General features: G+C 36.4%; 1 protein-coding gene, 1 long non-coding RNA gene and 1 pseudogene across 2 annotated transcripts; 1 reads left to right on the top strand and 2 right to left on the bottom strand.

The window, feature by feature from the left end:
• Positions 1–20,903: 20,903 nt before the first annotated feature.
• On the bottom strand, positions 20,904–21,841 carry LOC100062205 (olfactory receptor 4C15). The gene is given in 3 exon segments (XM_014728332.3): positions 20,904–21,707; positions 21,709–21,777; positions 21,779–21,841. Coding segments are annotated over 3 exon segments (936 nt in total).
• Positions 21,842–22,733: 892 nt separating this feature from the next.
• Positions 22,734–60,454, top strand: LOC138918428 (uncharacterized). The gene is made up of 3 exons (XR_011427852.1): positions 22,734–22,960; positions 59,029–59,123; positions 59,216–60,454. It is a non-coding gene; the product is annotated as an uncharacterized lncRNA (long non-coding RNA).
• LOC138918478 (olfactory receptor 4C3D-like) lies at positions 54,064–55,000 on the bottom strand (annotated as a pseudogene).
• Positions 60,455–72,089: the final 11,635 nt, after the last annotated feature.

Here is a 72,089-nt window from a genome sequence, read left to right as displayed (position 1 = left end):
GATCAAAGGAATAGAATTGAAAGCCCAGAAGTAAAACCACACATCAATGGACAGCTAAATACACAACAGGACAGCCACATACAAAAGAATGAAAATAGACCATATCTTAAACCACACACAAAAACTATCTCAAAATTGATTAGAGACTTAAATATAAGACCTGAAGCCATAAAACTCTTAGAATAAAATATAGGCATTATGCTCTTTGACGTTGATCTTAGCAGCATCTTTTCAAATACCATGTCTACTCAGGCAAGGGAAACAAATGCAGACATAATGGCCTACATGACACTAAAAAGCTTCTGCAAGGCAAATGAAACCATGAAGAAAGCGAAAAGACAACCCACCAAATGGGAGAAAATATTTGCAAATCATATATCAGACAAGTATAAATAATTCATGCAACTCAGCAGCAGAAAAACAGACAATCCAAATAAAACCTGGGCAGAGGATATCAATAGACACTTTTCCAGATATTTAGATATACAGATATACAGATGGCCAACAGGCACATGACAAGATGTTCAACATCATCAATTACTAGGGAAATGCAAATAAAAACTACAATGAGATAACACCTTAAACGCATCAAAATGTCTATAATTAACAAGACAAAAATAACAAATGTTGGAAAGGATGTAGATAAAAGGGAACCCTCATACACTGCTGGTGGGAATGCACACTGGTACAGCCACTATGGAAAACAATTTGGAGATTCCTCATAAAATTAGAAATATCATGTGATGTAGCTATATCACTGCTGGATATTTGTCCAAAGAACATGAAATGAACAATTCAAAGAGGTTATGCACCCCTTTGTTCATTGCAGCATTATTCACAATAACCAAGATGTGGAAGCAAAGCAAATATCCACCAACTCATGAATGGATAAGGAAGACATGTATATCTATACCATGAAATACTACTCAGCCATAAAAAAGAAAAAAAATGTGTTGTTTGCAACAACATGGATGGAACTTGAGGGTAATATGCTAAGTAAAATAAGCCAGACAGAAAAAGACAAATCCCATATGATTTCACTCATATGTGGAAGATAAACACATGGATAAGGAGAACAAATTAGTGGTTACCAGAGGCAAAGAGGATTGAGAAGTGGGCATAAGGGGTAAATGGGCACATATGTATGGTGACAGATAAAATCTAGACTATTGGTGTGAAAACAAAGCAAGCTGAACAGAAACTGATAAGTAATAATATGCACCTGAAATTTACACAATATTTTAAGCCAATATGACCTCAATAAAGTAATTTTTAAATTAATAACACTTTGAATGAGATACAAATGTGAGTTTTCATTGTAAGAATTATTATTTCATACATATCGCAACATCAGGCTGATACTTCATAAACATCAGTATTACAAATGCTCAATCCTAGAATTCTTAATGTGGATTCCCACAGGCCTATTCTATGTTTCTAAAGAGAAAGGAAAGACAAAATTTCAGATATTCCCTCTTCTCACTCTTTCTGTGTTTTCTCTCTCGTGTTACCTCCTTGCTAGCACTTGAAAAGGAAAAGTAGCCATTTTAAAAATATGATGAATCGTAAATATAATAAAATGCTTATGACGGTTTTCAAACGTAACTTTTGAAATACTCACCTTGGCTTCCAAAGTCTTCTAATTCTGTGTGATCATTTTGTTTTTCACGTTTTCTTCCCAGTGCTTCTGCTTATGCATGTTCCAACCAAGCCTTACACTATTGTCCCTCATAAATGCACCCAGCCCATCTCATTCTGTGAATTTCCCATATTTTTTAGCGGCTAAATGACCTTCCTCTGGTATCCATTTCTACCTGTGTATAGAGAATCCAGTTCAAATGCTGTCTGCTCAGCAAAGCTTTTCATGTTTTCCCAGCCGAATAACTTTCTTGCTAATGGGCTTTCATAGTTAAAGAGTGCATGTGTGTGCACACACGTGTGTATATTGAACCACGCAATCCCTAATTATAGACTTCTCTCATTTTGCTTTACTAGATTTTGTCCATTTGATTTTGTTCATTTGATATCTCATAAGGCAAGTTCTTGTTGTTCTATTTTGTGCACTTCAGTTGAAGCTGGGAGGCAAAGTTTAACAGAAAGTAGTCATAGAGGAACCAGAAGCAGAACCCAAGCCTTCATGCTCCATGGTGATCTCTCTCTAACGCTCGAGCCGACAGTGTCATGCAAAGCATCAGTCTCCAACCATCTGGGCAGAGCCAGCATAATGCCGAGAAACCATAAATAGATAAAATAGGAGACACTGACATGTTCAGTATAGGTTCTGACTATCAAATGTATGCAAACTTCAGGATGGGTCAAATGAAGAGATCAGGATTTTACATGTATTTTTGAAAAATAATAATGAAGAGGAGAAGATAGAGAAGTAAGGGAATCATGGCAGGTTTCATAGCCAAGGGGAAAAATTTGATTTTGAGGAAAAGCCAGATAGGAAGAAGAATCAAGGGATGAGAGAGGGAAAAACCACAGTGTAAGGGTGAGCAAAGGGCCATGTAAGAGATAAAGAATAGTTTGTCTGAGGATTTCACAAGGGAGTTTTGCTTCTCTCTCCTCTGCTCCTCATATTATCCCTTACTCCAACCCCAGAAACAGAATTTAATGTTTGTTGTTAGCATGGGTGACAGTAGGTCCTGGACAGCCAACATTAGCATTGTTAACTTCAGGACCATCAGTATCACAGAAGCATTATATCATCAGTATGCATCCGTATCCTTCTCCTGCCCTTAAGCTTTGCTAATGAGAAATCTGCAGGTATAGGATCCTACATCCGTGCTCCCTTCAATGTACCCTCATTTTTGATAAGAATTGTTCCTGAAAAGGGGCTGTGTCAAGCAGAGTTCAGGAAAAGCTGTGAACTCTGAAACCTCAGAATCTTTTCATCACTGTGGGAAGTATGTTCCTGGAATTTAAGGTTTCTTAGGAGACAGACTGGATGAGAGCAACTGCCCTAAAATCCAGTCCCAAGAGAGAGGCAAGAAAAAGAAAACAGTTCAGTGGGGCTTGAAAACTTACCTTTTTTCTTGTAAAAAGAGAAGATATCCAAAAGAGACCTCATGGTTTTTGCTCTTTCAATTCTGATTTACTTTGAAGATGAATCAGGTGCAGAGTGTTTGCAACATGTAAATTGTACTTCAAACAGATCCACTCTCCTTTTGAAGACTGATATGAAGCTCCCAGTTTGCAAACTGTCTTGTATGCACAGGAAATTCTTACTAAATATTACCTATTGATTTGATGGTTTTAATTTTGCTCTTTCTGAATTTTTGACAGTTCACCGCATCAGAAGTGGAATCTGAAGAAGAACCTCAAGGTCTCTGAGGCCAGTGAGGAACCAGGTCCTGGGGCCCTCAGAGCCCTTTGAGCTCACTGCTTTCTCAGTGACTTCAGAGTTTGAGAGTAAGTCTCTCTTGGATCCAAGCTCTGCTATCCTTGCATTTTGAACTCCCTGACTTTTTTGTGCACCCCTGTATTTTGTTTGATAAAGTGTCTTGTTAGGTCACCCTTCTATCTGTAAGGGGAGAGACTCATGATTCCCTGGGTATTAGGCAGGAGTAGAGTTATTGGGCTCTCCATAGATTATTTTCAGGGAATCTAAAGGCTGATATGTGTTCCACCTAGTCAAAATCTCTTTTTCCTTCTCCCCTAATTACTCCTGCCTCTTATGTGTATACCCACTGTGGACCAGGATCATTTTCCTCTCTAAAAGAATGAGGGAACTTTTGGATAATTTGGAATTGTAGGAGCCACTTAGGGAACCTTTTATTTAGATAAGGTAGTCTAACTTAAAGGGCATCCCTGAAAAGAGGATCTTAAATTCCTTGGAGACAACAGAATGCATTCTTTGGTGGGTATGCAGAAGCTTCTAAAAGACTGAATGAATCCAAAAATAGCTTCTTTAAAGGAATCCTTATAGAGCACAAATGAAAAATCTTAAAAACTTGGGCCATCTGAGGTAGTGACCTTAATTAGTCTACCTGCCAGAAACAAAATTTGGTCCCAGCTATTCTTTTGAGTTTCATATTATTATAACCTAGACATGGCTAAAATTCTAAAATAAAAGCTATAAGATGGCTATTTGTGTCTATCTATGTGTTTGTGTATATCTATGTATTTATGCATATTATGCATATGTGATATTTTAAAACAGTTCTACTTAATTGGCTTAAAGAAAAAAGTACTTATATAAATTAAGTATTCCTAAAACTCTCAGAAATATATAATCAAACCCAATGTTTCTCAAGTTCATATGATGAGGATAATCTTTGATAAATAAAAGCTAGTTTAAGTTTGTTAGTTTAATAAAAGCAAGTATATCTTCAGAATTGTTAATATTAGATGTGATGCAAACATATTACTTTATCTACCTGTGCTTACCAGACAAATAAGCTCATGCTATCTCTATGTTACAAAATGTGTCACCAAGAAAAATATCTTAAGGTGCTGGTTAGATATTTGATGCTTAATCTAGGCATACTCGATAAAAATAAACAATTTAAGTAAATATAAATAAGTTAAAACTTTATATGAAGTTTAAATAAGGGATACGCACTGAATATCTAGATAATTTTCAAATAAAATAATATACTGACATATTGATTGCTAACCATAAGTTTAAATTTATCTACTTTTGGCTTCTTAATTTTTTATAGAGAGACAAAAGATATTTGGGTTTATTAATAAATATGTATTTCACCACATTAAACTATTGAACTATGAAAAACTTGTCTCTAAAAATAATGTTTTATAATTATATACTTATAAACTTACCTTTATACTACAGAATGCTAATATGTGATACACAGTTCACAATTGCCTGCTTCTTAGTTTTCACTGGAAAGTAAAGATTACTAATAGTGAAAATTTATAATCAATATGTAAAAATAGAACTACTTGAAATAATATGAAGGGAAGGAAACAACTTCGTATAAAAAGTATGGGAAGAAAATGGTATGTATTTTTATATGAAGAGTATACAAGGAACATAGGATGTGATTTTTTTAAGAAAAGAAAGTAACGTTGTCTAAAATAAAATGAGCAGTTGCTCCAGAATAAGAAAGGAAAAAGAATAAGAGAAAACCTAAATAGATACAGAAAGTAGAGGAGGTTTGAGGAAAAGAAATTCTGTATTATGAGGTCAACACCGGCTAAAATTGAATAGATTTTTTAGGAGGGTTTTTAAATGAGCTCAATAATATACTGATAGAAAATTAGAGTTTAATTTTCTGTTAAAAGCACAAAATTTCTTAGATTATTGGTCTGGTCTTAATAAAAGACTTATTATACAAAAGGTGAAACCTGAATCTGATTATAGCCCAATTAAGTTATTTATTTGGTTAAATATCGGCTTCCAGGAGTCTCTGCTCTGGTAAATTTTTCAATCCTTGATTATTTTTCTCCTTATAGTCATCATATTAATCTCTCTAGTGCATTGTATCCTCACAAAGGTTTTAAATGCCTTTTGCAGCCACTCACACATCAAATGATGTCCATCAGGATTAGACAATTTAAAGAAGTCAATGCTCTGACCACCCATGTCCATGATGATGATACAGCTGTTGATAACAGTCACCTCCTGACCATCCCTCCTGACTAATCAACTAGCAGAAACAACAAGGATGTGATTCTGCAGCCTGGCTACATCAACAGTGGTAACCCAGGGTAACAGTATACTATTTGGTCACACTCTCAGCTTGCTGAGACAATAGCCAAAAGAAGGAAATTGTTAAAAGTAAGCGCAAAATGGATACAGCAATTGAGAATTCCCTGAGCAGACAATACCTTTTAAGCCACATAAGCAAGACTAAGTCTAGCTTATTTCATGAATGTAAGTGAAGCTTAACTTAGGTGATTTCTTGTAAGTGCTTCTGAAATTCATAAAAGAAACTTTAGTCATCTTTCTGAGAGTGATATGACATAATCACTTTTAATCAATCTCCTGCCATCTGGAAGCATGTATTGTAATAACCAATCATTGCAAAGGTTGACAACTTCCCAATTTTCACTTTATAAGCCATCCTATAACTTCATGCTTCTGAGTTTCATATCACTCTGAATTTGGAATCCCCCAGTTTGTGAACTGTCTTATATGCAAAATAAACTCTTACTACTACTATTTATTGATTTGGTGGTTTTCATTTTGCTACTTCTGATTTCGACACCACTTACTAAGTGCCAGGTGCTATTCTAGGCACTGGGGATTTAACAGTAAAATATCTTTAAAAAGACACAAATCCCTACCCTTATATAAATTGTATTCTAGTATATATACAAAACTAAATAGATAACTAAACTGTATGACATGTCAGAGAATGATAATTGCTAAGGAGCAACATTAAGCAGAGATGTAAGAATAGGAAATACAGAATGTTAGTGGGAGTTGCATTTCTATGAAGTAGTCAGAAAAGTCATTATTGAGAAGACACATTTTAATAATAAACCAAAGGAATTGAGGGGGTAAGCCATGCATATATCGGAATGAAGAATAATTAAGACACAGAAAACAACCTGTATGAAGGTCCTTAGGCAGGAGTATGCCTGATATCATGCAAAAATTTGGCAGGAACAAAGGTATATGCTTTACAGTGGGGTCAAGGGATTGTTAAAATTTGCAATTAGAAATAAGCTGGAAAGCCTGGCCCCGTGGCCTGGTGTTTAAGTTTGGGATGCTCCACTTTGGCGGCCCAGGCTCAGTTCTTACACCACTCATCAGCAGCCATGCTATGTTAATGACCCACATAAAAAATAGAGGGAGATTGGCACAGATGTTAGCTCAAGGTGAATCTTCTTCAGCAAAAAAAAAAAGAAAGAAAGAGCAGGAAATAGGAGATGGAAATAACAATAAGATGGTTTGAAAATTTGTGAGTCTAAATTGAGATTTTAGAAGGTTTTGAATTATTGGTAATTACAGAGTCTAAGGTATGACTATGGGCATGAACAACTGAGATACATTAAAGGGCAAGATTCCTGGGGAAAAAAATGATCAATTTATAGGTTTAGAAGCCAGCATATTGGGAGGATCATCTTTGTGGGTGTTGGTGCAAAGACCCTAGAAGCAGTAGATGACTTTTATAAAAAAAAAAAGTGGCTTGTAGCATCATCTGATAAAGACTGAAAGCTAAGGACAATCATGGAGTAAAGAGGGGGTAGAAACTAGAAGTAACAATGACAGGTACTCATAACAAAATCTCATCTCCAGGCCTTTGACAGGCGAGATATGGGAAAAGAAAGAATTTTTACTTAAGTGGAAATGCATATAGAGAGAAGCACTAGGAAAGCAAGAAAATACATAAGAGATTGAATGCGTAGGAGATTCTGCTTGTTGTTTACCTAACATACAGAAGATTTAATGAAAGGGGATTCAGTGTTATGTGAGTTTTGTTCTAAAAAGGGAGTCTATAGTGCTGTAAGAGATTTAAAATGTAAATTTTAAACATTATCATTAAAAAATCACCAGTCTTTAGTTTAAGAAGAATTCATGCAATCTCTTCAAATCCTGTGAACTCAAGACTCCTGGACTTGCTATTGGGCTTTTTGAAATAGCATAATCCACAAAAACATGAGCTGTGAAGACAGGGGTTTTATTTTTTTCACTGCTACCTAGAATAGTACTGGGCAATAATAGGAAGTCAAAAAATATTTGTCACATCAAATTAAATTTTCAGTAAAAAATGTTTCTGTGGATGTGCCAGGTGCCAAGTGCCCATGGTAGAGGCTGCTAGTTGTCCACCAAAACCCATTCTCCCTTCTTCTGCAGTAACAGAGGGCACCTGTGTTCATGGCGACCTGAGCACAGCTGACATTCTCCAGCCCCTTTGCATCTAGGTGCAGCTCTGTGACTACATTTTTGTCAGTTGGATGCAAGGAGAAGGAATATGTTAATTTCTAGGCAAAAATCTAAATATTGGACTGTACTCCTCAAGTAGATTTCCCCTTTTGACATGTGAAACTAAGCTGGTGGTGTCACAACTGTAGGTAACAGTGCTCTATAGCAATACTTCTCAAACTATAATCTGCATATGAAACTCCTAGAGTTAAATTGAAAGCATGGTTCCTTAGGTGTAGGATGAACTTTAGGATTCTGCATTTCTAACAAGCTCCCAGTGATGCCAGTGATACTAATATTTGCATCATATTTTGAACATGAGACCTTAAGAGATGACCAATCAGCTGCTTGGGAGAAACCTGACTTCCTGAATAAAAAGGAGGAGATGCACCCCCCTGCCAACTTGGACCATCTACCTGCAATTGTTATATCAAATAGAATAAACTTCCTATATTTTAAAGCACTGGGTCTCTCTTTTATAGAAATCTATCCTTATTCAATATATAGGAAGAAAATCTCAAAGATTACCCGCTAGGGTTGCATTTTCTTTTCTTGTTGTTGTTCCAGCATTATTGAGATATATACTTGACATATAACATTGTGTAAGTTTAAAGTGTACAATGTGATGATTGGATCCATGTATATATTATGAAATATATACCACAAAGTCAGTTAACACATCCATCACCCTACTCTGGAGCAGCTATTAGTCAGGGTCTGACTTTTAGACTTACAGGCAACACTGAACTCTGTTAATACCCAGAGATGGGCAGGTTTTCATGGACTGGCTCATTTTGACCAAACACAAGAGCACTTGTGATGTAAACCAGAATGTGAGTTTAAGAATTTCCTCAAGCTCACCTCTGCTCACTTCTTAGCCTTCAGTCACAATGTAGCAGTATTTGGAGCCACCATAACAGTAATCACACTCCGGCATGGAAATTGTGTGGTTACAACTGTATATAATTTGGTCATAAGATGACCCAGAGTATACTCATATGAGTTTCAGAATTATCATTTAAATGAAAACACGAAGTGAAGCATTCTTATAGAAACCAGCAATTCTTAGTATTAGGATCTCTGGTTTAAACTCATCATGTTCTAAGCGCTCATTTACAACAACTACCACAAATACTTAATGAATTTCTGCTATGATGAAAGCACTCTACAACTGGCTTGGTATATAATCCTGATAAAATGGACAAAAACCCATGCCTTCTTGGAGCTTACATTCTAGTGGGGACAGACAAGAGACAATAAATACAATAAGTGAATTAAGTAGTATGTTAGATGACAAATGCGATTAAGAAGGAAAAAATAGAGTAAGATAAGAGATCAGGAGCACTGACGGGAGTGCTGTATTTAATATGGCATAACGGAAGCCTTATGGAGGAGAGACTAGAATAATGCCATAAGCAAGTGAAGCTGTTCACCAAGCATCTTACTGGAAAAGAATTCTAAACAAAGAAAACAGCTGAGGCAAATGCCCCAAAGTGAAACCTGCCTGCTGTGGTCAAGGTTGCAAGGTAGCCAGGGTGGCTGGAACCAAGGGAGCAACTGTGGAAGTACCAGAAGGGGCCAAAGAGGCAAGAGAACGCTAAACAATTGCAAAGATTTTTCCCTTTTCTCTGAATGAAATGGGACCATTGCAGAGTGTTAAGCAGAGAAGTCCTGAGTTGCCTCTAGTTTCAAAAGGAGTGTCGGTCTGCTGTCCTGGACGTGGACTCAGCAGAACAACAGTAGAAGCAGTCAGCATTCTTAGAGTTTATGGCTGTGGTCTCAGTGAGAGAGAGTGGCCGCTCAGGCCAGGATGACAGGAGAATTAATGGGAAAATATATCACATACTGCAAATAGTTAAAAGGCAAACTTTTTTTTCTAATAGGTTAGGTGTGAGCTCTGATATCAACTTTTGTGACTCCATGTTCTTGGCCTGGGAAACTGGAAAGATGGAATTTCCTGGGGAAGGCTACAGGTAGAATATATTTAGGGTGAAAACAGTCATTAAATGTGGAAATATCTCTTAGATATATAGAGAAAGATGTCGAGAAAGTAGTTGAGTATACAAGTCTGGCATTCAAGTGAGAAGTGTGAGATGGAGATATAAATGTGAAAGTCATCAGCGTAAAGATGTTATTTAAAGTCACAACAACCCTTGATTTTATTTTAGAGTTTTAATATAACATTTTAATGAAACTTCTCTGAGCTTTGGTGTCCTAAACACATGCATCTTCAGAGAAATCTCAGCGAATCACAATTAATGGAAAAAGAAAAAAGCTTCCTCATAACCAATGACCTTCCACAAACACTTTTACCCAGAGTATTTGGGCAAAACTCAAGATGAAAAGCTTTCTCCCCTCCATAACCTCATCTCCATTACTGTTTCCCTTTCTCCTTTTCTCTTTTCTTCTTTTCTGTTTATATAATGTTAAACAATAGCAATTAATAGCAATGCTAAATTTGTGACAAAACTGGCAAGGCAAGGAACTGATTTATAAGTGCCTTATGTTACAATTCAGGAAAATCCTGCCTCATCATTTGCAGGACTTATACTTGAGAGAGTCTCCAGTAAAGAGTAAGAGATATAAATAAATCTTCCAAACTTGTATTATCAGAGTGTGAAGATCCATCCATGTCATTATCCCCAGGAGAGGTGCTCATACAAAATTTCTCAGACAGGCATTATATGAGTTCATTTGCCATAATTTAGGGTCCAGTCTTCAGATCTGTACAAAAATAGTCTTGATTATATTTATTCTCAGTGATAGATCCATTAGTCACTCCCTCAGGCTCCTCTTCTCCATACTCATTGGTTAACAGAACCTGAACAGGAATGTAAATTTAATGAGATACATTAAAAAGTATAAATCAAAACACCAAAGTGCTTATCCAAGTCACTGGTCAATATCTTTCTCTCCAGGAAGGAAAATCTCCATAGGAAGCCCAGTTGACATACAAAGTTTGCTTGATAAAGCTAGAACTCAAGTAGCTGTAGCCTGAGACATTTCTTCTAACCCAGAAGTGTACCTGCCTGGCAACTGGCAAGTCTTACACACAAGTCAGTGAAACACTTCTCTGCACTAGGACTATACCTGATACGTAATGATGGATTTTGCTTCCTTAATATATTGTTCTCTGTATATCCAAGCTGGAAAACTCAATTCTGTGGACTTCTTCTCCTTTTGGATGGATTATTATGTCATTAGCTCTATTTTTGATGTCAGTTGTTGCCTTTTTTATATACATGATCTCATCCATGAGATTTTGGATAGATAATTCTCAAATTGTCGCCAGTCCATCAATCAAAGATTAAGGAAGTTTCCACAGACTTAAATTACAAAAATAGGTATGTATATAAAACTAAATAGTATTCACAAAAAATAAGTAACATGATAATCAGAAAATTTGTTACAGTACATGACGAAAAATTATGAATCAATACAATGCATATATTTGTTATAACTAGAATTATCCTTATTGAATTATCTCCTCATACGTGTTCAACAGGCAAAGGAAAGGCCAGCTTTTACGGCTGTTACAGAGGGAAGACAAGCATCAATTAGGGACTTAATTAGCTGATATATATGCTCCCTTGGGATCATAAGTTTCTGGGTTATTCACTGTTGAGCTGGAAAAGATAAGATCCAGATTTAGTAGAATCTGGAACTGATTAGCCAACAAAATGAATGAGTCAAAATTGGGACCAATTTTTCAACTTAGATCAGAAACACGGAGAAAAGAAACACAAACTAGAATAATGTACAGAGGGAGGTAAAGCCATAGATACAACAGGATCTGGCTCATAAGCTGGAGAGCAGAAGTGAGGAGTGGGTTGATCTTCCCACAAATACTGCTGTTCTCAATATGCTGACACTCTGCGATATTGACTCAAAATGAAATGTGTCTGTGCTCTGTGACCATTTTTCATATTTCTCCAAACACCCCCCTGGAAGAGAATTAGATTGCCCACGTTGGAATTACAACATTTTCTCTTTTCTATTAATCCAATTTTATTTAAACTTTTACATAATAGGCAATTGGAGTCTTCTGTTTTTGCCACCTCGAGTCAGTTTTTGCACCATAACTTTCTCTTGGCATTTTTAACTTCTTCATTCCTCAGAATGTAAATGAGGGGCTTCAGCAAAGATGCCCCAATAGTGTAAAGCACAGCCACCACTTTTTCCACTGGAAATGTGGTTAGAGGGTGAGAGTATGTGAATATACATGGAGTGAAGAACAAGATGACAATAATAATGTGGTAGGTGCAAGTGGAGTGGGCTTTCCTCTTCCGTATGCACTGTGGTTACTCAGAGAATATAAGATATAAATATAAGAGATAAGCAGGATCACAAAAGTCACCATGCATATAGCAACACTATTAAACACTATGTTGATTGATGACATACAACTTTCAACATATGTTGCATATCACAGAAATACCGATTGTAACATTGGGGCCACAGATGGGTAATTTCCAAGCCAAGAGACTCTGTGCTAAGGAATGGATACAAGACCCCACCCATGCCAGGTTCACCAATGCATCACAGACACGCTGGTTCATGATTGTTGTGTATCGCAGGGCTTAGAAATGGCCACATAGTAATCAAAGGACATGAAGATGAGCACCAAGATCTCCATGCACCCAAAGAAGTGAACTGCAAAGATCTGGGTCATGGACTCATTGCAGGAGATGGCTTCCTTCTCAGACGCAGAATCTATAAGCAGCCTAGGAGCAGCAGTTGGTAGGAAACACATTCAAAGGATAAGTAGAAAAGGAAGAAGTACATGGGGCTTCCAAGCATCTGGCGATGTCTTGGTCATCACAATAAATAAATTGACTGACAGAATTGTGAGGTAGGGAAACAAGAAGACCACAAACATTATTTTCTCCTTTAGTACCTCCTGTGTTAACCCAAGCAGAATGAACTCATTCAGACTATTTCAGCTCCATGGTTACAGTGAACATAGAAAGGACGCAAATGAGAAATTGTTCATCTGCAAAGAACATGAGGAAAATGGTGACAGCAATAGCAATGGACTTGGACTCTGAATTCCAACTTTACAGTTCTAATTCCATTAACAAATATAACTCAGTGGTCCTCAAAGTTTTTCATGTATTATAATTGCTTGGGAAACTTTTCTTTTTAATGCTATTGTCCATGCTTTAACCATGGGTATTTATTCAAGGTTTTCCTATGTGGATCATGATTTTGGGGGAAAATAATAAGCCTTCAAGAGATTGTGCCCTCTGCCAAGGTCTGAGGACTAATGACTGTGCTGCATGATCTTGATCAAATCACTTTAATGTCTTAAAATTTTTCTTCATATGAAAATTAGAAATTCTAATTGACATCTTATTAAGTATATATATATGATGTATATGTTCATGTAGTATATATATATATATATATATATACACACATCTCAATTACTGAAAAATAACATCCCTATATATTTTTAAAATAATTCATTTAGAAAATGCCTCTTGAGAAAACACATTTCTTGATTTGGACACCAGTTTGCATCCACTATTCCTGACTCTTAAATACCTTGGGTGGATTATTCTTTAAGAGGAAATTATTCCTCCAATTTTAGGCTTTTAGTGGCTATAATTTTACCTTCAGTGTCAGTCATGGCACATAAGATATTTGAGTAAATCACTGAGATTGGCATTATTGAGGAAAATTACTATATATTTGATATAATGTATTACTCGTATAGGATGCATGGTATCAAGTTCCACATCCCACGGATCCAAAGTGATGTGCCACTTGTTATATTTCTATAAATTGAACAATGTCTTTACTCATATATGATTCTCCTACCACTATATTTCAGAGATTTGTATTCTTCCAATTTTTATCTCTCTGAAAACATAATTCAAAAACTGTTTCAAAATTTTAACACACAGATATTTCCCATTATTCTACGGTATTCTTTGTTTATATACATATATATCTATAGAATTTCAATCGTCCTGTAATATTATACTTTTTATTTTCATTTTTGATTGTTGAAAGTCTTTCTGCATGCAGTTAAAGAGTATCTGTAACACGTCCATTTTAGCAACTGTAAGTTAACATATCAACATTTCATAATATAAATTTTATAATTTATTTTATGTTACTTCTTTTAAAATGTTCACTCTAATAAAAAGCTTTTGAATAAGCCTCGTCTCACTTATAGCCTTTGCTTATTTTTAACATTTTTTTCAGATTAAATTTCCAGGAGGTTGCTGACATGAAATATGAAAATTTTCATAATTATTAATGGCCTTTTTATTTGATTGTTTCAACATTTATTAGAGAAATTTTACTTATAAAACAAAAATATTTTCATAACAAATTATCCAAAGTTAACAGTAGATTACAGGGTAAAAAAAGTACCCTTGAAAAATGTACAATTCCACACTTCACAATTAACTTACTTTCTTACCCATTCTTCCAGGTTGCTCAGTGTTATACTGGTCTGGTTAAATATCCCCTCTTATGTAAAGAATGGCTCATTTTCCTTTATTTCTAAGATTATAGAAATATGGAACAGATTCCTAATAAAAATTTGACTTGGGGCATTATCTTATTTATTTGGTTAATAGCATTAAAATTATGCTATATATTTCTTTGATTAATGATATGGTATAACACTTTATATATTTTTATTTCTTGTATTTCATCTTTTCTGAATTATATATATCTTTTGTAGTTTTATTTTCTTTTATTTCCAAGGAAGAGTCACCCTGAGCTAACATCTGTTGCCAATCTTCCTCTTTTTGCATGAGGAAGATTGTCCTTGGGCTAACATCTGTGCCAATCTTCTATTTTTTGTATGCAGGTTGCTGCCACAGCATGCCTGATGAGTGATGTAGGTCTGCACCAGGGATCTGAAAACACGAACCTGGGCTGGCAAAGTGGAGCACTCCAAACCCAACTGCTATGCCATGGGGCAAGCCCCTGTAGTTAAGTTTTTGATATTTTTAAATGTTGAGCTCTTTAGTTTTTGTTTCATTTTTATATAGTCAATCTATCAAGTTTTCTCTCCTTTCCAGTTTAGTCTATTACTTCAGTTGGGGAGTTATCATCTTTACTCTGTCTCATAATATATCTATGATTTTTTAAAATATTAAAGACAAATGATCTAGAATTTATTTTAGCATGCATTCTGAGAAACTCTTCCTCCTTCTCATTAATCACCAATCCATCAATGAATTAGTAACACCATCAAGTCATCATATATGTACTAAGAACCTACTCACATCTGCAGTCACTGTAGTGTGGCATTGAAAGATGTCCTCAACCTCTTTACATTCAAGTTGGAAGAGTAACATGCCTCTAGATAAGATAATTACTTATATAAGAATTACACACAACTGTATGTGATAATACCAAATCAGTTTTGATTCCAAAGGTAGAAAGATCCCTAGAGAATAACCAGATTGGTCAGTGAAGATTCAAAAATGAGAAAGAAGTGGAGCTATGGCTTCAAATGTGTTAAACTGTAGATTCCAATGAGTTTCTCTGAAACTCAAGTATTCAATATACTTAAACTAGGTTTCTTTATGTATAATTTCAATAGTATTTTTCAATATTAGATTTTCAATATTAGAAATTCAAATTGTCCATTTACTTCTAATAAACACAAGCATCTGAATAAAACTTTAAGTTTCTTCGCAGTTCAGCGAAAATAATATTACTTTGGTGTGATAAACTAGAGACATAAAACTACAAGCTCTGATGGGCAATTCCAATCATCTCTTACAACTATGAAAGGGAAAATGAATTAATGACTACTTAGTTTCAATATATTAGGTTCATACAGGGGGTAAAGACAAAAGAGAGGGAGGTTTTTGTTCTTAAGAGAGGAGAAATTGGGTAAGAAGAGTGAGTAAAAAAAATCATAAGAAGGGGAGAAGCAGTCATTGCTTCAGGTAAACATAAAGATGATCTCTGTAAAACTCCACTCCCATTAAATTAAAGTTGTAGGAGGTATATTTGTGGGCAGATAATGGACAAACATGAAAGTGATGTCACGTAATTCTATTTTGTTTTATTTTAAGTAAATAAAGAGAAAGCATTTGGGGACATGAGTACAGAGAAGCAGCACTTGACAAAGTGTATGCATTAAGTCAGATCAACCCCACCTCAGAATCTGATCATTCAATTCAGTTACTATTTCCTAACACTCCTGGACAAGCCTACCTCTCTGATTTTGGGGTCCTCACAGTAGTGAAGCATGCTGTTTTCCCTGCTTTATTCCTTATTTTTTTCTTTTACCTTCTGAAATGTTAACCAGTTCACTTATATTTTGCACCACAATTCTTCTCTTTCTTTTCTCATAAATAGATGTCTGGTTCTATCTGTTATGCTCCTATACTGTTATATGCTTTATTAAACATATACATTTAATTCAAAAAGACAACCCTAGATTATATATTGTTCTTGTTCTATAATCTAATCTTTTAAACAAATTTTCATTTTTTTATTTCATTTGATCTGTGCATTTTCTCACAAAATAAGTGTGGCCATTTGCCTTTTTTTCTGTGTACAGAGTTTGAGCTCTGATATGGAAAGTTTTACCTGGTACAGTTAGGCTACAACTAGAGTGAGATGCTACTGGATAGCATCTCTCTCTCGCATTCACCTCTATGTCATATAAAACATCAAATCCCAGTCATCATGTAGATTGCATCCCAGAAAAGACAAATTCCGAGCCATCAGAGAAAGATGCCAAATGATACCTTAATTCCCTTTTCTGACTCCAAATCAAGTTCTGTAAACTTCATGATGAGACAAATATCAAAGCAGAAAACTAGAAACCTAAGTGAATAATAGTGAAGAGGAGGAAAGAGCAGAGACTGAATGAAGTCAGAGTAGGAGAGAGGAGAGTCATAGTGAGCAGACAGCAGACAGAGAAGAGTCAGGTAAATAGATAGCCATATAGAGCAGAGAGAATTGGAATTATTATTTTTAATAAAAATATTAGAAAACTTAGTTTGACCCAAGCTTTCATCCCAGAATTCAGCTTCTTTCTCCCTTAACACTGCACTATCACTTGCCCCCAAACCAGAGAGGGGGTGCAGTTGTGGGTCACAAGAAAGCCTTGTCAAGGATCTTGAAAGCCCAGGTGTGTATGAAGTGCAGCCCTATGTTGTGCTCTGTCCCACAAATATCAGCACTGACCTAAAACTCTTCAAATCAGCAGACCCCCGAGAAAGAAACTTCTGCCACTCGGTCCTCAGGGCCATGGTGCTGTTTGGTGCAACCTTTGTGAGCAGAGATGCTTTTGAGAGGTAGTGTGGCTTTGTGCTGAGGCCAGGGAAGGATTATGAGCCCTGGACCGTGATAACACTTCATTGGCGGAAATACTCTCCAGTACCCCCACCATTTGTTGGAAGACACACTGAGAATAGATTCCATCAGGTTAGTCTAAAGGAAGCACATAAAGAAAATATTTCAGATGGATGAAAAACTCACCTCTTTTCTTATAAGCAAATAGATGACTTGCAATAAAGTATATTTTTCATATCTCCCACTTTAATTTACTTAGACGGTGAATTATATGAAGCCTGAATAAAACATGCAACCTATACTTTATTGGGATTTGCAATGCTTTCTATCCTAGAGGTTATGGGGTGTAGGGAGTTTATGGAGAAAGGGGCTGCTGCACGTGGCTGTGCTTCACATGATTCCTGAGCAGATGCACTGGATTAGACAAAACCACACTTCTACTGGACCAGGGGAGAGCATCGTGAAAAACAGGGGAAGTTGCTTAATTTGGTTCTTGGAAAGTTTTGGAGAAAACTGTTCTTGCGCTTTGAGAGAGAAATGCCTCTGAAGAGGTAGCTTCCCACAGTTTCTCTTTTGGAAAAACATCAGTTAAGTGTTTTTGTTATACTGCACTGGATATTTATAGTAATTCCCACAAAAGTTTGCAAATGTCTAAGGCAGGCTTTTAGCCTCAGGAGCTCCAAAGAAACCATTACTCCCAACTTTGTCCCAAAGGATATCCAATGAGATACTTAGCTGAGACAGTCCAAGGGCGAAAGTAGACTTTGGGAACAATTAGTTAAACTTCAACTCACTATGACTTACAGATGAGGAACCTCTGTTCCCTTCTTCATGTGATTTGCTCAGCCCATCTCTTCTAGAGGCATGGAAGTCCCTGAGGTCAGGTACGGCTAGATAAATGAAATATGTAAGGTAGACATGAGTCTGAGTCTCACTACTTATCTGCTATGTGAATTTAAGTGTTTCTCAACCTCTTTAAATTCACGTTTTTGCTTTATAAAAGGCTACAAATAATAATCTTTATTTATTTTAACATTTTTAATGTTATGTTCTCCCAATTTTAATCCTATTTATGCTTATGAATCAGTGTACAGAAGAAGAAAGGAAAGAAGGAAAAGGGAAAGTAATTCTTGAATACTTCTTATGTTTTTTCTTTTTCTTTTTAAAGATGTATGCCCTTCCACCTACAGGGAAGACATGTGTTTGCTTTTAAATTGTTGCAACCTATTAAAGATTGGATGGATTACATTACAAAATTACTTTGTTACCTGGAAAACCATGTTACTACCCAGCCCTCTGGTGTAAGAATTACCTGCAAGATATGACATTACAAGCTAGGTGCCTGAAATGAGTATGAAGTGAGAGGTCCAGAGTGGGCATGGAAGGAGAAAGATGGGCAATGGACATTGAGGTGGAAGAATGCCATGAATAGATTATACCTTGGTCTGCACTTTGCTGAAGTGTCTAGTGGCAACCAACAAGCCCATGTGTCTCAGAGAAAATCACATCCCAACATCTGGCCTTTTTAGTTACAAATGGACTAGAAGAATCCTGAAGAAGGTTTTTAGGATGTTGCTTAAAGTCTTTGAGCCTCAGATTCTCCATCAATTAATATAATTAATAAATTAAATATATATATTGCTGAGGAAGATTTGCCCTGAGCTGACATGTGTTGCAGTCTTCCTCTATTTTACAGGTGAGGCACCATCACAGCATGGCCACTGATAGATGAGTGGTGTAGGCCTACACCTCAGAACTGAACCTCGGTCAGTGAAGTGGAGTGCACTGAACTGAACCACTAGGCCATTGGGGCTCACCCTGAAGACCTACTTTAAAAAAAGACTATAAATACTAAAATATGCAACATATGAAAGGAAAGAATCCCTGGCTCAGAGAAAGTGCAGAGGAAATATTTGTGCTTTTGTTAACCTTCCTTAGACACAAGAAGCTGAAGACTAAAGAAATGAAATAACTCGCCTAAGGTCATCTTGCTGATTAGTAACAGAACTGAGCCTAGAATCCAAATCTCTTAAGTACAAGTCCAAATCACTTTTTATTTTAATAAGATATACAGTAATGCCACAAGATTTCTTGGCCTGGAAAACAAGAACAGCCAATGAATGAGTCCATGCATTAAACTTCCCAGTCAAAAAGCCCTAAATTAACTCCCTATGTTTGAGGGAATAATTAGGCTTCCCGGTTCTGGTGAAAACACTTTGCAGGAGCTAGTTTCAAACGAAACAATTAAACTGGCCAAAGGCAAGATGCTGAGTCAATGATCTCTTGATGTTCCTTCCAGCTATGAAGTGAACTGACCCTGAGTGCTCATTAAAATTCACTGTACCCTGAATGACTGGATTACCTAACTGGACTCCATGTTCTGTCAAAGCAATGCCAGGGTTTTACTGAAGGCAGTTGTCTACAGTCATTCATTCATGGAAACTGTAGAAATGGGATGAGATGATAACTGAGGTTTGTATTATTTTAAGTTGGACCCACCTCTGTCTCACCTGTAGTTTTAGGATGAATTAGGACCTTAATTTAAACTCTGCTCATTTAAAGTTGCATCTTACTAAGATAAGGGTTCCAGTGAATAACTCAGAGATTGGCAGAAAATTAATATCATATATTCTTCTTTGGGTCTGAAATGGAAGATTAAGCAAAGAAAAAAATGATTATTTAGTATTTTTGTCTATAATACTCAGTAAATAAGCATTTTATTAGTGTTAATGTGTTGAGGACTGAAATATTTTCTGTAAATAATTTATTCCAGAGGTCATTTGGGGATCTGAGACAAACAAACCTTAATTATGGGAATGACATGAAAGATGTGTCTGAATTTGAATGATTTTTTTATTGGTTGTTATTCAAATAGAATTATTTTGACCTAGGTAGAAGACAAAGGCAAGAAAATTCAAATAACCAAGTAAATCAAAGTAGTATCCTCTCTTGAAACCTATTGTTGACCCTCAAATGTCTCTGGTTTCTGATCCTCCTGTAGGGGAGGAAAGTCAGCTCACTGTATATGCAGCTTTAGTACTGGTTTCACTCATAACAGGTTCCCTCAATAGTGACCTTTGATTGTACTTGTGTAAGAGATGCTCATTGCTGACTCCCTTATGGAATCTGGCTCCTCTTCCTCTCCCATAGCTGATAGGTATGGGGTGGTCACCTGACCCAAGAGAAACTCATCCATAAGCAAGCCTGGGCCAATCAGGTTTTGTCTCTCAATAAATTCACCAAATGATGCAAATTCTGTAGCAGATGGTCATGGACCATGTCAAATGACGGGGTCATGTGATACAGGTACACCTACAGTTAGGTTCTGAGAATGCTCCAGTCTCTGCCCTTCCTGAGTCCCGATTGTTTTTCATCAGTCACAGACATCAGTGTCATAAATATAAACTTCTTTTCACTTGAAATAGTTTGAGTGTCTGTTCCTAATCTCTAAGATATTTTTGTCTTCCTTCCATAAGGTTTTTTTAAAGCATGAAGTGAATGGCAAGCAGTCTGATTTCTCTTTTCATTCTTTTTTGGTTATTGGATTCTAAGTAAGCATAAAATTCAACTCTTTTTAGTTTACATATGAGGATAGTGAGTAACCAAATTAGAGTTGATAAGTGATCTACGGATGAAAACCTTATTTCCTGACTCTCATGTTAGTGCTTTTTTTATTTCATTACATTACCTCCTATCAAAAAGACCTATTCACAGAAAGTTTTTGTATAAGAAAATTTGACTTTTTTACTCTTAACTAAAAACTTTTTCAAAGTTAAGTGTTTTATTTTTCATTGGAAAACATCGTTATTCTGTACCACACTTTCCTCATGGCATTTTTCACTTCCTTATTCCTGAAAGTGTAAATCAAAGGATTGAGCAAGGGAGTTAGGATGGTGTAAAATATTGCCACCATTTTGTCAAAGGAGAAAGCAGTTGGAGGTCGTGCATACACAAATATGCATGGGACAAAGAACAAAACCATAACAGCTGTATGAGATCCACAGGTGGAAAGAGCCTTCCTCTGCCCTTCAGTACTATGGGTTCTCAGAGAGAGCAAGATGACATCATAGGAAAGAAGCAATAAGGAGAAGATTATTATGCAGATAAACCCACTGTTGGCAGCCACCAAAAGGCCAAAGATGTAAGTGTCAGTGCAGGCAAGCTGCAGTAATGGGTACAAGTCACACATGAAATGATCGATGACATTGGGGCCACAGAAGGGCAGCTGGAAAGTAAAGAGAATTTGCATCATGGAATGCAGGAAGCCCCCTATCCAGGCTACCCCCATTAACATAGCACAGAGCCTCCAGTTCATGATAGAAGAATAATGCAAGGGTTTGCAGATAGCCACATAGTGGTCATAGGCCATGGCAGTGAGGACAATGACCTCCACCCCAGCAAAAAAATGCTCAGCAAAAAGCTGGATCATGCAGCCTTCAAAGGAGATGGTTTTCCTCTCACAGACAGAGTCCACAATCATCTTTGGGGCAATGGCAGAGGAGAAACATGCATCCAGGAAGGATAGGAAAGCCAAGAAGAAGTACATAGGGAAGCCCAGGAGTACTGGGCTGATCATGACAGTCACCCACAATTAGCAAGTTGCCCCCAACAGTTGCAATGTAGCCCAATGAAAATACAACAAATACTATTTTCTGGAACATTTGGATTCTTTGAAAACCCCAGGAGGACAAACTCAGTTACAAAGCTTTGGTTTTGCATGATTTCCAAGGGAAAGTTGAAAGATACCACAAATGAAGAGAAAGTTATTTCAGACCAGTTTATGGTATCATAGTCATCTACAAGTGGAGGCATCCATATGAAAAATTATCTTATGTGCTTCTGTCATCATTGAGAAAAAAAAATTATAAAATTGTGGAAGGTGGTTTGGGAAGTTAGGCAGAATTGAGGTGGAGATAAATTATTAAATACATTAAAATAGCCAGAGTTTCAGTTTGGGGGAATGGAGGTATTCACATGTGGAAGAGATGAGAAATAGTTTTCATCTCAACCACCAACTCTGATCACTTAATAGTGGTTTCCTGGAGTGAATTGTTGAGAAGGATTATAAAGTCGTATGCAAGTTCTGAAGAAAAGAGGGCTGCCAGTTTATTAGTGGTGCCTTTCATTGCATGGAGTCGGAGCACAATGACTGGCACACCATACCTGATCAGGAGACTCATATCTACAAATAGAAGAAGAAATAATGCCCAGTTAAAGAAGCAATTGAAAATCATGACTATTCTCCTAATTATTTCTTTAAATGTCTGAACTGAATTGGGCCTTTAAGATTAATTAATTTGTTTTTTTATAAAAGAGAAAGCTCTATGGTAAGGTGCCTACCTCAATACTAACAGATAACAAGTACGCATGTGTTGAGTTGGTGTTTTTCTTCATTCGTCATTTAAAAATAAGAACAGAGGTTTATAAAAAAATAACAATACCTAACGAAGAGTGTTATCATTATGACTAAGTTCAATAGTACGAGGAAAGCAATTATTCATGGCTAAGTGCATGGGAAACAGCCCATGGTAGGTCTTATTATCCCTATTTTACTGGGAGGTAACTCATGCTTAAAGAGATAAGGCCAAACAAGTAATAGATGCTGCATCTGGAATTGTAATGCAGGCTGGTTTCAACACCCAAGTCCCTCCCACTGGATCAACAGGGAAAGAAGCAAAGATTTTTCTTTTATAACAAGAACTTTAGAGCAGGATTGGCCTTTCTACAGTCTCCATCCACCTATAGATGGTAAAGCCTTCTGATTCCTTTGTTCATGTTTAAATGCAGCCCCTTAATGAAAGTCAGAGAGCGAATGACAGATTGTCCACAATCACACAGGTAAGAAATAGAAACAGTGTGTCACATATAGTCAGAGTCTTGAGGCTTTATTAATTACTTGCTAATTATGTATACAATGTGGCCCAATTGATCAAGTACAACTTGCCAAAGTATATCTGTTTTGAATTTGTGACTATATTGTAAAGTAGGGATGTTCATGTGTAGCCTATCCACTTATCTCACAGGATCATGATGAGGCTCAAATTGGAAAATGCAAAAAAATCGCTTTTGATAAAATAGTTTTACAAATTGTGGTAACTACACTCTCACTTAAAAAGCCAGCCACCTTACCCATGGAAAGTTTTTCCATGAGTCATCCAGACAATTACTTCAACTTTTGACTTCATTTTCCATAGCAAGACACAACTTCAGAGAATGATTGTGTCCTCACCTACATGTATATAACAGAAACTTATCAGCCAGACAGTGCTTGTCTGTGTGTGTACATGTATATGTAATTATTATTTGTTAAATAGGTGAATGAAAGCATAATGAGGCTTACGGTGAGAATTAAAAGTAAGTTGATTTTATAAATGCCACCTAGAGCTAACAAAAACAATTTTCAATGTTAATAAAACTAACAAAAATACAATTGCATGTACTAACATCTATCTATTTGCTTACCTTAAAATAACCATTTCCATTATGTTTCCAGGGTAGCAGACATTCTTAAACAGTGCCAGCACTATAAACCTCACGTCCAGCTACAAGCTGCCATCAAGAACACAAGAGCATAAAACAAACCCCATAAGGTCAGGAATCAATCAACAACCATTTATTAAAAAGTAAAGAATACAATAAACCATCTAGCAGTTATTAGCTTATCCTAGGGTCAAAGCAGAAAAGACAACTAAATGAAATGAGTAGGAACATTAGCTCCAGACTCATACAGAACAAGGTTCAAATCCAAGCTCTTCTAAAAGTAACTTAAAATTCTCAAAAACTCAGATTCTACTTCTGTAAATGGGTAAAAATAAGAATGCCTATTGAGAGGGTTCTTGTGAGAATCAGATATGGCAATGCTCATAAAATTGTTTATGCAGTTAGAAGCACAGGAGAACATCACTATAGACGGTGAGAACAGCCCACAGAGCCATTGACATAGAGCAGAAATGACAATGTTTTCACTACTAATTCCTCCTCTACCATGACTGATGTTGAGACTTTTTTTAAACAATCCTTTTATTGATTCACAAATATAAAATATTTTATGGTCACGGTACAGATACAATGTTGTTTAAATATGCAACATTTGTAAATGTCCTTAATAATCCCTGAATAAATTATTGGAGCCCTCAGGCCCACATGTGTCTGCTTCTTCTTCAGGTAGCTTCATTGTACAAAGAAAACCAAGTTGGGTAGTGAGATGGAGAGGAAGACCAAAGTTCTAAATTAATCTAATAATAAAATAATTCTTAGGCTCTCCGCTTTCCTTTTCTGAAGAGTTTCCAACAGTAGTACCACTTCAGAATTAAAATGTTTATTAGATATAAACAAATCAACTCTCTCTTTTTTCTGATAAAATAAATTTCCAAAATTAATGTTAAAACTTTGACAATGGAGAGTACAGTGTCCTCATAGTTTATGATCACAAATTTATAACTTTACATCATTTAAAAGGTAATTATCCTAAATGGAACGCGTTGTGCTGGATTGAACCATAAAACAGGAAAAGGGTAGTAGTGGGAAAATTAATAAAATATGAATAAAATCTCATGTTTCATTAAGAGTAATATATCAATGTGCACTATATAGTTTTGACAAATATAGTCATGGTGATGTAAGATGATAATATTAAGGGAAGTAAAGGGAAGAGTATACAAGAATTCTCTGTACTATCTTGGTAATTTTCCTATTAGCCTAAAATTAGTCCAAAATAAAAATTTAATGAAAAATAATACAATAATTGTTCAGTTTCTGCTATAAAAAGGCTAGCAATCCCATCTTCATCACTTAACAGACGTGTCATTGAAGAGATTGCTAGCCTCCGAGTTCTCTCCCACAAGATAGACGCAGTAACACTTGTCCAAGCTGCCCGGCCCTTAGGAGTCAATAAGACGGTTATGAATATGCTCTGCGATGTATAATTCAAAAGGAAAATTTGAAATATTGATTTCAGCATTATTTTTAAACAGTGTCTAGACACACAAAGTGAGCTAGAAAATTAAATCCATCTTAAAAATAGAATACATATTTTTAAAATCATGTTTTTTAAAATTATATCAATCCTAAAATTGCAATGAAACTGCTTCATGCATGTAATTCTTTTCGAAAACATTTTAGCAAATATTTCATGAATCATAAAGATGTTTACACTCCTTATACTAGTAATGCCAATCTTAAAAATCGTTCTAAAGGTGGAGTAAGGTGTAAGTTTTATAATGAGAGATGATAAATGTCATTTATAATAGTGAAAATTTAGAAATATCTAAAATGCTCAATAATAGAAAGGTGTTTATGTGAATTGGACTACTACAAATTAGTAACACTGTTCTTTGAACAAAATACTAATTAATAATATGAGGACATAGATGGTAAAGCAATTTTACAATATGGTAAATGAGAAAAACAAGAAAAATTGTGATAACTCTATCCATTTGAACATTTTGTATAATTTTAAAATTAAGAACAGAATATATGAAAATGGTAGAGACTTTATTTTCAATTTGTACCTTGATATAATTACATTTAAGATTGAAATCTTTTAACATTTAAAACCAACAACATCGTATTTTCCTTCATCTGAACTGATCAGAAAAGGGAGATGGGGTTTGAGGAAAATTTTATTATCTATCTTGTATAACTAACTTGCATAGGAGGAACTAATGTCCTAACATAACGTAGAATCTTGTACTAAAACTTTAAACTATTGTAAACCTTCCATAGGTAGTCGTATCATGGACCCAGTCTTCCCATCTCTCACTTTGATCAGTTTTAATGGCATATACTCCGATAGGAAGCAACTGATTCTGTTCACATTTCTCCTGGAAGATTCCGTGGTCTTTCCTCTCTTGATAGCTTACTCTTTAATATGCTGAAGCTGCAGCAAAGATTGCTCAGGACTCCTCACAGCCTGAACTATGGGCTCTGGGCCATCCTGTGGGGCTGTGACCTTGGGAATTTTGTCTCCCTAATATCCACAATGTCCACTATTTCCTTCCTATTCATTTTGGTAACAAAGTAATTCTAGTATCTATCCTTCTGAAAATAATAGGAATTTCAACTTTGGAGTATGTATAACATTCAAACCTATATGAGGAATTAGTTGTAAGATTATTAACTAGTGTTTTGTAGTTATATTTCACACAGTAAATTTTAGATGCATCTATATGTACCTATCTCCACATAACAGTCACATCTGCATATAGTTTCATAAATAAATATATTTATTACAAATTAAAAGAATACATTAAAATCTCATTCTTTCTTTTTTTATATATAAATCAGCCATTTTTTGGTTTTGGTTTTACTTTTTTTTTTAAGATTGGCCCTGAGCCACCTGTTGTCAATCTATTTCTCTTCTCCCCAAAGCCCCCCAGTACATAGCTGTATATTGAAGCTGTAGGTCCTTCTAGTTCTGCTGTGTGGGACACCGCCTCAGCATGGCTTGATGAGTGGTGTCAGGTCCATGCCCAGAATCTGAATCAGCAAAACCCTGGGCCACTGAAGTGGAGCACATGAATTTAACCGCTTGGCCAGAGGCCGGCCCTAAAATGCCACTCTTAATTACGCTTCTTGTTAAGTTATTCAGTGTACTACATTTTAGATCTAGGATTATTATTTAACTGCAAAATAAAAGAGTTTTTTTCTATGTCTATCTAGTTAAACATGTTTATTTCCATGACAATCTGGAAAATATGTTCTCTTCAGTTTTCACATCATCTTCTCTCCCCTCAATATTACTCACTGATATCCCTAAATATCTTAAGTTTTATACTCTTAGTATTTCTGGAATTGGGGGAAAAATAACCTTTCTCTCCACTTGTGTCACTCCTGATAGATGCCTGACCTTCTCTTGCCTGTCCTCCTAGCTATTTAACTCATCTTAAGAGAGAGATAAAGTCCCAACAACCAGCACTAAACCAGTCCAGAATTTTGGCCATTCAAATATTCTGAACAATTCTGATGTAGAGATCTAAAACCATCTATGACATTAAATATACTCAGAGAAAATTAAATTGACTTTAACCAGCATTTAAAATTAGAAGACTCTTGTCTGTGACTTAAGTCACTCTTTCTTACCTTGAATGTCCTTCCCTGTGCCATTTGTGGTGGGAATATTAACTGCTATACTATATATCAATAGCTCTGTAAAGGTAAACAGCACTTGAATTACCCTGCTCCTACCTCAGTATTCTGTATACAGCCTCAAAAACTCCCCTTTTTAATATAAAACATCAGGAAGGGTACAGCATCAGAGGATGAATGATAAGTTAGAATATATATAGAAAGAATAAATGAAACGCTATTGGAGAGAAAAGACAAAAATGTGCACCCATTGCATTTCATAGTTATTTAGATTTAACTCAGAGATGAAAAACTGAAGATAGGTCTAATTTAATTATACTTGAAATAATAGAGACTCCTAACTCATCCAAAAAAGTTTACCTTCTAATAGCTGTTATTCGTGGAGCACATATTATGTGCCAAGGTCTGTCCTATTGACTCTACATTTATTAAGTTTCCAAATCCTTTGAACTTGATAATATTATAATTCCCATTAAAAATGAAGATTATGAGGCCAGAAAGGTTATGTACTTGCTCAGGTGTACACAGTTAAGTGATAGACCCATGCATTGTATTAAACTTTATAGCCCCCACAAAAACACCCATACTTTTACATACAATATCACAATTTAAAATCCTCTCTGCAAATGCAGAAATGTGAATTACAAATCTCACCATGTGTTAGTTCCTTGAAAATTCTGGTGATGACAATCTTCTATTCTTAAGGGAGAACAGTGCATTCAGTGGCGGGCCAAAGTGTGACATACGTTTCCAACTCTTATTTCTACATCTAAAGGAGAGAGGAAGAGCATCTCTGGCAGATGAGGTAGAGAACGTTGCCCACTCCTTCTCAAGTACTGTCACCAACACAGTCTCAGGGAAAAAAAAATAAAGAAGCAAAAGTTTCCTCCTTGATTTCCAACTGGAATTTAAAGAGGTTTCTCTGAGAGGTCATGAGCCTGTAGAATTGCCTCTCAGTTCCCCCTCAGGATTTGGAAATTTCCCATCAGTATGACTTTCCAAGACACAGTTATCTGTGGTTTGACTTACTCAAGTGTTTGTCCCCAACCAATTAGAGGTTCTTCTAATTTTTTCTCCTTTTTAACTGCTTCTGGGTTTCTATTTGAAGATGCTTTCATTTCCCTTCATATTCAGGAGAAGAACACTGTGGGTACTCAGATGGAATGTAGTGTCTCTGGGCAGGTTTTGGGTAAATGCCTTAAATCCACGAGCCTAATGCTGGAATCAGGCACAGCATCAATCCATAAGGACATAGAATTTTGGGGGACTAGAGTAGCAATAATTTCTTGTTAACGAATAACAAATTTTATTTGTAAATGTACAAAGATGTACAGATTAATCTAAAATGTTATTTTTTCCTCTCAGTAACTGATCTTGATATGCCATGACTTTAAAACCAAAAGCACAATTTCTCATTATAAAGGGTATTTTAATTTCTCTTTTTTTGAAAACAAGGAATGTCAGGTCTCTTTGATGGAATGTGGCATTGGGATGGAAGCATGAGGGAAAACTTGAATGTAAGCTCATAACGTCCCTTCAGAGAGGATCCATACTGAGGAATCTGTTGGTCTATACACTCTTGTATCCAACCTATTTTTATGTCTATCAGCCCTCACAGAAATAAGCAGAAGTGAAGTGACTCGTCAGAAAGTGAAGGCCCAAAGCACCTTCACTTCAATTGCCTACAGTATTAAAGGACAAGTGTTATCTTCTTTTTTGGGGGGTGGAGGGTTATTTATGGTTTTCTATTGAAATTTTAGACAGTTTCCTGACCCAGAAGCACCATCTGACATGGATCACATTCCTGGAGGGGATGATATTATTAAAATATGGCTCAGCAGCAGGACTCCAGGAATGAGTCCTGGAACCCTGGTTCCTACTTTAGACCACACTTAGCATCTTGTACTTTATTCCATGCCCTGCTTTGCTTAATCCTTTATTATTTGCTTCCATTAGAGGAAGTGAGAGGGATAACACTAAAATAATAGTGTGAAGATGGAGTGCAACAAATAATATAACAAGCATGTTATTTGTGCAAAAGTTGGGTGAATTCAAAGAAGTTTACAAATCAGAAAAGAGAGAGAAGGACAGAGACAGAGACAGGCACAAAGAAATGTGTGAAATGGGGGGATGAGCACGAGGGAGATAAATAGCAATTTGTCCTTCTGGAATTTACCCAATAATCCATTCTTCTCCACAGATTTAAAATTTCACCTTCATCATTTATCAAATTATAAATTTTATACTGTATCTCTAAAGATAGATGATTCTATTTCGAGGCCATTTCTTCTCTTCTTTAGAATTCTTTATTCCTGGGCATATAACAAAGTGTTTACAAACCACAGCTTTATGTTATGTTCATACATCTAGTAGATACAATCACCTATCTCTGTTCTTCTCACTTTGTTTATATTACCAACGCTATTGAAACTCAGGCACACATCCATATAAACTTTAGAACTAGTTTATCAATTTCCATGAAAATATGCTTTGTCATTGGGGGAAGGTGTTATTAAATCATCACAAAATTGATGTCTCTAAAAGCAAGTCCTCTCCCTAGGGTGTGCAGAACCACCCAAATATTTTTTACAGAATCTCTAACTATACAAATAGTTTGATGTAAAAAGAATTAATAATTATAAACAACGTGACTAGAGACTATATTACAAAATTCATGACTCAGTGTAAGATATAGTGCTTTATTAGTGGAGATTTAGGATCACAGTTAGAGAGCAGGTACTTACATATTTGTTTATTGTCCAGTCAGAGCACAGAAAGATTCTTCCCAGTGTCCAAGCATCTCTCTTCCTGTCCTGGCCCAGAATCCATCTCTTCTTGTTCAATTCAGAACCTTTCTATATTGGAAAAATGCCTCTAATGTTATTTGATACCATCTATTTAATGTTGTTTTACATCATAACTAATGATGCTGCATCATTTATCAGACTGTCTGTGAATACTGTCTTCCAATCTCTCTCAATGGTTCCTTGATAATGAGTGCAAATACAAATATGATTAGCAGAGTTTGCAAGAAGATGTGAACAATAATTCATTCCCCAGTCATGTTAAATTGATTGGAATTTTGTACTGTATGTTTAAAACTAGTTACCTTCCAATAGTGTCTTTGCAAGAGCTCTTTAGGCCATATTCAAGGCATTTCAGGAATGTGATGTCCCACAGCCCTGCCTTGCACACACCACCACCAGCTAGGAGAAGAGATGAAAGACCTGAGCCCAGACAAAGAAAAGTGGTCCTGTTCATGCAAGTTAGGCCCTCATTACACGTGTTTTAAGACTGGAGAGTACAATGCTACCACATCCAGGGGAGTCAAGAGACAGCATTAATCAGAAGGGCCAGTTGGGATTGAGGAGCAAAGGTTTTAAAAGACCTTGAAGGAGATAAGTATATTCACCTCTGAAGAACTGTCTGACACATGGCATAGAGCCTGTGGAAGGGCTCTAGTGACTTCCTTGGGTGTTAGCAGGAGGGAAGGCAGAATATAGAATGCCTGCCACCACCTCCACCATTGTCAGTTCTGTAGATTTTGCAGTGCAGGCAGACCATGCACAAATGTGAGCTGAGAATGGCCTACACCCCTGGCCCAAGCCAAGGGTCAGCAAGGGGCCATTTATAGCCCATGTCTTGAACTTGTTCAGTGTCTCTCAAAATCAGCACGTAGACACCATTCTAGTAATCAACTTAGTACAAGAGTGCAAAAGAAATAATGCACCAACCTGTGAAAGCCATTTGCTTGACATACTGCCCTACTAGAACTGAGGTTCTTGCCACAGAAGAAATTTGTGGAATCTAGCTGACAGGTTATAATTTCACCATTGATGATCATAACAGCTCTTCCCTATGCAATGGAAGATGCAGGTTCTGGACCTACTTTGACACTAGGAAAGTTACCCAAAATATTACAAATATTTAAGGTTAGGGATCTCATTATGATCCTTCTAGTTCTTTAACTCTATAATTAAAATACAAAATAATCATTAGAAACTTCTTACAGAGATCAATGTTACTACACTGTCATAAATGTTTTCTTCTTCTTTGACATGAGGGAGGGTGAAGAATTGTGTCGTGAATTCAGAATTTTAATTATAAATTACTGTAAGTAGGCAGTAGACATTGTGTTCTACTAATATCAACATAGCAAAAGTTAAATGGAAGTTATGTGAGGGATTTTGATGCCAAATTGCTCTCTCATCTAAAAGTACATGAAGGATTTGATTTCTAATTGTTATATTAATAGAGTCATTTTGATGTCCATGTTCTTTTGGAACTTGAGTGTTTAAAAATATAGCGTTCCCTGATCAAGACCCTGCCTATCTTCCACATCTCTACTTGGACCGCGTTCGCCCAGTCCACCGTGCACTGATTACCCTGACCTTCTTCACTTGAGACTACATCCTGCCTTAGTGTTTCCACACAAGCTCTTCTCTTTTGCCTTAGATCTCCTTTCTCTTGATATGCTTAAGGATCATTCTATCTCATCATTCAGAAATCTCTTCTCAGAGAAGCCTCCATGTCACCTAACTAGAGTTACCTTGTCACACATGCACCCCTCTATTACAATTTTCTGGGAATCAGTTATCACTCTATGACTTTATTTTCATTTGTATATATTGTTTATCTTCTGCCTTAGAATGTAAGCTACAAGACAAAAGGGAAACTTATTTTCCTAGTCATCACTGTATACCCAGATCCTAGAAGAGTATCTGACACTTTGTAAAACTCAGCAAATATTTTTCAATGATGATCCTCATACTTAATGAAAACAGCTGGTGGTAATTAATGCTAGATTTATATTGCACATATACATTTTTCATTTAAAAGTAAAGATATTGGAGCCAGCCCTGGTGGCCTCGTGGTTAACATTCAGTGCTCACCACTTCAGCAGCCCAGGATTGTTTCCTAGTTGTGGAACCACACTACCCGTCTGTCACCTTCCCTGCTGTGGTGGTGGCCCATATAGAAGAACTAGAACAATTTACAACTAGGATATGCAACCATACACGGGGGCTCTGGAGAGGAAAACAAAAAGAGGAATACTGGGAACAGATGATAGGTCAGGGTGAATCTTTCCCTGTAGGTAAATAAATAAATAAAAATATTGATTTAAATAGTTTGTTTGAAATACTGTAACTAATATTTTAATTATTGCCATAATATATATCATACTTTTAAAAATAAGAAAACCATAACAGAATGCTGAATCATGCTATGACATTAGGCTTCCCATATACCTAGTCAAGGGAGGCAGTTTAAAAAGGCATTAGTTTTGAGAGGAGAGGATCCAAGATGGAACCGTGAGTAGTCCTCTTTGTCTCTCCCCCTTTGAGTCTACAATTATTTGGACACTCATCGCTTGACAGGGGGTGTCCAGGTGGCATCTCAGGACGTCTGAGAGACCCACGTGACTATACATTGGAAGGCAGACGGACTTCCCTCTGGGAGGATGTGGAGATAGATGAAAACTCTCCAACCCCAACCGAACAACCTAGTACATGCAAAAGGCTTTCTTCCAATGGACGCCCCCAGAAGATCAACACACACCTAGGGCAGGAGTGAGCACACACCAGAGGAGTGACGGTGGAAACAGGTGACCAGAACCCTGCCTAAACCCCCCGCAATTACTCCTAAATGCAGAGAGAAACTCTAGAGTTGCACACCTGAGCCCGTGGGGAGAGTCTCACCCCGTCATTGATGGGGAGATCCTGCCTGGTGTTCACAGTTCCCGGAGGGTCCCAGACAGGAGAATATCAGATAGGGCAGCAGCTGACCAGCTACCACTGAAATCAGGATCTCAGGCTATCCCCCAGACAGGGCAAAGGGCTCCCCGAGTTCCTGGGGAACAGGACTGTGGCTGGGTGGAGTTCCAGCGACCCATCTCCGTAGCCTAGGGGGAAACCCTACAGGCTCACAGCAGCCTCAGGGAAAGCCTCTGCACAGCACTAGTAGAGAGCACCCATCTGGGAGCCACAAAGCTGGAAGACCCCGGGACAAAAGTAGCATAGCTAGGTGAGCTAACAACAGACTGTAGAAGATGCCAATATCTCTGCTGCGACCCATAGTGGACAAGTGAGATTTTGTGGGTGCCTTCAGTGACAGAGCAGCAAATATAAGTGATCCTACCCCTGGACGCTGGAAAAGCCCATAACACTGTTGCAGACCCCAAGGAGGGAGCACGTCTAGGCGGGCTGCAACAGTAGGCACTGGCAGCCTGAAGCCATCCTGTGATGGCCCCCATGGCAGATGAGGGAAGCCAAAGGACCACTGTGACTACGAGGAGGGGCCCAGGCCCAGTTAGCAACTGCAGATAGGGTTCCTGGTTGGTGCAGTATAAACAGCTGCTCCCCCACCACACCAGCAGAAACAAGTGGAAGGAGCAACTAAACTCTATCTCTATGTGGAGGCACAAAACTACAACATCAAGCAATATGAAAAAATACATTAAATCTCCAGAACAGAAGGAAAATAACAAATACACAGAAAACAATCCCAAAGAAAATGAGATATATAACCTAAATGATGATGACTTCAAAACAGCCATCATTAAAATACTCAATGAGTTAAGAGAGAACTCAGATAGACAACTCAACAAGTTCAGGAGCTATGTCACAAAAGAGTTTGATACGATAAAGAAGAACCAAAGAGAAATACTGGAAATGAAGAACGCAATAGAGGAGATTAAGAAAAATCTAGATGCACTGAACAGTAGGGCCAATAATATGGAGGAAAGAATAAGCAATTTGGAAGATGGGAATATAGAAATGCTGCAGGCAGAGGAGGAGAGAGAAGTAAGACTAAAAAGAAATGAAGAAACACTCCGAGAATTATCAGCCACAATTAGGAGATGCAACGTAAGGATGATATGTATACCAGCGGGAGAAGAGAAGGAGAAAGGGGCAGAAAGCCTATTCAAAGAAATAATGGCTGAGAACTTCCCAAATCTGGTGAGAGAGATGGATCTTCAGGTGACAGAAGCCAATAGATTTCCAAATTTATCAATGCAAGAAGACCAACCCCATGGCATATAGGAGTGAAGCTAGCAAAAGTCAACGACAAGGAGAAAATACTAAGGACAGCCAGGCAAAAGAAACTAACCTACAAAGGAACCCCCATCAGGCTATCAGCAGATTTCTCAGCAGAAACTTTACAGGCTAGAAGAGAGTGGAATGATATATTCAAAAATCTGAAGGACAAAAACCTACAGCCAAGAATTCTCTACCCAGCGAAAATATCCTTCAAGTACAATGGAGAAATAAAAACTTTCCCAGATAAACAAAAATTAAGGGAGTTCATTGCCACAAAACCTCCTCTTCAGGAAATCCTCAGGAAAACCCTTATTCCTGAAAAATCAAAAAAAGGAAAGGGGCTACAAAACCAAGAGCAGAGGAGATAAGTAGAAGGACAACAACAGAGAGTAGCAGCTCTTCATCAGAACAGATTAAACCATGGGACGAGAAACAAAGGAAATTGAAGAAAACCAGAAAACAAGACATAAAATGGTAGTGGTAGGCCCCCACATCTCAATAATCACTTTAAATGTAAATGGATTGAACTCCCCAATCAAAAGACACAGAGTGGCAGGATGGATCAAAGAACAAGACCCAACAATATGCTGCCTCCAGAAAACACACCTCAGCCCCAAAGACAAACACAGACTCAGAGTGAAGGGATGGAGAACAATACTCCAAGCTAATAATGAACAAAAGAAAGCAGGTGTCGCTATATTAATATCAGACAAGGTAGACTTCAAAGCAAAACAGATAAAGAAAGACAAAGAGGGACAGTATATAATGATAAAAGGGACTCTCCACCAAGAAGACATAACACTTATAAATATATACGCACCCAACACAGGAGCACCAAAATTTGTAAAGCAACTCTTAATAAAACTAAAAGGAGACATCAACAACAATACAATAATAGTAGGGGACCTCAACACACCATTAACACCAATGGACAGAACATCCAGACAGAAAATCAACAAGCAAATAATAGAATTAAACGAAAACTTAGACCAGATGGACTTAATAGATATATATAGAACACTTCATCCAAAAACAGCAGGTTACACATTCTTCTCAAGCGCACATGGAACATTCTCAAGGATTGACCATATTTTGGGAAACAAAGCAAACATCAATAAATACAAGAGAGTTGAAATAATATCAAGCACCTTTTCTGATCATAATGCTATGAAACTAGAAATCAACTACAAGAACAAAGCAGAGAAAGGTGCAAAAATGTGGAGACTAAACAACACGCTTCTGAACAAACAATGGATCACTGAAGAAATTAAATAAGAAATCAAATATTATCTGGAGACAAATGAAAATGAGAACACGACATACCAAATCATCTGGGATGCAGCAAAAGCAGTCCTAAGAGGGAAATTCATCGCAATACAGGCTCACCTCACTAAACAAGAAAAAGCTCAAATAAGCAACCTCAAACAACACCTAACAGAATTAGAAAAAGAAGAACAAACAAAGCCCAGAGTCAGTAGAAGGAGGGAAATAAAAATAAGAGCAGAAATAAACTATATTGAAACAAAAAGACAATAGAAAGGATCAATGAAACAAAGAGTTGGTTCTTCGAAAAAAGTAACAAAATTGACAGACCTTTAGCCAGACTCACCAAGAAAAGAAGAGCGAAATCGCAAATATATAAAATTAGGAAGGAGAGAGGAGAAATCACAACAGATATCAATGAAATACAAGGGATCATAAGAGAATACTATGAAAAACTATATGCCAACAAATTGAACAACCTGGAAGAAATGGACAACTTCCTAGACTCCTACAACCTCCCCAAACTGAATCAGGAAGAAATGGAGAATCTGAATAGGCCAATCACAAGTAAGGAAATAGAAATGGCAATCAAAAACCTCCCCAAAAATAAGAGTCCAGGACCAGACGGCTTCTCTGGAGAATTCTACCAAACATTCAAAGAAGACTTAATACCTATTCTTCTCAAACTATTCCAGAAAATTGAGGAACATGGAGTACTCCCTAACACATTCTATGAAGCCAACATCACTCTGATCCCCAAACCTGACAAGGACAACACAAAGAAGGAGAACTACAGTCTGATATCACTGATGAACATAGATGCAAAAATCCTCAACAAAATTCTGGCAAACCGAATACAGCAATACATCAAAAAGATTATACACCATGATCAAGTGGGATTTATACCAGGGACACAGGGATGGTTCAACATCCGCAAGTCAATCAACGTGATACACTACATCAACAAAATGAAAAACAAAAGCCACATGATCATCTCAATAGATGCAGAGAAAGCATTCGACAAGATCCAACACTGATTTATGATAAAAACCCTCAATAAAATGGGTATAGAAGGAAAGTACCTCAACATAATAAACACCATATATGACAGACCCACAGCCAACATCATACTCAATGGACAAAAGCTGAAAGCCATCCCTCTGAAGACAGGAACAAGACAAGGGTGCCCACTTTCACCACTCCTATTCAACATAGTACTGGAGGTGTTGGCCAGAGCAATTCGGCAGGAAAAAGAAATAAAAGAAATCCAAATAGGTAATGAAGAAGTAAAACTCTCGTTGTTTGCAGACAACATGATCTTATATATAGAAAACCCCAAAGAATCCATAGAAAAAAATATTAGAAATAATCAACAACTACAGCAAAGTAGCAGGGTATAAAATCAACATACATAAATCAGTAGCATTTCTATACACTAAAAATGAAGTAACAGAAAAAGAAATCAAGAACTCAATCCCATTCACAATCACAACAAAAAGAATAAAATACCTTGGGATAAACTTAACCAAGGAAGTGAAGGATCTATACAATGAAAACTACAAGACTTTCTTGAAAGAAATTGACGATGACATAAAGAGATGGAAAGACAGTCCATGCACATGGATTGGAAGAATAAACATAGTTAAAATGTCCATACTACCTAAAGCAATCTACAGATTCAATGCTATCCCAATCAGAATCCCAAGAACAGTCTTCACAGAAATTGAACAAAGAATCCTAAAATTCATAGGGGGCAACAAAAGAACGCGAATTGCTAAAGCAATCCTGAGCAAGAAAAACAAAGCCAGCAGAATCACAATCCCCGATTTCAAAACATGCTACAAAGCTACAGTGATCAAAACAGCATGGTACTGGTACAAAAACAGGTCCACAGATCAATGGAACAGAATTGAAAGCCCAGAGATAAAACCACACATCTACGGACAGCTAATCTTCGACAAAGGAGCAGAGGGCCTACAATGGAGAAAAGAAAGTCTCCTCAACAAATGGTGCTGGGAAAACTGGACAGCCACATGCAAAAGATTGAAAATTGACCATTCTTTTTCAGCACACACCAAAATAAACTCAAAATGGATCAAAGACCTAAAGATTAGGCCTGAAACAATAAGTCTTTTGGAAGAGAATATAGGCAGTACACTCTTTGACATCAGTTTCAAAAGAATCTTTTCAGACACTATAACTCCTCAGTTGAGGGAAACAAAAGAAAGAATAAACAAATGGGACTTCATCAGACTAAAGAGCTTCTTTAAGGCAAGGGAAAACAGGATAGAAACAAAAAAAAACTCACTAATTGGGAAAAATTATTTACAAGCCACTTATCCGACAAAGGGTTAATCTCCATAATATACAAAGAACTCACACGGCTTAACAACAAAAAAACAAACAACCCGATCAAAAAATGGGCAGAGGACATGAACAGACATTTCTCAAAAGAAGATATGAATATGGTCAATAGACACATGAAAAGATGTTCATCACCGCTAATTATCAGGGAAATGCAAATCAAAACTACACTAAGATATCACCTTACCCCCGTTAGATTGGCAAAAACATCCAAAACCAAGAGCGACAAATGTTGGAGAGGTTTTGGAGAAAAAGGAACCCTCATACACTGTTGGTGAGAATGCAAACTGGTACAGCCACTATGGAAAACAGTATGGAGATTTCTCAAAAAGTTAAAAATAGAAATACCCTATGACCCAGCCATCCCATTACTGGGTATCTATCCTAAGAACCTGAAATCAGAAATCCCAACAGTCTGTTGCACCCCTATGTCCATTGCAGCATTATTTACAATAGCCAAGACGTGGAACCAACCTACATGCCCAGAAACTGATGATTGGATAAAGAAGATATGGTATATATACACAATGGAATACTACTCAGCCATAAAAAAAGACAAAATTGCCCCATTCGCAGCAACGTGGATGGACCTCGAGGGTATTATGTTAAGCGAAATAAGCCAGTCAGAGAAAGACGAACTCTATATGACTCCACTCATAGGTGGAAGTTAATATATTGACAAGTAGATCTGATCGGTGGTTACCAGGGAAAAGGGGAGGGTGGGGGGAGGGCACAAAGGGAGAAGTGGTGTACCCACAGCATGACTAACAATAATGTACAACTGAAATCTCACAAGGTTGTAATCTATCATAACATTAATTAAAAAAAAGGCATTAGTTTCTCTCTAGTGACAGCAACAAAAGGATCGGGGAGAAAATAAATATCCTTTGGATTCAGAAACCAAAATCTATAATGTAACAGCAAGAATCATGGAACTGGGAGGAAGTAAATACCCTTTGGATTTAGAAATCCATAACCATAATGTAACAGTGAGAACCATTCTCCCACAGTTAAAAAAAAAATAGATCTATAGAGTTGCTCTTTTTTTATAAAGAATATATCATGTCAAGATATAGACACCGGCTTCTAAAGTATCTTGACTCCAGCATGAGAAATTCTTATTCTGCTTCAGAAAAGGATAAAATAGATAGTGGAGAATTTTGGTAAAATGGGGGCCTCCATATTAAATAGCAAATTACTTATCTGAGATTGTACTTGCTTCCAAGTAGAATTTTGACAGCAGACAAACTGGGAAAATTTTACCTCCTAAATTGTTTCTATCTATTTATCCTCCTCTACCTTGTTACCCAGCCTATGAAATTGCAAATATAAAAAAGTCTCTTTTAAACTTATATTCATTCAACAATATTTATAAGTGCCTACTAGATCACTGGCAGCGTTCTACCAACAGCATGAGTGAATAAACACAATCTTTGCCCTTACAGGAATTACAATCTTATAAGGAAAATAGACAAAATAAAAGTCAAGAAATAATTTATTAAAGTACACTTTGTGATCATTGATATTACGGATATAACTGGTTGAAGGACTAGAGAATAACTGAGGGGATGATTAGAAAGAGTCAACAGGAAGGACTTGTCTAAGGAGGTGGGAGTTCATCTGAAAATGGAAAAATTGAAGTGGAGCCAGCCAAGCAAAATCTCTGGGAAAGAGAATTCCAGCAGTGATCAGAGAAAGAACAAAAGCTGGGAAGGCTTGAATTATTCAAAAGACAGTTTAAAGAGAGACAGATTGGCTAGAGCCTTGTGAGAAAAAGACGGAGTACAAAATGCACTGGAGAGTTGGGAAGCCACCTGACTGTTGTATCTTAACCTGATTTGCATGCTTAAAACATGCCCCTGGAAGCTGTGTGCCCATTGGGTTCAATGAATGTGGGGAATAAGACCTCATTGCCCTTGTTGGAAAGCTTGTCCTTAGCATATAAGCTAGTGACTGCCCAGGGTCCCTAGATTTATCCACAGTTTCTCATGAAATTTTTCATCTCTCTGTTCCTCAAGGTATAGATCCAAGGATTTAACTCGGGCATGATGATGGAAATGGACTCAGCCATTGTCTTTTCTATGGGGTAAGGGGCCACAGGCCTCATGTACATGGCAATGCACAACACAAAGAACAAGGCAACCACTGCGAGGTGGGAGCCACAGGTAGAGAGAACTTTATGCCACCATTTAGAACTCCAAGAATCCAGGGGGCAGAGGATGACCACAAAGGAAGTGATGAGGACAAGGAAGATGGTCTCACACATCACCCCACTCTTGAGGATGACTAAGAGGCATAGGATGTGGTTGTTTATGCAGGCCAGTTTCAATAATGGAAACAAATCCCACATAAAGTGAGCAATGATATTGGGGCCACAGAATTTGTTTGGTACATGAAGAAAAGCTGTATCTCTCTGTGCATGGATCATCCTACCAAGGCCCCTCCCAGGAGCAGGCAGCACACCCGAGAGCTAATGATGGACTGTAGTGCAGGGGCCTACAGATGGCCACATAGTGGTCCCAGGCCATCACAATGAGAAGGGTGATCCCCACACCACCAAAGAAATGGTCTGCAAAGAGCTGGGCCATGCAGCCTTTGAGGGAGATGGTAGTGCCCTCAGAGAAGGAGTATACAATCATTTTGGGGGCAATGACAGAAGAGGAGGTGGCATCCATGAGGGACAAGGAAGTAAGGAAAAATTCATAGGTGATCTCAGACTCTGACTTGTGACCATGGTGACCAGAATGTATAGGTTTTCCAAAACTGTGGACACACACATGATGAGAAGCACAACAGAGTATATTCTGCAGCTCTGGATTCTTTGTAATGTCCAAAAGAATGAATTCTGTCACATTATTAGGATTCTCCATTTATTGTGGGCTTATACAAGCACATTGCTCTGAGCTTGAAAATCTGCAAAAGAATCATATCTTTAATTAGTAGTCACTGAGTGTATTGCACATTTTTGCACTCTTTGTCACACCCCTTTTTTGTTTGTGTGAGGAAGATTGGCCCTGAGCTAATATCTGTTGCCAATCTTCCTCTTTTTGTTTGAGGAAGATTGTTGTGGAGCTGACATCTGTGCTGATCTTCCTCTATGTTATGTGGGATATCGCCACAGGGTGGCTTGACAAGCAGTGCTAGGTCTGTGCCCAGGAACTGAACCTGTAAACCTCAGGCCACCAAAGTGGAGCACATGAACTTAACCACTATGCCACCAGGCCAGCCCCTATCACACCCATTTAACCTACCTTTTTCTCCAGCCATTGATACAGCAACCAGCTGCTAACAATTATAGCCTGACAACTTGATCCTACTGATCCCCTCAAAACACCTCTTCACACCAGTGTGTCTCTTGCTTTCTCTCCTGATACTTGCTGCCTTAGACACTTAGAAGGCCCTGCTGCTTCATTAGATTCTGATGTGTACATACACCTGGAAAGATGAAGGAATTAACCTACCTTAAAGAAACCTTGGATCATTAGTAGATAGAAGCCAGTGGATAAATGATGGTCAGCTTAACACAATCTTGGATTAACTTTCTTTCCTGCCCTGTTTCACTCTCCCCATTTACTGCCTCCCGTATGTTTTCCAAAATAAAGTACCTACACACAAGCCCTTCTCTTACCCTCTGCTTTCTGGAAACCTCAGGCTAGGAAGCCTACCTCCACTTATCACTGGGCCCACCCAAGAACAAAGAACCTGGGATATTTTGAGTAAATTCTCATTAATGTAGTCCACATACTTGTTGAGCACCTGCTAGTTGAAGAGCCTGTAAGACAGGTCATGTCCCAAGGACTCTCCATTTATTAACAACTATACTCTTTCCATCTATTCCTCTTCCTTCTTAAGCTGGATTATTATCGTCGTTACATATTGCTAATATTCAGTAACTCCCTACTGTCTCAGCCAGTGGATTATCGTATGAGATATTTTCTTTATTTTAGAGATAAGATCCTGAGGCTTAAAGGAATGAAAAAAATGACACTAAGTTCTCATGACTAGTAAACATTGAAGCCAAATTCAAATCTAGCTTTTTCTGATTCAGAATTCAATACCAATAACAAACTATATTACTTTTCTGTTGACAATATCAAGTATTCAATATGAAAGAGACACTGTGACTCGTGACAATTTCATTTTTATAACAATCCCTTGAGATATATTTATGCTTTCTGTGGTCATTTCACTAAACAACTCTACAATAAAATTCAAGAACAATTCCACAATAAAGTGGATGTTCCAGTTATATATACATATATATAAAATCCAATCTGAACCCAGAAGTTACAAGCATTAACTAAGCTTCTAAGGTTCTATCATTTTTCATATATGCTGATTAAGGAAAATAAAACCTTAAGTCTCTTTGCTCCAGGAAGACAAAGATCCAACTTAGCTGACAGAGTCTCTGCGCATGAGTCTGAATTAGAGTAAATCCTTTATTCCATTTTTCCTTGTGAAGGGGTGCTCACAGATGAAACAAAGAATTCTAAAGAATAATCAAAATATCAATAAAACAGCTCAGTTAGTTTACACTGTGTACCATCAAGGTGCTAGGTACGTTGCATGCATGATTGCATTTATTTTTCATATCACATGAGATATGTACTATCACAAACGCTATCTTGAGGATGAGGAAACTGAGACTTGGAGACATTAAACATCTCATCTAAAATAATTGGGGATTAGGAATCCAAGTAATCTCATTTCATAACATGAGTTCTTACCCATTACACTATACCACTGAAGATGTGAACAGTGGCTTCACTAGTGACAAATAAAAATGGCAAGCAATAGAATATATTGGAGTATATGAGGAAGCCATTTGGTATAAACCTGATTCGGCCTGACTCTGTTTTTTCCAAAAGGGCCTAACTGTGGCTGTTGAGCACGCATTGTATATCTGATTAGACATGTCCTATGGCCAGAACAAAGACCCTTGAGATAAAGGTGCAACTTCCCCCCACATTGGCATTTCTTTAGGGATAAGCATCTTTCCTTAGGCTAGGAACTGATTGCTGCACTCACTTTTGACCACCCAGCTCACCTGTGACCAGTCAGCTGGAGACAACAGACTGCCACCCTGCTGTGTTCACTGAGACAGCAGATCTACCTGCTGTGTCCATCAATCACTGTGCCGACAGAGCAGTCTCACGACTATTCTAAAAGGGACATTTCAATCCTATGTGAAACATCCTCTCTGGGGGTATATAACCACTCTGTGCACCCCGCTTCTTTGGTGCCCTTCCTTCCTTCGGGAAGAAAGGCCCCAGGTTATAATCCTCAGATTTAAGCTCAGAATAAACTCACCCAAATTTTCATTTATAGTTATGGTTATGGATTTATTGGTTATGGATTATTTTCATCAACACTAGCTAAACACAATTGTTGCTGCCACCAAATGACATGGTAAAAGAACTGCTTCAGGAGCATAGGGGTACTTAAGCAGAGGTTGTCTGTCACTTGGTGAGAATATATTAGAGGCTATCGCTTCAAATGGGGATGCAAACTATGCATTCTCTAAGACTCATCTAAATATGCAAAGACCCATTCTTAGAATTATCCTTCTTACTAAGTGAAGTCTACAGCTGCCAGACACTCTTTGCAAATCTACCATATGGACTAACCCTCTCTCCAATCTCTAGCCCAAGAACTTCAAAAGTTCTTTAATAGCACTAATGAAGGAGAAGGAACATGTTCTTAGATATCAAAATAACTAGGTTTTACTCCAGGTTTCTCTCTAAATGCCAGGAGATGCTGTTACATTGCTCACACTCTGGATCTCAGTTTCCTCATCTGGAGAATGAAACAGTTGTAATAAATGAGAAAAATGCTAGGGCTTCAAAGAAGCCATATCAGGGACTCTGTCCCTTTCAAACACAGCAACATGACTCTTATCTAGATTAAATGCTTACACTTCCAAGTAAGATTTCCTTTGAACCATCTCATGACTTAAAATATTCCAAAACCAAATGCACTAGGAAGGATAATGCCCTTCTGTCTTAAAATCTGTGAATTCATCACAAATTTCTTTTGACTACTAGTACACTTCTCAACTTCTCAATCTGATATTTGAGACCCTGCCCCATGTAATAAACTTCATAATTTTATGTCTCCTTTCCACTGCAGACAAATCTGCCTCTTACTGCCAGAACACACATCTCACTCTGTTTAGTACAGTAGGAAAGGCCATGGGTTTAGAATGAGCAGTTTTAGTTCTCCATCTCAGTCAGGCCACTGACTGATGACATAACCTTCAAATATGCAAAAATAAAACAATGCAAAAGAAATTAAATTCAATATGTTTCAAATAGTTATTATTTGAGGGTACTGTGTTAAGAGCTGCATGATTTTGTCTTCTAACAAAAGCCATATGAGAGGGGAACAAGTATTATCCTGATTTTCTGAAGCAGTGCATAAGGTTTAGAGAACTTGTGCAAGTTGCTCAAAGCCTTTTGGTGTGTATGTGATCGAGTTAATAGCACGGTGGTTCATACATATAACCACTATGTTCTACAACCCCTCTAAGAATCGTATGTCCTGCCTCACAACACTTCCACGAAGATCAAAGGAAGTAACAGGCAGGAGAATGTTTGGGGAGTACTATTCAAATATCCATCTTGATTATTTTTCATTCCTATAAGCTTCTGATTTTTTCCTACCTCTGTCTATGTTGTCTGATATCAAAAAATCCATTACCACTTCTCCTTCATACCTCTCTTCCTCCCCAATGCTCCCTTCACCACTGTCATCCTGAATATTTGTTACATACATTTTAATAGGTTGCATATCAGCAATAATTCAATTATCTTATAAGTTTTTTTAAAATTTTATGTTGGTTTTATCTCCTTACGTGGATGCTTAAGGATAGCTAATTTATTCTCTTTCCACCAAATTTCTAATGCTGTGCTGTGTACACTCTTGTCATTGAATTAAATTTAATTAAATCCATGATATTGAATTCAGCCAAAGAAAACTGCATTGAACCATGGGGGCCAAGCAATGCTGGTGCCAGTCTCTGCCTCCAGAAATGAGAGAACGTTGTTGTCAGAGCCTGGCTGCTATTCCTTTGGCATTTATGATCAAATATCCCATTTATGATCTTTCATCTTTATCATTTCTACTCCTAGACATGCTTTAGCCAAACCCAAGAGCTGAACCACACCTTGGACTTCCAGTTCAGTATGAATCACTCCCATCAGATCCTTTTTGTAATAATATCTTTTTCTTTCCAGTATTCCTGTGAAATACCATCACTCAAGAGATTGTTCATATAAAGAAGTGAGAAATTACATTTCTTCAATTATCTAATTATTGCCTACATAGTACATATTTCTCATGTAATAGCATATCCCTTAGTCTGAGGGATACAGGAAATACCCTACCTATAAAGAGGGAAAAGAATGAGCACTCATGAAACAATGCATGTGGGTATAAGTTCTGGAGAGAAAATATCAGTATAGTACGATCTATAGAGTTCAAAGATGATGAAATGAGATAGTCCTTGACATGAGAATTTAGAAAATTCTAAATTTATAAACTTGTAATTTAGAAAGTGCACAAGAATGACATCAGCATGAGCAAGACCTAAAGAAAGAAAAGAAAAACATAATTTACAGAGTTGAAATATATGGACTTTGACATCACAAAAACTGGATTTTGTTATGGACCTTTCAGGGGTGTAATTAACCAGAAGTTATATATTCTCTCTAAATCTCAGGTGCTTTTTTTTTTTAAAGATTTTATTATTTCCTTTTTCTCCCCAAAGCCCCCCGGTACATAGTTGTATATTCTTCGTTGTGGGTTCTTCTAGTTGTGGCATGTGGGACGCTGCCTCAGCGTGGTCTGATGAGCAGTGCCATGTCCGTGCCCAGGATTCGAACCAATGAAACACTGGGCTGCCTTCAGCAGAGCACGCGAACTTAACCACTCGGCCAAGGGCCAGCCCCGAATCTCAGGTGCTTTTTGCAGAGTTGTTGTATTAAACATATTAAGTTCCTAGTATTATAATTTAAATTTAAATTTTTTAACTTATAAACATTAAAATGTGATAGAAATATTAACTTAAATTATAGTTTAAATGTTTAGTAAACATTATAATGCCTGGTTTGGTTGTGTGCCTCATAAAACTTATTCACCTTGACTATCACAAGGCACAAGGTTCCTTGAACATAGGTGCTTAGGTGGACTGGAGTTTAATTGGGAATTGAGTAGTAAGAGCTACAAGATTAAAGAAACACACATAAAATTCCTGATTTTCTATGTATGGTTAATTGTTCCTTCTGAGTTCCTATAACATGCCAGACAACCTTTCTGTGCCTCAGTTTCATCCTCTATAAAAGAGGAAAGTGATGTTACCCATCCCAAAGGTTTGTTGTAAAGGTTAAAGGATTTTACAACATAGAGGGCTTAGATGAGCATCCCCATTTCTTTCCCAGGATGAATAAAATGACACTGACCACAAATCATTGTAAAATAGATTATCTGCCTTTTTATTTTCAACACATGTGTGTTTGCATTAGCTTCTATAAATCCTCAGTAGGCAGGCAGGAAATCAGCTCAAGGACTCCTCAACACTAGGCGGGATATAAGTTTTTGCATTGACATTAAAAGAAATGTCTCCCAAAACCATTTTCTAAAATAGTCTGCAGTTCTTACCAAACACAGAACAGTTTAAACAAAAATAATTTATTTTTATAAAATATAAAAGTTAAACATGGCCCTTGGAAAATATTATGTATAGGCAGATAGAGTGATAGAAAGTTTAATGTCACAGGATCACTGCCAACCACAAGTACTCACTCGACCTCCAATAACAAGTTAGTACATGGTTTTCATATGTGCACCTGTAGGTAGGTATGCTGTGTATGCACAGTCGTGTATTTGTTTTACTCTAGATAAAAGTATATAATAGTATGATAATATAATAGAATTTTAACTTGGTTTGTATGCACATTGTGCCAGTTATCTATGAATTTTCCTTCATTTTAATTTCTATATATTATTTCATTTTATGGTTACACCATAATTCCTTTAATCAGCCCATTTTTGCCTGAAATTTATATTATTTCTAATATTCTGCCTTACGCACAATGCTGCAATGAACATCACTTATAGACTCTTTACTTACTGGTTTGAATATTTCTGTTGGAGAAATTTATGTCACCATCACGTCAAAAGACATGCATATGTTTAACTTTGGTAGATTCTGTAACATTAGTCTCTCAAAATCCTGAACAGTCTCATTTCCATCGATAGTTTTATTGACAGCATAAGCAATAAAGACATTATCAGTATCCAATAAAGCTAAATTAAATGCAATGTAATATCTATATAGTCTATGCATGGATTTCCATATCTAACTAATAATAATAATTAATAATTTAGTATATGCTCTCTACCAGTAACTTTATTAGTACTTTATACATGTTGTCTCATTTAATCTTCACATCTGGCTATGTTTGCACACCTTTTATGGCTGAGAAAAAGCAGAATATTTAATTTTCTGAATCCTATACAGTTAATAATTGATAGAGCCTGAATTTGAATCCAAGAAGCTGACTTTACAGCTGATAGGTGTTTCTTGTGTCTGAATTTCTTACCAAGAAAATAATTTCCTCAATAAAATCCTGGATAACAAGAAGTGATAGCAGTGTTTCCAGTGAGCTCCTCTGGGTCAGTATTTTTATTGAACCATCAGTGGCCCTGTGCTCTTCAGAAGATCTGTGTCCTGGGCACACACATCATCAGTAGTGTACATCTCTAATTAAAGGCTCTTAAAGGACTTTTTTCTGTTGGTAGCCTTCCTAATTCACTTGGCTTTCCTTGAGAGATATGTGGATACAGAATTATCTGTAGTAGCACTTTTTTAGGGTCAAAATTGCTATATCATTGTAGATTTAAAAAAACAACAACAACATCATGTTCTTAGAATGCTTCTGGAGAGAGAAGGCTTAATCCCTGAGCAACCTTTCTTGATTTTACCTCCCCATCCTTGAGCACATCATCAGTGTCACCATCAGAACCAGCACCAAAACCATCCTTGTGGGCAGAGCCATGCACTAATAATGTTTGTGCTTTTGTCTGGGGAAATATGAAGTATCATTAACTAATGAACACAGAGAGAAAATACTGCATACTTTTTTTTCCCAAAAGTGATTAGTAGAAAAATAAATGTTAAAGGAAACTAGTACAAGAGGAAAGCAGAAATATATAGATGCAATGCATATGTATAACACACACACACACACACAAATGTTGCATGAAATAAGGGACATAGAAATCTCTCTGAAACCGTCCTAGACACGCCAGTGAGTCCTGTTCCTCCCGTCCTAAGGGAACATCTCTGAAAGATAAACACATTGTTTTATTTGCAAATCTCATGATCTGGAGAGAGGCCAAAAGGTAGACACCTAGATTTGGATAATTTCTCAAAAGAAATTAAAGGAAAAGATGCTAAAAGTTGTTGTTAGCTCAAAGCTCTCCATTCTGAGAACATAATTTGTGTAAATAGATAAAATAGGTGAACTAGCGACACATTTTAGGTATAATATAATTATGCACATGTAGGTGATTCAGTTTTTTCAATGATTCCAAAATAGTAGTTTAAATTAAAAGAACATGTTTAATACTCAAGTTTTTAAAGTCACCTGCAAAACTCAGTCTGAAGACTTCTCTGTGACCTCCAAAAGCCGGTTACCTGATGGTCCCAGGAAGTAGAAGGTGGATATTGTGTAAGTAAAGTTTCTGGGATCAGCAGGGCGACCAAAAGCTCTGGCCCCATCCAAGATGTACTCACATGGACTTTTATCTTCAAAAGAGCAGGAAATCATGACACATTAGAGTTTCAATGTAGCAAATCCAAGTGTGGAGGCAAGAACACCTGCACTGGAAAGAAATCATCCAACCAGTCACTGGGAAGTAATTTTAATAGGACTAGAGTTTCTATTGATTTTAAAGAGAGATTTAAAACACATGCTCTAAGTATTCAAGGACTTAAATAGAAAACAACCCTTGTGGTTGGCAAAGGAATTTAAATGTCATCAAAATAAGAAAGGTTGCCAAAAAAGACAACCACTAAGCTGTTTACAAAATCATTCACAGAACGGTGTCTGCCATTTGGCTGCACTTGGAGCTTAATTTGTGAACATTTTCCAATCCACATTTTAGAATAAAAATAATAAGGCATTCCCCTTTGGGTAATAGACCTGAGCCAAAAGAGGACAGAGTGCCATTTTCAAATGACAGAATTTCAAAGTGCGCATCATTTTGATCACTTGCATCATTCCAACTGCATCCTTCTGAGGCTGTGTCTTTACTGACTGAGGAGCTAATCACCATACCAATGAATTCCCATCTACCCCTGCAATGATCCGCTTTTCCCAGGCACAGAACATCACTGGAGCCTGGCCAAGGTGATGCACCACAAACACAAAACCAGATCATGGTATTAACCATTCAATTATTTGCTCCACAGCTAAGCTGTCTCCTTCAATAACAGAATGGCCACACAATGATCCAACTGCCCTGATAATATAAATGAAGAAAAGTCAATAGAATTTCTTCTTAGCGACCTAGCAAGTACCATGTCCAAATTTTTCTATCAACTAATTGGAGACTCACTCATCTTTTTTTTTTCCTAAACATTGGCACCTGAGCTAACAACTGTTGCCAATGTTCCTTTTTTTCCTTCTTTTGTCTCCCCAAAGCCCCCCAGTACATAGTCGTACATTTTTAGTTGTGGGTCCTTCTAGTTGTGGCATGTGGGACACCACCTCCACACGGCCTCATGAGCAGTGCCATATCTGCCACCAGGATCCGAACCGGTGAAACCCTGTGCCTCGGAAGCAGAGCGCGCAAACTTAACCACTCGGCCACGGGGCCAGCCCCAAGCTCTTTCATCTTTTGAGAGTATTATTAAAATTGCGTCACATCTAACTGAAGGACAGTTGCTATTACTAAGGATTAAAAAATGCACTTCAGCCAGAAAAAATTAGGACAAAATTTTTTCTCATTCCTTAACAATTAATTTTCTCAAATGACAAGTTTTCAATTCAGAAACGTTTGGGGTTATAGTCTTCATTTCTTTTTCCACCTTTAATAGTAAAAAATATCAATATCCTAATATGCAATGTATTTTGGAGACTATAACTGGTTCATTAACATATTTCACCATATACCTGGGAAGTCTCCTGAGAAGAAAAAAGCCTCTCAATTTTCCCAGATATGATCCTCACAGGTGCTGGTCCAACACCTGTGCTTAGATTGTCTTTACCAAAGTGGTGACATCACTCCATGTTATTATCTAACCATGGGCTAGGCAGTGCTCCTCAATCTTTTTTTGTCATTATTTCTACCTTAATCCTCTTTTTTAGACATTTCGTTCCTGTAATCACCCACCCTAAATTTTTAACATCATAGATATATTATTTATGTAGTTAATGTATTTCTGTGATTTATATATTAAAAAGTGTGATATTTTCATCTCTCGAGAAACTGGTTTTACCTACCAGGAAGAGATAGCATCCCCATTGCAAATGCATGTGTTAGAATAACTTACTTATAAAAAGAAAGGAGGGTAAACAATGAAGTTATATAAACTTGGGCCTAACTAAAATTCTAGCTGTACTTCAAACAACTACACAATTCTTCTCTTTTGCATCACCCCCTTGATAAAACGTGTTTATCCTCCTTATTAGTAACACCATCACATTTTTCCTTTGTCACCCTATTTATTATCCACGTATTCCCCACTGGAATTTAAGTTTCATACAAATACAACCCTAGTCCGTAGTATTCAACATTGTATTCCCAGTCCCTAGAACTCTCTAGTACATTGTAGGAATTGAACGATATTTTTTGGATAAATGAAATCAGTGAAAATTTCCTGAACTTAAATGACTGTGGAGCCAGTTTTCAATTAATAAATATTAACACTATGGGAAAACAATGGGAAAAGCCCTATAGAAACAACGTTTAGCTCTTTAGGGTGCTACCCTCCTGCCCAAACAGAGTATCACTCTCCTGAGTGACTGAGCTGTTTATTGTTTCCCCAAACATCTCTCTCACTTATGTGTCACTTTCTTTGAAATTCACCCATTTGCATTTCATTTCTCTAGCTCATTACATCACACTTTTCATGATGCACATAAAAGGGAATACACCTGTGGAAATGAGATCATCAGATGGCTTTTTTCTGGCATAAGAAGAATCAAGAGAGTGCAAGTAACCTGGGAAGCAGAAGTCAAGGGACAGATCAAGCAAAGAAAGTGGTTCCCCAAAATGAGGGAAGAATGCCTCAAGGGCAGTCTGTACAATGTGGCCAAGGATCGGTTCTGTGTTTTGATATTTTCACATCATGCTAGCAAGGAGTATTGCAAAGTGAGAAGAGTAGAGAAGGCAGAGTCTAAAATATTTGATATTGTTGCTTAACCTCATTAACTCTCATTTTCTTCTTGTATAAAATGGAGTAAAGTCCTTTCTAATAAAGAAAGTAAAGCCTTTTGCTTTCTAATAAAACTTGTTGCTACACTAAGAGTGTTAAAGCATGTAGAGAATCTATCAAAATGTGTACCTCATAGCTGGCCTTCAAAAAGCATTAGCTCACTCCCCTCCCTTAATGCCTAATATTTTCACCGACTGAAAATGTCATAAAAACCAAAGTATCCTTATACAACAGATCTAAATATTATTTATCTTATTATTTTTGGATTAAATATACTCATTTCCTCATATGTTGTTTTAAGTATCAGAAAAAAATCAGATAGCAGTTGGCTTTCATGAGAGAGTCCTGATGATGAGTGCAAAGAAACATCTTAACATTCCTTATAATTGTTCACAAACCAGCAAGATTCCACCTACTGAGAATATAAAACTGCCTCACATTTCCTCCTTCAGTTCTTACACCTTCTGGGTTTGCCTTGAAATTTATAATTTGTGTCTTGTTAATCTTGTCACCCCTCCACTGAGCACTCACGGTCACTCCTAAGACAAATCATTAGCCTTAGTTTCCCTCTTAAAGTCATCTCTTTTGTCTTAGAGGAGAAATGACACTTTTTCCTATCCTTACACCTGGCTTACACTCATCTCCTAACAGTAAAAATGAACCACGTCATTTAATCTAGGTTCTGTTGAAATGTTTAATTTTCATCAGCAATTGCAAAGTTGATCATTTTTAATAGATTAAGTCCTGTTTATATTATCTTCTAGGCTCCGACTTTGTGAGAAAATGTTCTATACCTTATGAACTTTAGACAGTCAGGTATAAGTTAGAACACACAATCACCCCAAAGAACAGGTATACCATGTGCTGGCATCACTGTATAGTCAAATTACATAGCTCCATATGACTAGTGAATTTGAAAAAGGGACATTTGTGAGAACTAACGCAAGTTGGAGTGTTATAGTTATAGAAGCTTTGCTTTATAAAATATTATATAGTCAAGTAGAATGGCCTGATATGTTCCACATGCATAGAGCAGCATTACCACTTAAAGATATTGCTACATTTGACATAAGGCTACAGCAAACTTAAGGCCATCTTTCTTGAAGGATAAAGTGAATCATTACGACTGCAGAAAACTTCCTTTCCTATATACAGCAACATACCACAGATAACTGTGCTTTATGTGAAAGAAAGTAGGACTGAGATTTAGAAGACTTGGGCTCAAATTTTGTAATTGAAACTCTTGGATGTGTGACTTGAGGCAAGTAAATTAGTAAATCTCTCTCGACTTCAATTTGCTACTCTGTAAAATGGGGATAGTAATAATGGGACTACCAATTTACTACATGTATAAGTCACCTAAACAAAGTGAATATGCCTGATAGATAACAAAGTGCACATTTAATGTAAATATATGTGTCACATCTACAAAGCAATAGCTTTGGATCCTGGCCATATGTCTTTTTGCTCAGATTAAGTAAAAGAATGTTTACCTTTGTTGCTTCAAATGGCTTCTCAAGTCTTGGTAAGGGGAAAAAACATCTTTTATATTCAAGAAAAAAATGTGAGCCATAAGATATTTAACAAAATAAGACCAAATTAAGAGTAATTTCAAAATTTCTGGCTTAATTTTTGTGCCAAGGAAAAATATTAGAGATCCATTATAAATTATCCTTCCTCCTTTTGTGCGGTCCTCTTTTCACTTTTTATAAATTCGTAGTGTCAAAAAAAAAAAATCATCAGTGATTCTTTCACTCCCCAGCAGTCCCTGCCCTGTACATCTATCAAAGAATATCTATCCTCTCTTTTGCTTTACCAAAAGCTAAGCAAAAAGAAAAGAAGTTTTGAGATCAAGATTCTATGGAAAAGCCAATTCCATCCCAGTCACATACATGTGAACATTCAGTAAAGGAGCAGCGAGCCTGGAGGAAGCATCCTCTAGGATCATCACACTCTGTGTTTATGGTTGTTCTTCTGTTACATCGCCTGAACCTATGCACGTGAGCATTGGTGCCATGGTAAAGTACATTAAAGCACCTGTCAGAGGGCTTGGCCTCTATTAATTACTCAATAAACATTAGTATCTGGGACTTCTTTTTCTGTCAGTGATCTTTAAAATTTGTTGATGTTCTTGCACATTTCATGACAGATATAATCCTCCCTATTTATATACATCGTCAACTTCTCTGCTTGAACAGCCTAAGTTATTCTCATCTTCAACAAAATCCTTGGGGCAATTTTTTTTGCCTTAAAACAATACGAATTTATTCTCTTATAGTTCTCTTCAGAAATCAGAAATGAGTCTTATGGGGCTAAACTCAAGACATTGACAGAGCTGATTATTCTGAAGCCTCGGGGAAAGACTTCCTTTCCTTAGCTTTTCCACCTTTTAAAGGCCACCTACATTCTTGGCTCATAGCCCAGCATCACATCACGTGTTCTCCTTCTGCTGCTGTTGTGACATTGCTTTTTCCTTCTATCATCAATTTTCCCTTTGCCTCTCTCTTTTTTTTTTAAATTATTTTGTTTGGGGTATATTGTCTTATAACATTATGTAAATTACAGGTGTACATTATTATATTTCATTTTCATATTATATTTCATTTATTGGCTGCATCATATTCACCACCAATAGTCTAGTTTTATACATCACCATACATGTGTGCCCCTTTACCCCTTTCACCCTCCCTCATCCCCCACTCCTCTAGTAATCACTAATCTGTTCTTGGTATGTATGTGTTTGATTACCTTCCACGAATGAGTGTAATCATATGGTACTTGTCTCCCCTTATGTCATGTTTTACTTCCATGTTTCTCATTCTGTAAATGATAGGATTTAATACGGGAATTAGGATTGCAAAGAATACAGTCACCACCTTGACCACAGGGTAGGTGGCCACAGGACACATGCAGGTGAATATCCAAGGCACAAAAAGAGTACAGCTACAGTGAAGTGGGAGCCACAAGTTGGGAGGTATTTGTGTCGTCCTTTGGAGCCATAGGACCTGAGGGTTGTCAGGATGACTATGAAGGAGATGAGCAGCATGGAAAAAATAAGCAAGCACATGGCCCCGCTGTTGGCTGCCACCACTATTCCGAGCAGGTAGGAGTCCCCAGAGGCAAGTTTCAGCAGTGGGAAGAGATTGCACACTAAGTGGTCAATGACATTGGGACCACAGAAGGGCAAGTTGAGCATGAAAAGAATCTGCACAGTAGGGTGCAGGATCCCCCTGATCTAGGCCACTACCACCAGGAGGTGGCAGAGCCCCTGTTGCACAAGGTCATGTGGTACAGAGGCCTGTGGATGGCCACATAGGTATCATAGACCACAATGAGGAGGATGATCTCTGATCCTCCGAGAAAGTGCTCTACAAAAAGCTGAATCAGGCAGCCCCTGAGGAAAATGGTTCTTCTCTGGCACAGCTTGTTGATGTTCATCTTGGGAGTGGTGACAGAGGGATAGGAGGTGTCTACAAAGGACAAGTAAGTAAGATAGAAGTACATGGGAGCTGAAAGTGTGAGGCTGAGGGAGATGGTGATGACAATGAGAACATGGGCCAGCACGCTAAATAGAAAAATGAACAAAAAGACAATGAAGTGTATTTTCTGCAAGTCTGGATTCTGTGTGAGTCCCAAGAGAATAAATTCCATCATATTTTTGGGAGGTGTGAGGTGATCCATTCAGCAAGTAACACCTTCCTGCAGCCTACATTACCTACAAAGGGATAAAAAAAAAACCTACCTAATAATCATGAAGGGGTTGTAGTCTGTATTTCATAGTACAAAAATAGAGTAGTCACTGTAAACATGGAGCATGTCCTTGGAACTCTTTGCCCCAGTAATTGTTTCAATTCTTCCCCATTACCTCCATGATGCTTTCAATCTCTTCAGACACCTAGTAACTGTCACCTACAAAACCTCTATAGGGCAACATTTGATGTGTAGTTTACTGAGAAAATACTATATAGCTGACATCTAGATTCTCCTGGTTCCAACTCTATGACTTTTTTTTGTGTGAGGAAGTTTTGCCCTGAGCTAATGTCCATTGTGAATTCTCCTCTATTTTTTCCCCCTTGAGGAAGATTAGCCCTGAGTTAACATCTGTGCTGATCTTCCTCTATTATGTATGCACAGTGCCTCCAGAGCATGGGCAATGAATGGAATACCTCCACACTTGGGATCTGAACCTGAGAACCCAGGCCTCCAAAGTAGAATGCGTGGAATTTTAACCACTTGGCTATGGGGCTGGCCCTCTCCAACTTTGTGACTTTTCTTAGTTATTTTGATGCCCTGTGCTTCCAAAATGTCCTCTGTGTCTGTGAGCTTACAAATTGCAACTCTCAGATTATTTTGTAAGGTAAAAGTCATTCCCTCTTCCAGGAGCATTTACATTTGAACCCACGGCTCTAACTGTGGAAAGAAAGATGTGGTCAATAACTATTTGTCATAAGTAGACAGATCAGGGAAACAAACAAGTCATGGGTGACACACACTCCCTGGTACCTACCAAAACACTATGCTATTCACGTGTCTTTTCTTGCTGTGCATACCACAGTGCCTGGCATAACGTCTGCAATGCCTGGCACCTGTTGGGTGATGAATAAATGCTGGGTGAATTATCACACTTCCTATATCTTCATTTGTAAAAATATGCACTCTTCTCCAGCAATAAACCTAGGAATCCCGGCCTTCTCATCCTCCCACTCTATTTATCACTACTCTCTTCTTTATGAGAAACAAACTTTTGAAAGGAAGCTGCCTTCCAGTTTAATAGTTTCTGACATACTTTATAGGTTAAGTAGGAAAATATTAATTGCTTTAAGGAAAGAGTATGTTATTGGGTCATTTTACTTTTAAGATAACTATGGTGTTTATTAATTAATAGTTTTATTCTTCAAAACTCTGTTCCAAATCCAATTTAACATAGTCACATTCAGGTAATTTCCAGCTTCAGTAGACAGGGATTAAAAAAAATTCTTGGATAGGTGTTCAATACATGAGCATCTGTCAAGCAAAGGAAACCCTTATTTTTAAACCTGTAAAAATAGAAACTTAGTGTGGAGAACAGAAAGAAAGAGTCTGCTAAATAAAGTTCTCTACATGTATACACACAAACACATTTAAAATCTATTACTTACCATAAGTACCTATTACACGTCCACTCAGTCAATTTATTGGACACTTGCTATGTATATTAACATATATTTGTCCACACAAAGTGTTAAAAAGTGTTCCTGTTAAATACCTTTGGAAATCCCTCCCCCAACATTTTATTACAAATGGCATCAGGTTGTCCATCCATGAGATCCTCTCACTCCTTTGTGTGTCTGCCATATGCATTCTCACATCATCTTCTCCAATCCTCCATAACATCCATCATCCATCGTTCCTGGTTATAGGAAATTACTTTACTAATAGAATGAGGAGATTTGGGGACATAAATTTCCCAAAGGAAAGAAAAGAGGAAACATAAATATAAGAAATTGTACTCTGCAAAAATGTATCATTTCCTTTCAAAGATAGTGGATAAAGAATATTACTATTTAATTATCCAAAATAGAGATCTTGTACATATGTGAGAACAAAGTGCGTAGCTTTGCTGCATTTTCTTATTCTGAGGTGAACTCTCGAACAGATCAGAAAGAGTACAGTGACATAAATTAAAAACAAGATATAATTAATAAAAGTGATTTAGAAATAACTACGAAGAAATACAAATTACTTTCTCCTTTTTCTTTGACTCCACAATAACCTTTCTAGGAATAAACCTTAAAGTAAAATATTTTTAAAAGAGAAAAAGTTATGTATAAATATTTTAAATACAATGATTAAAAGCTGTGGAGAATGAGAAACTACATGGAAATTCCAACATTAGAGAAATGGATAAGTAAAATATAGTGAATATATTTGAATAATGTGTAGTTTTCAAGAGGGATTTTTTTTAAATTATGATATATCACAGCAAAATTTTTATTTTGTAATATTAAGTGGGGAAAAACTTGGATGCAAACTTGAATGGGTAATATGATTCTAACTATTTTAAATATATATCAATAATCACAAAAGACCTCAAAATATTTTTACTCCTAAGTTGGTAGTACTGTCACTTATTCTATCTTTCTTGATACCTGCCATGCTGAAGAAGAGATTTAAACCTCAGATTGGTGGGGGTGAGGGGTAATTATATGACTTGTAAAGTCCATTGAAATATCACATTCTATAATTAAATGACTTCCTGGAAAAAATCACCTCACTATGAACTTGTCTGATGTAGCTTCATGGCCAGGGCCCCAGGGAGCTGTCAATTCACGAAGAACAAAGTAAAGCTGTAAGATTAAAATGCCAATTAGGGGCCGGCCCCATGGCTAAGTGGTTAAGTTGAGACACTCCACTTCAGCGGCCAAGTGTTTTGTGGCTGGTTTGGATCCTGGGTGTGGACATGGCACCGCTCATCAGGCCATGCTGAGGCCGTGTTCCACATAGCAAAACCAGAGGCACTTACAACTAGAATATACAACTATGTACGGGGGGGGCTTTGGGGAGAAGAACAAAAAAAAAAAGAAGAAGATTGGCAACAGATGATAGTGCAGATGCCAATCTTTAAAAATAAATAAATAAATAAATAAATAAATAAATGAAATGCCAACTAGCTGAGCTGAAATAAGCATCTTTGTTGATTTATAAATGGCACCTCTGGATACGGCCCTTCTCTTCAGCCTTACAAGAGCTAACATATATCCTATTAGTAGGTAAATTCTGTGAAGTTTCTTAGCTATGGCTAATTAGACCTCAGGGTATTTCACCACCATTAGCAGACCTTGCCAACAACCCAATTATTTCACATAACTTAACCAAACATCAGTTAAGTTATAGCACTCAACTTTAATTTTTAAGTCCTTCCTTAAGTCTACATGAAGACAAAATGCCATGAAAAGAGAAAAATAAAAGCCAACCACTTATGAATTTGTATCTTTGATAACAAACTTAATATGTAGTCTGGATATTTGGATGTATAAATTAAACATTTAGGTGGGTAATTATCTGACTCTTACATTTTTCATTATAATATTTTTAAAGCAATCTACCATTCATAGCAATCGTAATTTTTTTAAAGATTGGCACCTGCACTATCATCTGTTCCCAATCTTCTTCTCGTTTTTTCCTTCTTCTTCTCCCCAATCCCCCCAGTACATAGTTGTATATTCTAGTTGTGAGTGCCTCTGGTTGTGCTATGTGACACACCACCTCAGGATGGCTTGATGAGTGGTGCCATGTCTGTGCCCAGGATCCAAACCAGAAAAACCCTGGGTTGCCAAAGCAGAGTGCACAAACTTCACCACTCAGCTATGGGGCCAGCTCCAATCATAATTTTTAAATATTGTTTTCAGATGTACATTAAGTGATAGCTGTGAAACCTATTGGTACTATGTACCACATAAAGTTTACAGTACTTTTTCAAAGTAGTTGTTTCTTTTGCCAATTCTGGAATTAGATTAACATGATAATGATGAAAATAGTACAGCTACAGTGGTGGGTAGAAACATTGCTTTAGAACCATACATCTGTCTAATCTAGCTCCCCAAGGCCTAGAGTAGTGTGACAAAGGAAAAAGAAGAGTTAGGTCTAAATCAGTGTGTTGTCCATGAAGGCAGTTTTTCAAAAGAAGAGTTCCCAGAGCTATACCAGAAAACTCTGTTTTCACAATACAGATCCAAGGACAGAGTGGTTTAAAACGCTGGAGAGACAGCAACACAGATTTTCAAACTGGAGGGCTAAGCCAGAATGAAAGCAGAATCAAAAGGAGGTAAGTGAAAACTTTTCCCAAGTTAGCTCAAGTTGTTGGTTGGAGAAAGTGGTTATGCTGTGTATTTCATCTAAGTGGGGTCTTCCTTTCAGGCCTGTCCCTAAAGAAAAGGAAGATGGAAGTTGAGGAATTTTATTCTCTGCACTCCTTCCAGGACATCAGGAGGAATATAAACACACCTTCAGATACTCACATACAATGATGCTGAGTGAAGAGAGTCTAGACTGGAAACATAATCCGATGTTTTCTCCATTTCTTGAACTAATTTTTAAGTCAAAATATCACTTTCCTGAACTTACTGTTTTTGTATTACCTGACCAGAACAAAAAAAACTGAGTTATTTACCTACTTCAGAGTTAAAACAGGAAAATTCTCTTCCTACTGTTCCAGGCTGATAATAAGAACTAATTTTTGGTAAACCCAAAACAAATCCAAAAGTATCACCTTATACACTGAGCAGAGATAGTTCACTGTCTTGATTCCCCAGGATCAGCTCTCAGGTATATTGATTCAACTCTCAGCATTAGGGTGACAAGTAGACAGGACTTAAAAATTAGGATTAGAAACCTATCAATATCATAAGAAGGTTAAACTTAGAATATTTTTGTTCTTAAGGCTTTGATTTTTTTATGCCTTAAACGAGGAACCTCAAACTCATAGCACATCATTCTGCCTCTTTCCAAGTCATAATATTCCTTTTAGATTATATCTTCTCTGTTAAAATGTGTATTCAAGTATTTTGTCTATTTTAATGATTGTATTTGCCTTTCTATACAGTCATGCAACACTTAATGAAGGGGATAAATTCTGAGAAATGCATCACTAGGCAATTGGTCATTGTGCAAACATCGTAGAGTGTACTTACACAAACCTAGATGGTACAGCCTACTGCATACCTAGTCTTCATCATACAAATATTATGGGACCACTGTCTAATGAATATGTGGTCCGTCATTGACTGAAACATCATTAGGCAGTGCATGACTGTACCTTAGTTGTAAGTATTCTTTATATATTATTGATGTAAAACTATCATCAGATATATAATTTGTACTTTTTGTTTGTAAATTTAGGTATATGATCCATTTTGAGTTAATGTTGTGTTTGGTGTGAAGTGTAGGTTTTAGTTCATCTTTTTTCATGTGAGTAGTCAATTACTTTTTACTATTTATTGTGAAGAGTATCCTTCCCCAATAAATAGCCTTGGTAGCTTTGACAAAAAGCAATCAGCCATTATGTGTTTATTATTGGATCACTGATTCTATTACATTGATATATTTGTCTGCATTATACCAGTACCAATTAACATGTTTTGTAATTTTCAGGATTAAGTACTGTTCTTTCATTAAATTCAATTCTAAATATTTTTATGTTATCAAGAATCACATCCTTTTCTTAATTTCACATTCAGATATTATTTTGATACTATCTAGAAATAAAATTGTTTTTTGTATAATGATGAGATGAACTCAGTTATTCTAGTGGTTTTTGTGTGTGTATGTGGAATGCTTACGATTTTCTACTTATAAGACCATGAAGTCTGTGAATAAAATCAGTTTTACTTCAAATTCAGATGACTGATTTATTAATCTATCATCTATCTATCCATCTATCTATATGTCATCTATGTATCTGTCTACCTTTCTAAATATCTATCTATCATCAATACTGAGAGTGAGCATCAAGCATTATTTTTTTACTTTATGGGGAAATCACTCACTCCTTAAACATTAAGTGTGGTGCTAGAAGGATGTTTGGTAGGTTGAAAGTAACTTTCTCTATTTCTTCTTTGCTCAGACTTTTTTTTTATCTTAAATCAGTGTTGGATTGTCTGAAACAGTTTTTCTGCAATTATTGAGGTGGCTATATGTTGTTCTAGTGTTTTATTTTACAGAATTGATGTGTTACACTAATGCTTTTCATTTGTTAAACCCACCTTGCATTCCTGGGATAGATCTTACTTGCTTGTGATTTATTACTCTTTAAGCGCATTATTGAATTTATTTTGCTAATATTTTTGCTGAGAATATTTGTATCTACAACTGTGAGAGATATCGTATTGTGTTTTCCTTCCTCATGTTTCTTTTTTGACTTTGTTATCAGGGTAATACTGGCTTAATAGATAAATTGAAAAGAAGATCTCTTAGTCTATTTTTAACATGAGTTATTCAATAGTTGCTATTATTTTCATATACATGTTTAGTAAAATTAGGTAGTGAAGCCATCTGTGTCTAGATATTGGTAGGAGGGAAGAATATTTTAATTACAAATTCAATTTATTTATTTTTATATGTCTATTCAGATTTCTATTTCTTCTTTTGTCAATTTTGGTAATTTTTCCTTTTTAGGAATTTGTCCTTATCATCTAAGTTGACTAATGCATTTGCATATTATGTTTACAATATTTGCTATAGTCGTTTTAATTTCTACAAGGTCAATATGCCTCCTGATTATATTAATTTGTATCTTATCTGCTTTTTCTTAAATTCTAGATAAAATTTTATAAATTTTACTGAACTTTTCAAGTTCAAACTCTTTGATTTTCTCCTTTGTTTTTCATCTTTCTATTATTGGTGCACGTGCCAGTCTTTATAATATGCTTCCTTTTCCTTTTTGTTTGTTTTTTTTTAATTCATCATTCATTTTTCTAGCTTCTAAATGTGGAAGCTAAGGTTCTAGTTTTGAGATATTTCTTCTTTTCTAATATAGGTATTTAAGCCCTAGATTTCCCTCTAAGTACTTTAGAAATATCTTTTAAAATTTTATACATTGTGTTTTTATTTTCATTCAATTCAAAATTTTCTACAATTTCTCTTGTTTGACCTTTGGCTTATTCAGAAGTGTGTTGTTTAATTTTGAGTCTTGTCTATATTCTGCATACAAATTGTTTATCAGATGTGTCCTTGGAAAGAAGTTCTTCTATTGTATGTCTAACTTTTCCATTCTTTCAACAGTGGCTTTTGAGGAGCAAAGTTTTCAATTTTGATGTCATCTCACTTACCGTTTTTCTTTTATCGATTATGATTTGGGATTTATATCTAAGAAATGTTTGTCTAATGTAAAATTGCAAGGAATTTTTCTTATGTTTTCTTCTGGAAGCTTTAAAATTTGATTTAACATTTAGTTCTACGACCATTTGAGTTAATTATTTTATGTGATATGATTTATCAACTGAAGCCCATCTTTTGCACATGGATATTTAAGGGATCTAGCATCTTTTGTTAAAAGACTGTTTTTCTCCATTGTACACACTTTGTATCTGTGGAAAATGATCTGATCATTTAGATGTGTGTCTGTATTTGGATCCGCTGCTCTGTTCCATTGGTCTATCTATTTATACTTTAAATACCACATTGCCTTAGTTACTTTGTTTTATAGTAAGTATAGAAATCAGGTAGTGAGGGGCTGGCCCCGTGGCCAAGGGGTTAAGTTTGTGTGCTCTGCTTCGGCAGCCCAGGGTGTCACCAGTTCAGATTCTGGGTGCAGACATGGCCCTGCTCATCAGGCCACGTTGAGGCGACATACCACATGCGACACCTAGAAGGACCTGCAACTAAGATATACAACTATGTACCATGGGGCTTTGGGGAGAAAAAAATAAAAAAATTCTTCAAAAAATTAAGAAATCAGGTAGTGAGATTCTTTCAATGATTTTGTGAATTTCAATATTGTTTGTTTTTTCTAGTTTTGACTGTATATAAATCAGAATTAGCTGGTCAATTAATAAAAAAACGTCTTATGAGATCTTGGCTGGGATTTCATTGAATCTATTAATCAATTTAGGGAGTCTTACTAACTTAACAATATGTACTCTTTCAATCAATACATTTAAGATTGCTATGAATAATGGTGAATTGACTTCTTCCTTATTTTATGGCCTCCTTATCCTTAGTAATATTTCTTGTTCTAAAGTCTACTTTGTTTTATATTAATATATTCATGAATGAGATATTTTATATCTTTTTATAGTTAACACAATATGTCTTTACAATTAAGAAGATTTATTTAGATAGTCCGGAGTTTTTTGTTATGTGTCCAGTATGACAACCTCCATCTTTAAATTGGGTGTCTAGTCTATTATGGTTAATGTAATTACTTATATGGCTGAATTAAATCTACCATCTTTATACCATATCTCTACTTGTTTAACCTATCCTGTGTCTTTCATTTTTGTCTTCTTTGGAAAGACTTTTTCTATGATTCCCCTTATTTTCCCTCCTCTATTGACTTCATATTTTTATTTCTTTAAAGTCAAAATGGTTTTCTATGAGTTTACAAAGGCCTTTTTAAAATAAATTATAGGTCTTCTATGGACTTAAAAAACAGTAAACTTCCAAGTTCTCTTATCATGCTACTATTATATATTTTACTTATACAGACTCTGTAAACGTCATTTTATGCTACTTTTTCCCTTCAGACAATCAGATGTCTTTTAGAACAATGAAAATGTGAAAAAAATACATTTATTCATTGTGCAATTACCAGTGTTCATTTCCTTGTGTAGCTTGAATTTTCTGTCTGGTAGTATTTCCTTCTCCCTGAATAACTTATTTTAATATTTCTAGTAATACATGCCTACAGGTAATAAATTCTGTCAGTTTCTGTTAGTCTCAACAAAAGTTGTTTTGTCTTCCATTTGTGAAAGATATTTTCACGTGTATGCCCTTTGGGAGTGACAGATTTTTTGTTGTTTCCCCTTTAGCATTTTCAACTTTCTGTCCATTTATTCTGACTTTCACATTTTCTGCAATGAAATGTGCTATAATGCTTAACTTTTTCCTTTAGATCAGCAGTTCTAAAGTAGAATTGGTTTTATACCCAATTCCATCCTCCCCATCCCAACAAGCACAAAGAGGACATTTGACAACACATGAAATGTCTTTAATTTTCCCAACTGCAAGGGAGGACTGCTGGCATCTATTGTGAAGAGGTCACAGACACTGCTAAGCAGCATACAATGCACAGGAATGTGCCTCTCAACAAAAATCACCCAGTGCAAAATGCCAATATTTCTGAGGTTGAAAAGCTCTGTTCAATATATAGTGATTCTTGTATTCAATATTTTTTCTTTTACTTTTGTTCTTTTGTGTTTTATTGTGTGTGTATGTGTGTTTTCTTTCTGCTTTGTATTTTCTGAGCTTTCTTGATTTGTGTTGGGTATCTTTTGTTAATTTTGGAATGTTCTTAGCCATTATCTCTACACATATTTCCTCTGCCTTAACCTCCGTCTCTTTTGCTTCTGAGTTTCAAATTATAGTATTTCTTTACTATTTGATATTGGTATCCAACTCCTTGATGTTTTCTTTGATCCTTTTTATTGTTTGCATGTAATTTTTTGTGTTTTCTATTGGCCTACCTTTAATTTCACTAGTTCTTTCCTCATCTAGGTTGAAGCTGTTTTTGTGCCCCTTAAAAATACCCTTTATTGAAGCTTCCTACACTGCTGATGGGAATGCAAACTGGTGAAGCCACGATGGAAAACATTATGAAGATTTCTCAAAAAATTAAAAATAGAAATACCATATGACCCAGCCATCCCACTACTGGTTATCTATCCAAAGAACTTGAAATCAGCAATGCCAAAAGTCCCATGCACCCCTATGTTCATGGCAGTGTTATTTACAATAGCCTAGACATGGAAGCAACCTAAGTGCCCATCAAGTGATGATTGGATAAAGAAGATATGGTATATGTACACAATGGAATACTACTCAGCCATGAAAGGGATGCAATTGTCCCATTCGCAACAACATGGATGGAACTTAAGGGTCTTATGTTAAGTGAAATAGGCCAGATAGAGAAAGACATTCTCTGTATGACTCCACTCATAAGTGAAATTAAACAAGTACACAAAGAGAACAGATAAGTGGTTACCAGAGGATAGCGGGGTGCAGGATGGGCACAAAGGGTGACGTGGTGCACCTAAAACATGACTGAGAAACAATAATGTCCAACTGAAACTTCACAAGCTTGTATGCTATCAGAATCTCAATAAAAAGTTTAAAAAATATCCTTTATCTCTGTTATTTTTTTTTTTTCTAGCACTTTTATTTGATTCAGTTTCATAGTTCCATGACGTTGCTGAAATACCCGTCTATCCATTTGTGTTGTCTACCTTTCCACTAGAGCCAACAGCAGTCATATTTATTTTAGATTGCCTGTCTGTTATTTCTAATGTCTAGGTCATAGCTGAATCTAATTCTGTTAATATCTGTGTCTTTTTGTAGTGAGTTATTTTCTTCCACTTATTTGTGTGCCATATAATTTTTGCTTAAGAATGGATATGGTTTTTAGAACAATAGATACTGAAGTAAACGATATTCAAGCCTGGAAATTAACTCACTTTTGGCATAACATTAAGTGTGGGAGTTGAGCTGGGCTTCAGTGTTGTTGATACGATGGCTACCTCAATGTACGAAAATATCCAAATTCCTCTAGTGTTACCTTATACTTAGGATGGGGCTTGGCCTACAAGATATGTTTAATATCTAATTAACTTTAAGCTGTAAGCCTTCTCTTTGCACATATACCCCAGAGAGTCTCTCTCTCCTGATATTTCCCCCTCCCCTAGCAATGGAATGCTGTTACTGGTAACTCTACGGTTGTGTTGGTTAGTTGCACAGTGACCCAAGCTATCAAATGGGTTTCAAAAACGTTTTCAATTTGCAGAAAATCTAGCTTTTTGTACTGTAATATTGAAAGCAAATCTCTTTCTGGCTTTCTACCTCCTACACTTAAGCCAAAAGCCTAATCATATTGATTTAAGAAAAATTCAACTAAGTGAAACAGTAACATGTTTTTTAAATTTGTTATTTAATAAATCATACTAAAGACTTTTTCATAAATTTCTAAAAAACTAAACAAGTGAATCTCTCTAATGATTGCACAATTCCATTTCAAAACTAGAATATTAACAGATGCACCTTAAATGACAAATGAAATGTATATAATTATATTTAGTAAATGGTTAAAATAATCATTAATGGTAAGTGTTTAGAGGTCTTTTGACTTAATATGTGTGTGATGTTAAAAAATATGGAGTGACAGCCCTATTCCTCAAAAAACCACAGCTGTGTTCCCATCCTTCTTTTTGTAAGATGATCAAATTTAAGTATACTGAAATCTGTATTATTTTAGTAGTAAAAATACTCATCCATGGATAGTTTTAAATTGAAATAAAAAATAAAATTCATCTCAATCAATACCATTAAGAGATGCATTTCCAGGGACATTTTATATTTTACTTTTGAAAATTTTACAAAAATTTGTAATATAGTTAAGTTATTGAATAGGACCAATATAATGATCATTATAATGATAGGTCTGTGTAGACAAAAGCCACTTATAACTTTATTAACAAAGTAAATAAATGGTCAATATACATATATTTTGGGTGCAAAGTAATATACTAGTGTGATTATTAAAGGATGCAATTCTGGAGAGTAGGTGGATTTAAACATGATTCCCAGGACAAAAGAAATGACAGGAAATCTGATGATCTGTATATTTCAGATTAATTATTATGAACATAACATAACAACAGTATGCATTGGACATTAGATTTTTCTTTTTCACTTAAAGTTACTATAAGTTATTTTTGAAGTCATTTGAAAATTCTACCAGATTTGTAAATTTTAAAAATTAATTTATTTAAGAAGCACATGAGTTAAAAAAAGTTGAATAAAACTAATAAAAATCTAGCTCTACAGCAGCTGTAGAAGTTACCAAAGATAATTTGAAATTTAAAGTTAGAAAATGAAACCATACGAAATTTTATATCAGTATTTAATGAAATGTATTAAGGCCTGTAGGGTTGAAGTCTCAAATTATTGTCTTGATTGTGTCAACTATTAATTTTAAAATAGTTGTCAGAGCACTTAAACAATATATATCTCCATTTCCTCAGAATAAAAGTAAGGAGATTGTGTCTCTGACTTCACACAAATTTAGTCATTCTTTGCCAAGATAGAAAAGATTTATTCTCTGAAAATGGATTGTTCATCATTGATTCCCAACAACATTTGTACAACTTTTCTGCTATGTATCCATCATTGTTCTAGTTTATTTAAATATCAAATAAGTGACAATGTATAGAAGAAGACAGTTTACTTGTGAATACAGAAAACAATGTTGGTTATTTCTTCTCTAAATATTAACAATAAAAAGGTGATATTGGGGGCTGGCCCTGTGGCTGAGTGGTTAAATTCGTGCGCTCTGCTGCAGACTGCCCAGTATTTCATTGGTTTGAATCCTGGGGGCGGACATGGCACTCCTCATCAAGCCATGCTGAGGCAGCGTCCCACATGCCACAACTAGAAGGACCCACAACAAAGAATATACAACTATGTACTGGGGGGCTTTGGGGAGAAAAAGGGTAAAAAAAATGGTAATATTAATTTATCATTTTAAGTTTAAAATCTTACAATAATATCAAATTATTTCATTGAACCAACATAAAATTGTTGCCTAGATTTTATTTTACCCTTATAAAAACTGCTAGAATTTCTTCTTTCAATATATTACTGACTACATTTGGAATTTTATTCAGACAGAAAAAGTATAAAAGGGAAAACTGATGTATAAAAATTTCAAGGAAGGGTCTGGCCCCATGGCCGAGTGGTTGCGCTCATGCGCTCCACTGCAGGCGGCTGAGTGTTTCATTGGTTCGAATCCTGGGCATGGACATGGCACTGCTCATCAAACCACGCTGAGGTAGCATCCCACATGCCACAGGTAGAAGGACCCACAACAAGAATATACAACTATGTACCGGGGGTCTTTGGGCAGAAAAAGGAAAAAATAAAATCTTTAAAAAAAATTTCAAGCAAAACTGATGATAGAAGAGATAAAAGAAAAGATCAAAGTGATGTAATAAAGTGTCCACATTCGATGCCTGTGTCTATGATGGCATCTTATAATAAATATTGCACTGTTACTGGGAAAATTAATCCTCCCTCATATACACAATAATCTGGATTTTATTTTTTCTTTGCTTAGATTATAATTAAAAATTATAGTTAATTTAAAGCAACATTCACATTCCAGGAAAGCAAACAGCTCTCAAAACTTACAACAAATCCGTTGAATTATTTTATGAAGACTGCCTAGAGATTCCTGATGAAGAAAACTAAGATATACCCATGGTCAAGCTGCCATAATAATAATAATAATAATATATTTACACTGATTGGTAGGTGATATAAAGGAAGCATATAATATGGAACATGAATATATTTTCTCTTTTTGTTCTATTTCAAGAAGCAAGCTTATATAAATCTTTTCATCCTATACACTGGAACACTTTTAGAGATCATTTAGAACAGTAGCTAAAAGTTATGCAAATTTTCATTCCTTTAAGCACCTAACAATATACCCTGTATGCATAGAGCATACAATAGTAGCACAAAATATTTGTTTAGTAATTGAGATGGTTATATATACTTATCTCTTGAACATAGTTCACGCTCTTTACTCCTGAATAAAACTAGTATCTTTCTCCTTTGTTTCTCTTAATAACTTGCTTATCCTTCAGAGTCAGGTAAAGGAGGCATGCAATTATGAAACAATCCCTCTCACAGCCACAAATGATTTTACACTCTCTCTTCCCACCAGCACTTTTATTATATTTACCAACAACTCTGGCTTGTGATGTTCTTGAAAGTGAGAGTACATCTTTTCCTGTCATCTATGTCACTAAATTTAAACCACAAAATTGTTTTCCTATTTAGCACCTATAACTTTTCAATTATCAAGGAAGAAATAATAACAGAACTAGCATTTATTGCACATATACTATATACCAGATATGTGGTCTACGATTTATTTTGTTCCACATACCACTTTATGAGCTAAGTCATATTACATCATTTTTTTAACTAAAGATGAAGTCATGGCAATTGATCTCCTCTGGTTTATACCATCAGATTTGGTCTCTTTAACCTAAAATTCATTGTCTTTTCGTTGTAAATGTTCTTTCTTTTTGAAAATCTAAAGCGGTTTTTGAAAGTCAACTCTTGATACAAAGTTCATTACAAAATCAGAAAGATGTTCTGCAAAAACTGAAGTAAATATTTACCAGTATATGCATTTGATACGAAAAAAATGTTTTCATTATGTTGCTGATGGTCTCCTTGACTTTTTTATTTCTCAGACTCTAAATCAGAGGATTCAACATGAGGATCGCTACTTTGTGTAAAACACAGAGTCCATTTTGACTGTGTACCAGGAGTTATTGGAGTTGGTTCATAACGGAGGAAGAGAATGGCAACATGGAAGATGGCGATGGTGGTCAGGTGTGAAGCACAGGTGGAAAAGACTTTGCAGCATCTATCAACTGAATGCATCTTCAGGGTCACGACAATGAACACATAAGACATGAGAATGATGAGCAATGTACTCACCTCATTAAAGGTGGCAACAATAAAGACATAATTGGCTGAGATAAGAATCTGAGCAAGAAAGGAAAAACAAGGAGGACAGCTCACAGAAGTGATTGATTATATTGACACCTTGAAAAGATAACTTAGCAGAACACGTGAGTAGCAAAGAACATGCTATGACCCATGCATATGCTACAAGTACTAGCACAGCACAGAGTTTCTGTGACATGGCACAGAGGGTTCAAATGGCCACAAAGTGGTCATAGGCCATCACAGTAAATGGAATTAATTCAGTCATCACAAAGGTGCAAAAGAAAAATAATTGCCCCATATATCCTGAAAACAAAATGGTTCTGTCTTCTGCAAGTAGGTTCACCAGCATCTTGGGTGTAATGATGGAGGAATAGCGGAAATCCACAAATGAGAAATAGCTTAGAAAAAAGTACTTGGGGATGTGTAGTTTAGGGTTAGTTTTGATAATCACCATCATTTGAAGATTTCCTACCACACTGAAGCTGTAAATGACCAGAAACATCACAAAGAGGGGGGTTAGCAGTTCTGGGAAATATGAGAAGCCCAAGAGGGAGAATATGACCCCAGCAGTTATATTTCTCTGTTGCAAATATTTTTCCTGATGGTAGGATCTGAAAATCAGTCTTAGAAATAATATATTATGGAGAACAATTGGCACGTGAAGCATGCTTAACTTTCCTCTGTGTAGAATATAAGGTGAGACAGAATAGATGTGTTATAATCCTGATAGGTGTTAAGTATCCGAGACAGGAATACCTAATGATTCAGAAAAGAATTCCTAGTTAATTTTACTTTTTCAAAAATTATAAAACAACTCTATTCATGTTCTGAAATATAATTCTAAGACTTAAGAATGTAATTATGAACTCAAGAATTTAAATAGTGGGACCACCCTGTGCCCAAGTGGTTAAGTTTGCGCTCTCCACTTTGGTGGCCCAGAGTTTTGCCAATTCAGATCCTGGGTGCAGATCTAGCACTGCTCATCAGGTCATGCTGAGGTGGCATCCCACATAGCACAACCAGAAGGACATAGAACTTGAGTATACAACTGTGTACTGGGGGCCCTTTGGGAGAAGAAGAATTAAAAAAAAAAAAAAGAAGATTGGCAACAGATGTTAGCTCAGGTGCCAATCTTTAAAAAACAAAAAATAAGTTAAATGGTAACATGTAATCAAATCCTCATGTAAGGCATTCTGATCTTATTGATTTCATGAATTCTGCAAAGAAAGGTCTAGCAAAATGAAAAAATTTTTTTCATTCCTACAGTTACTAACGAAAAGCAAACACTTGAAATAACTTCTATAATTGGAACTAATTTCTATAAAAATATGTGCATATATTGTGATATGAAGAAATAGTCTGTTTACTTAATTATATCTGTACTTGAAATATCAGTTTAGCACTTTAACTATCATTCCTCTTTGTGACTAACTACTTAAGATATCAAAGTAAATAGTGATTTATGTTTTTTTAATAAAGAATGTCTATTGAACTGCCTACCCTATGCATTACACCATGTGTAGCAGCATCTCTGGCCTCTAACTCGATGACAATATCACCCAAACCACTGTTCCCTCCATTGTAACAATCTAAAATGTCTCCAGACATTGTCAAATGTCCCTTTGGGAGAGGAGAGGGATATATGATCATCCGTAGTTAAGAACTATTGCCTTATCTGGCAAATTTTCACCTGTCTTCTGTTTGAATTCAACTGAAAACTAATTTGCAAATTAAATATGATTGTTTCTTATTTCCCAAATGATGTTACTATATGGATTAAACAATTTGTATTATTGAAACTTTGTATACAATTTGTATTATTGTATAATTGTGTCTTTAAGTCTGGGAAGTATGATATTTAAAATCTTCTTTCTAACTATTTCTTCCATTTTTTTCTCTTGTGAGCCAATATAATTTTTTACCACACTTTACAATGTTATTTACAGTAGGTTCTGTTTATTACATTTCCCAGAAGCTTCAATTTATATCTTTCAGTTCAATTGTATTTAACATTTGCCTAGTCTCCCTTGTACAACTCTTCCAAAAGAATGTCACAGAAGATCACAGACATACACTTGAAAGCTCTCAAGGTCCTTCCATTCTCCCACTCCCGGGAAAAAGTTGTACAGACACTGCTGTGTAGGAGCTCAGCTAAGCCAGACCGTCTGTACAAAGCTCTGTAGCAAGAGGGCCCTTCTTATTCCAGAGACTTAATGTTTACAGCGGCTCAAAATTTCCCCTAATGATTTTTCCCATGAAGAACTGACTGAACCTAAGGCATCTTCTATATACCTTAAATGAAAAAAGAACATCCATATTTCTCAGAGCTACAAACCTGCTAGTGGAAAAGGCAGCCCCTCTCTTGCCTCTGGAGAGCTAGTCTAGGGGAGATGCTAAGATTCATATCTACTTCCACTCCTTGTACCCCTAGGACCCTAGAGATCAGTGCTTGCCTTATTTTGCAGAGGACTTAAATCAAGCAATTAAAATTATTGTTTTCTGATGTAATTCTGGTTTCTTGAAAATCTGAATAAAAACAACAGCAGCTTTAGAA

This window comes from Equus caballus, chromosome 17, assembly GCF_041296265.1.
Source record: "Equus caballus isolate H_3958 breed thoroughbred chromosome 17, TB-T2T, whole genome shotgun sequence".
Taxonomy (NCBI): Eukaryota; Metazoa; Chordata; class Mammalia; order Perissodactyla; family Equidae; genus Equus; species Equus caballus.
The sequence above is the reverse complement of the archived record's forward strand: the minus strand, read 5'-3'. Positions and strand labels throughout refer to the sequence as shown.